General features: G+C 37.0%; 1 protein-coding gene across 3 annotated transcripts; it reads left to right on the top strand.

Annotated features, from left to right (window-relative positions):
• The first annotated feature begins 22,904 nt into the window (after positions 1-22,904).
• Positions 22,905-30,313, top strand: LOC113301868 (sphingoid long-chain bases kinase 1-like). 3 transcript variants are annotated; one of them, XM_026550712.1, is made up of 10 exons: positions 22,905-23,194; positions 23,794-23,910; positions 24,176-24,718; positions 24,824-25,189; positions 26,050-26,143; positions 26,239-26,276; positions 26,395-26,541; positions 28,027-28,126; positions 28,566-29,518; positions 29,677-30,313. In XM_026550712.1, the coding sequence occupies exons 3-10, from the start codon at positions 24,281-24,283 to the stop codon at positions 29,824-29,826; spliced, it is 2,286 nt and encodes a 761-aa protein (XP_026406497.1). In that variant the 5' UTR covers positions 22,905-23,194; positions 23,794-23,910; positions 24,176-24,280; the 3' UTR covers positions 29,827-30,313. The 3 variants fall into 3 exon arrangements, with proteins under 3 accessions (XP_026406497.1, XP_026406498.1, XP_026406495.1); XM_026550713.1 differs by lacking the exon at positions 23,794-23,910 and having other exon boundaries at positions 24,302-24,718; XM_026550710.1 differs by lacking the exon at positions 23,794-23,910 and having other exon boundaries at positions 22,906-23,194.
• Positions 30,314-72,089: the final 41,776 nt, after the last annotated feature.

Below are 72,089 nucleotides of genomic sequence, written 5' to 3'. Positions count from 1 at the left end.
TTGTGCTCGAGTGAATAATTGGAGAACGAGATGCATAAGGGAAGTTTGTTGTGTTGGATTTAAGAAGGAATGGTAGGAGTACATAAAGGAGTTGGTTTGGTTGAGTTGTGATCAGTGGCGGAGCTGGAAAATATAAGTAGGGGTGGCTTGAAATCTAATTGGAATGGTAGGGGTGGCTTAATCCTATGGTTTAGTCTTGATCTATTTTTGCCAAACTTAAAACCAAGGTGAAAATTCAAAAAAAAATTGACTTTGGGCTAGCTTAAGCCAGCCCAAGTCTACGGGTAGTTCCGCCCCTGGTTGTGATACCGGTGGAATAAGTCAGGAATACATGGTCGGGTGGAGATGGTCGTTATGGGTCTGAACTTGGAAGTCAGGCGATGATCATTAGACTGGGCCTTGGAACTATATGGTTCGATCAGGAGTCTTTGGAAGGTTACATATATATTGAACTGAAGAAAAACACAGAAGAAAGCTGGATGCGGATACAAGGTCGTTCTAGAGAGAGCCGCAAGGGAAGATCGTTTGGTCAACCGTACTAAGGTCTACCGTTGGTGGTGGTAATGGAATTTCCTTGTTCGCCAACCATTGTTCGAGTAGCCCTATGATTTTTTCTCAAATGCAAGGTAATGGAGGAGGTTTGACAAAATCATGTTTCGCCCCCCTGTCACCTTCTCGGTTGTAAGATTGAGGCGTTGGTGAACTCCACCCATCTCGACTATTATTTGCGCGGATGTTTCGTGGGGCCGTTAATACTATATTGATTGAGTGGCGCCAAGTGTAGTCAGCGGTAGACTCCTCCGCACTGTCGGCGATCCTTGTTGTCTTGTCTTCTAGTTCCACGAAGGTCTGGAACCGAAAATTAACCAAGTTTCTCTTGAAGGTAGGTGTCATTTCACGTATGCAGATTTCCACCAGCGCATCCTCTTTGATATCCTCATGAAAATCCAAAGCAAAGTGACGGAACCTAGTGATGAACTTTACTACTTCTTCTCATATTCGATGGAAACATCTGTTTTGATCAATCGATGTAATCTTCCTTTTGGCTGAATATAATTTTCTAAGGAAAAAGATGGACATGGATGCCCATGAGTCTATGCTTCAAGGTTTTAGTTTATCATACCAGGTGAACGCTGTATCCGTGAGTGACTTGGGGAACCCTCTCAGACATAATCTTCCGTTGGTTGCTCGGTCGTTCATAGTTGATAGGAACCGGCGGAGGTGTTCACGTGCATTCCGCTGCCCGCTGTTTACTTTGAACTAGGTGAGGTGTAGTCCTCGGGGTATTGATACTCCGTGACTTCAGAAGAATGTGGACAGTTCATGAATTGTTGTTGTCTTGCTTCACCACCTGATAGTTAACCTCCGGGTACTTTGTTATCGCCTCCTCTGACACGACCGCTAAAGTTTCTCCATATTCTGTGCCTTCCCCTGCTTCTTTAGTAGCGCTCTGCTCTACTTCCACCACCTTTATCAATTTTCTAAGTTCATGTTCTCTCCTGATATGATCCTACAACTCTCTTTGCATATCTTATAAAGTTAGTCACGCAGGTGATGTACCCACAAGCGCTTGTTGCTTGTTCTTTTCTTGCGAAGCTTCCGCCCCTCCTCCTTAGAAAATCGAGATCAAAATAGACACATAAATGCGTCTATCATATACCCCCAAATTTATTATTTGCTAGTCCCGAGCAAATCAAAATTAACAAAATAAAATCCTAACTTACTATCGCAGGCATCGCGATTGCACTTAGCATGTGCAACAATCCTTTAAACCCCTAGGCGGACCTAGTGGCCGAGTTATAGTCTCGGGAGAGTTTACCAGAGATATCATTAAACCTTTACTCCAGACCCTAGCTATATACGCGGAACCTTGGAATAGCACTAAAGAATCTCCTTGGTTCGCATACTCTCCTTGACTACAGGAGGAAGTACCCTGATGCGAAATTCCAATTGTTGTACACAAGTTTGCACTCACATACTAAAATTCATATATAAGTGACATATCTCTACTCAGACAGTCGCACTATGGACATCAATATCCGGAATCAACAAATCACATGAATAGATTAAGAAGATGGATATAGAGAAAAACGTAGATGGTTTTGATGTTGACTAAGGTGAACGGTGTTTCCCATATCTGTCTGAAGGCCGCTGCCAAACCTATCCTAATGGACAGAGATATTGGTCTGGACTAATATCAACATATCTTGGCATATACAAGGGGACCAGCGGTCGATAATCCTAATTCTAGATCAACACAAATGGCATATACAAGGAAATCAATGGTCGATTTTATTGAATTTATTCCGGTTGGTCTGATGGTCTGGTCTCAATTTTTTTTTTCTTTTCAACTTTTGTTTTCATCTTTTCTCTTTTATTTTTTATTTTTTATTTTATTTTTTTGTGTAACTCAGTCACTCTATTTCACTCTAGCAATGGTAACAACTCAATGCGTGTGCCCCACCAAATCACTTAGAGAAACATATTTTAAAAAGAAAATAAAATAAAAACAGAAGGTGAAAAGGACTCAACGACATATGGCGAAACTACTATGTTATTTCTAACACCTGAGCTCCGTACTTTTATGAATAGACTCTATTTAGATGCTTCAATCTACTCAGATTGGTTCTTCAACTCCTATAACCAAGATGCTTCCATCCACTTAGATTGGTTAGTGTCATCCTTAATAGGCATAGATTTCTAGGCTTTGGAGTTTAATAAAGCAACTAAAGAGTTTCTCCCATACCCCCAAACTTAAATCTAACATTGTCCTCAATGTTCTAACGATAAAATTAAAAGCATGAAGAAGGAGAAACTGTTACCATTTGAAGCAAACGAGTTAAGGAAATATATTACCATGTTGCATGAGCATGGGTTACCTCTCAAGTAATGCTAAATTTAAAGTCTTCAGCCAGATGTCAAACACCACAAAATGGCTAGTTACCTTTCAAATCATATATCAATAACCGAAACAACTGTGGATCATCAAAACCAAATAATAATGCCACTAAAATGAGACAACTGCACAGGACCAGAAAAATGAACAGACATAACACAACATGATCTAATATTTCTTGCAAGACAGCTGGGTTTTTTCTGCAGCGCCCACTTGGGCTTCATGTGGGTGTCTTGACAAATAGATTCATTCGAACAACAAGTCTCTAATAGATGGATTCCCTCCTGGATAGTATCAGGAGGATCAGGTTGTGGATTCGGAAGAGACTCAAGTAATACCTCATGCACACTAGGCTAGATTCCCAAGTTAAGGACTTTTAATGGGGATACTTGACCATCACTACCCCCAAACTTAGGGTAATCAGTACTCTCAGATAAACCTCTAACTATTTCTTGAATTTTTGGATCCTTGGAGTCTTTAAAATACTCAAGAGCTTCTTCTAGATCATTACCCCAAACTTAGGGTCATTATTGTTCTCCGTAAGACCTCGCACGATAGCTTGAATTTCAGAGTCTGTAGAGTCTTTAAAGTACTCGAGAGCTTCTTCTAGTTCAAGAGTTTGGTCACCTAACTGACTTAAGAGAATCTCATCAAATTCATCCAAAGAATCATCAAATAAAATGTCGTCCCAATTATCCTGAACTAAAGTGCTAATCATATTTACTTCCTCTAATTCGTTAGAAGGTTGTCTAGTAACATTAAATACATTTAGTTTAGTGGTCATATTGCCAAAAGATATGTTCATAAGCCCGGTCCTATAGTTGATGACGGCATTAGCTGTGGCTAAAAATGGGCGAGCTAAAATCACCGATATTTGAGCAGTAGGGTCCTGAACAGGCTGGGTATCTAGAACAACGAAATCCACTAGATAAATAAACTTATCAACCTCAATCAGAACATCTTATATGACACCATGAGGGACTTTTACAGACCTATCATCTAATTGCAATGTCATTTTAGTCGGATCCAACTTTCCAAGACCTAGCTGGGTGTACACATGGTACGTGAGTAAGATAACACTAGCTCCTAAGTCAAGTAATGCCTTATAAACCATGTGATTACCAATTGTACAAGATATGGTGGGGGCATCCAGGGTCTTTACACTTGGAGGATGTTTGGTTCAGAAGGATTGAACTTACATGACCAACTAAAAAGGATTTCTTATGGACATTAAGATCATGCTTTCGTGTACAAATATCCTTCAGGAATTTGGCATAAGCAGGCATTTGCCTAATTGATTCTAGTAAAGGGATGTTAATGTTTACCTGTTTAAATATTTCCATTATTTCGTTGAAAGTCGACTCTCTCTTTTTTGGAGCTAACAACTGTGGATATGAGGCTCTGGGCACAAAATGAGACCTATCAGGAGGAATCACAATGGCATCCCTATAAACTTTGTCAGTATCTTCAGATAGTGGTTCCTCCTGGGAACTAAAAGGTGGATCTACAGTATGTCCACTATTGGGCATGGCTACATTATTGTCTACCGTTTTACTACTCCTAAGGGTTGTTTTAGAGTTCACATGATTTAAATCATTCTCTCTAACTGATACTTCATGAATTCCTCTAGGATTGGGTAGTGGTTGACTGGGGAACCTTTTTTTCTATCTCTCTTGCAAAGACTTGGCAATTAGACTAACCTGGGTTTTTATCTCGAAAATAGCCTGATAGTTTTCATGTAAACCTTTGTCAACTGATTGCTTAAAAACTGTAGTGTTATGAGATAAGATGGTTAGAGACTCTTATAAATTCATGATCTTCTTATCTGAAAAGATCTAAAATTGTGCTGGTCCTCACAAATTCTTAGTATAGCCAAACCTTGAGAGAGCCTGAGAATTACTAGACTGGCCTTGATTCGGTCCCAAAATTAGGATGGTCTCTCCAACCAGGGTTATAAGTCTCAGAATATGGATCAAATCTCTGACGGTTTTCAAACCTAGAGTTGTTATAAAGAGCATGGTCTTTCTCTTCGTATCTAGCATGGTGTGACCCTTGGTTCATTTTTAAGGCCGCTAGAGGCCTAAGAATATCCGACCCATAATCAACTTTATCGACCCTATGTATAGGATTTCTATGTATTTCTGGATCCTTAATTAAATCCCATTGCCTAGTTTTCTCAGCTAACTCGATGAACTCGTCAAAATATTCATCTGGGTCTTGATGGGTAAATTCTCCACCACTAATTGTTTCTACCTGCATACGGGTTTCACTATCAAGGCCCTCATATAAAATTTGGGCCATGTGGACTTTTTCAAAGCCGTGATGTGGACACTGGTATAAAAATTTACTAAGCCTTTATACATAATCATGAAGTTTTTCACCTAATTTCTGCTTAAAGGTTTGGATAGACTATCGGACAACAGCAGTCTTATGGTGTGGGTAGAATTTTTTAACAAATACCTCTACAAGACCATCCCAGGTGGTAATTGTTTTAGAAGGAATAAAATGATACCACTCTTCGGCCTTCGCATCGAGAGAGAAGTGAAACAAACCTAACCTAAGCACATCTTTGGAGACATTCAGATAGTTCATTCTGTCATAAATCATTTCAAAGTATCTTTTGTGGGTATACGGGTTCTAATTCTCTAACCCCCTAAAGGTACGAAGCATGCCAATAGTCTCAGGTTTAATATCAAATTGTACCGTAGAAACTGGTAGAACTACACCTGGCTCACGCACTACTTTAGACGGGTTCAAACCCTAAGGGTTTTTACCGGGACCTCATCGTCATTTTCTTTAACCATTTCGACAAAAAAAATGCAAGTATCACCTAAATCCGTGTAACGGGTTGGAGTCAAATTAAAAAGGTCGTTTTCCTCAAGTCTATCTCCTATACGTTTCCAACGGCGCATACACAAGCAAGAATACTATTGTTAAGCAAGAAATTGTGCACATGCAAATGCATGGTTTACTAAATTAGGTAAGCTTGGGCTACCTCAGCAAAATATACCTACAGGTACGAGGCTGAGGCTTGTGGAATTTCGGCTGGTAACTCCCATAAGGCCCAAGGCATGGGTTCAGCGTACTTTTCCACAGGTTTCCTAAATTCGGTAATTCTAACGATGCAATTGGTGTGTGCAACGTGTATTTTTTTATATATAAATAAAATACTTAAAAAAATAAAAAAAATAAACAAACAATATATACAAGTCCAAAAATAAAGAAAATAAAAACTAACAAAAATAAATAAAAATCTTGGATTTTCTGTACTTTTTTAGGCAAGTCCAACTTTCCACTTTTAGCTTCCAACAAACCTGCACACCAAAAACAAAAATACCCAAAGTAAAATCTAACAAAAGAAAAAAAATATAAAATAAATAAACCTAAAAAAATATAAAACCTAGCCTAAAAACAAATGCGCGTCGGTGATGCCAAAAACTGATGTAGTTTTTACAGTGGTAAATAAGGGTTGATTCTCGGACTTGTGAAGTTGCTGATTCTAGACTTAAATAAAATTAATCTAGCAAATATAAGAAAAAATAATGAAAATATTCAGAGATTACTGGGAAACAGGATTTCACCAAACTCTAATTCTATGGTTCCAATTTTATTCTTAGACAATTATTGACTCTTAATCTTTGCCAAGGTAAATTTTATAAAACATTAATTGTAAATGGTAAGCACGGGTTATTAAAACACTAAAGCTAAGCATAATCCGTCAAACTAAATGACAACTAATTAATTTAAAATCATAATTCAATTTATATTAATGCAAAAGTTATAAAAAGAATTAAATAAAGTTACCACAGTGATGAGAATTGGCTTCCTCCGTCATCCCAGTGTTGGGGTTTAGCTCATGATATCAAACATTCACTCAATAGAATAATCCATAGCTCAAAAAGGTGTTTTATTGCAGAAAAAGTGCTAATACAGAGATTCGCAACGTCTATAAGTGTTGCAATCGAACAGTTACAGTTACAGAAAAAGATAAAAGATATATGTTGTAGAATGAACGACTGCGGTTGGGCGTAGTATGTTCTTCATGTTCTTCTGCACCAACAAAAAATCGATTCCCGCAACTTCAATTTCTTACCTATGCCTTATTCCAAACTTCCTCGAACTCTCCAAACTCTCGATATCCCTCTCTATGAATCGAACAAACCCGTTTATACACACGGAGCAACTAAATCTCGAAAATCTCTTCTATTTTCTTCCAAGCAAAGTTACAGACCTTTTCTTTCTTTCTTTGCTCATTCCCGTGGTGTTCACAACTTTCCACACTATTATGTGTTCGATAGTTAAACCTTGTAAAAAGATAACTCACCTTATTTACATGATATTCTTCTGTTTTTGCGACAACAACTCCCATATTGACATGTTTTCGCACAACCACCAAATATAATGAGTTTTTCTTCCTTTATCCTCCCAAAACATGTCATCCGCCTCTGTTAATTAGGTAAGATCAATATCAGATCCTAACAACCCTTAAAAATCTCCAAAAATAAACCAAAACTAACACGAGAATAACTCGTGTTGTTTTCTTGATAACCACGATTATTCTTATTTTTATTCGATTCTAAAGCACATACATCCCCTTGTAGATGGGGAAAAATGATTTGCTGGTTTTTACGGAATTGAGGAGATGACCGTGCGGAGGAGACTCCTTGAACCGAGAAAATTCTCAACCTCACACAGATGCACTGCAAGAAGGGAGTGCTTTAAGTTCGAGAGATCAATCTGTAAGACTCCGGCCTAAACCAAGACAATGGTCGTTCCAGAGTCAATTCCGTGACAAGAGAGGATGGGTCGATATGTAGGAGGGAAGCTGAGAAATGTGTGAGATCAATGGTGATCAAAGATTGTAAGTGTGTTGTGTATTCTGCGTAAAGAAAATAAGATAAGTTCTGATTGAATGCTGAGTTCTTAATATCTTGTATTTATGCTTGATGAGAGATTGTCCTTCTCTTTTAATCATGATTCAGAGACTTATTTATATTACCAGAATTATAAACACCTTGATCCCATGAAGTGTGACAGTTGTTGGAGTCAAAGAGTGGGGAAGTGGAAATCGTGTTAAAACCAGTTGCTCATCGTGCGGAGACTTGGTTGATTTTCTACCCACTACTTTGCTAACTCCTCCAACTGATTGCACGACTTGCTCACATTCTCGTCGTGTGTATAAACACACGTGCCGTAGGACCTCCAAACCAAAACCCTAGTTAATATCCCCCATGTGACACGATTGATGTCTCGTGATTGTGGAGTCAGTTGCTGAATTTATGGGATGATGAGTCCTTGTATTGCTGAGTCTTGATTTGAAAATGTTCTGAGACTCATGAATTGAACATGTCTGTTGAGACGAAGGTATCATTGTCGAATAAATGTTGATAACTTAATACGAGCAAACTGTTACTGAATTGTTGAATATTGATAGTTGAACCAATATTCCTTAGTCTGAGCAAATGTTGCTCATCTGAGCAAATGTTGCTCATTTGATGAATTGTTGGTGGCAGGACCAAATAAAATATTAATTTCAGATACTGACAACTAGGACGAGCATAATAATAAAAGTGTTGATCACAAGATCAACGTAAAATTATTAGTGCTTGAATCTGCTCAGAATTATGTTTTTGCAGAGCTCTGGATCCGAAACCCTAATTTTTGATGAATTGATGATTTATTGAAAATAAATCACGGAGTGAAGGAGAGACCGCCTAAGTGGGATGATGGACCATCCATTAGTGCATGTATGCTCGAGTAAGCAAATACCAAAGTCTCTTGACGACCAGGTGAAAAGATGATTAAATGCTGGTTTAATCATTTATTAAAATAGTACTCGTCTCAGTTTTAGGTGATGAAACCTAATTATGAAGAGATGAGGGACCGTCCAAGAGGGAATGAGACTGGCCCTTGATGGTCGTGGGACCAACTAATAGTCGTTTGAGCAAACTCCAAGTTGTTTGAGAAGAGTTTGGACCCAATATGAGCAATTGAGCAAATTAGGTCAAAATTGTTAAAACATGTGTGACCGGCTCTTTGCAAACCCTAGGTCCGGCCTTGGTCGGTCAAGGAGACATGCCTGTGTCACCATAATGTCCTCGTCTCAGTCCTGAGAGTTTCGATATTTTCCGATGCGCGTTTGAGCAACATTTTGAGAAAATATGAAGGATTCAGAGTTTTGCTGAAACTAGGGAATCTTCATGAGATGATGAAAATAATTAATAAAATAGGGGATTGCAAGGTGTGGGACCGGACACGGTTAGGGCATGGCCGGAGATCTAGCAAGCTCGGTCCCGCAACACCTTTCCCAATTTTATGTATTTTCCCTGATGTGAAGCAAATACCATGAAATTGAGGAATTTCATGGGGTTAAAGAATTTCCATGAGATTATGGAAATAATAAAATAGGGATTCATGAAGTGTGGGACCGTCTACGGCTAAGGCATGGTCGTCCGGCTAATGAGCACGGTCCCATGGCACTTTTCCTAATTTTATATTATTTTCATGGTTTTACGGAAATATCATGAAATCAAGGAGTTTGTTGAAACTAAGGAGTTTCCTTGAAGTGAAGGAGTTTCCATGAGATGAGGGAAACAAATAATACTAAAATAATAAGACAAGGGCGTGTGAGACCGGCCACAGCTAGGACATGGCTGGACGACTAATGAGCCCGGTCCCGTGAGCTTTTCCTTAATCTTATATTATTTTCATGAGTTGAGGGAAATATCATGAAATCTGGGAATTTTCCTGGGATGAGGGAAATAATAATAAAATAATAATAAATCATGAGGTGCGGGACCGGCCACAGCTAGGGCATGGCCGGACGGCTAGTAGGCCCGATCCCACGACACTTTTCCTAATTTTTGTTATTTATTTGATACGAGGAAACACCATGAGACTGAGGAGTTTCCTTTAGACGAGGGAGATTTGCTCAAATAAAGGGATTTTCATGAGATCACGGAAAAATAATAAAACATGATAAAATATATAATTGGGAGTGGGACTAGCCACGGCGTGACCAGCCGACCGGCGGGCCCAGTCCCCTAGCACCTTTGTTAATATTTTATTATTACTATTATTATTTTTTTCTTCCTATTTTGCATAGGTTCATCGTTCCTTCGTGTTTTGGAATGCTCGTTCGTGCATTCAGGTGCTCGTTTTTGCATTATTGTTGAGTATAGTTACACCATTTTGGTTGGGACTTACTCGATAGCGGCTCAGACGCCCGTTCGTTGAATATTTATTACTAACCCATGGAATTCTGCTAAGAAAACCATGAATTAAAGTAATGAAATATTATGAAGAACATAGAATGTTTCCAAATATTCATCTAATGAATTTAAAGATTATAAATAATTAATTGATGGCTCTATACTAGCAGGCCTGCTGTCTAGGAGCATTAATTATCTGAGAGTTGAGCGATATGAGCTTGTTGAAGCATCATATTTTCTTTACATAGTCAGGGAAAACATTGTTACATCCTGAAGACGTTATTGCTCTATACTAGCAGGTAAGTCGTCTAGGAGCCGTCTAATCTTTCGATTCTATATAGAAGTAATTATTGAAATTGCTCAGTATTTATGAGATACGTTGTTGCCTCAGCTGAGAGACTGCACATCTGTGTATACTCTGAGAGATAGTATTCTCAGTCAGAGATTCATGCGGCATGAGATTTCATGCTTCAATGAGAGACATGAGCCTCAATACTCATCTGATTGCTAGATCAGGAGCATTACAATTATGGTTTTACGATTTTAACCCTTGTTGAAAATCCACCATCTAGACCCCTGTTTCACTAAATCAGACCCAATACATTCTGTATCCATGAAGAAAATCTGACAAAAACTCCACAAACTCTCGCCCCCGTGAAATGTTCATGACCCTGTTTTTAGTCATCTCGATGATCCAGCCAAATTCGATCAAAAAAAAAAAACCCATTACCAGCCCTGTTAGACCAACAAGAAGACACCCATTTTATTTTAGCCCTTTAGTCTCATTATAGCTCGCCCAAATCTCAAACCCTAATCTGCTGCTAGTGAAAACCAATTTTCCCCGCCTTTTTCCTGATTTAAATTTGGGAATAAAGTGACTTCCCCTTATCTGTTTCTGGTCTACCTCTAGCACATGCTCCTGGGGTGCAAATAGTAATTTATGGGGCATAAATAGTAATTTTTACAGAGGGCCTTTAGCGCATTTCTTGGGTGTCTTTAGTAGTTCCTCATGTGGGTGCAAATACAACTTTTCCGAGCCAATTTCTCCGCACAAGTATATTTCTTCAAAAACACTTATAAAAACATAAAATACCAAAATAAGTACAAAAATGGATACTAACAATATAGAAAATCGAGAACAAAATAGACACATAAATGCGTCTATCAGCTATCGCCTCCTGTGACACGACCGCTAACGTTTCTCCATCTCTGGTGTCTTCCCATGCTTCTTTAGTAGCGCTCTGCTCTGCTTCCGCCGCCTTCATCAATTTTGTAAGTTCATGTTATCTCCTGACATGATCCTACGACTCTCTTTGTATATCGCATAAAGTTAGTCGCGCAGGTGGTGTGCCCACAGGCGCTTGCTGCTTGTTCTTTTCTTGCAAAGCTTCCGCCCCTCCTCCTTGTATGATCAGACTCTGCACTATTCCTCAACGCGTAACTTCAGTTTTCTCGCCATCAAGATCGAACGACTGGTTGACTGGTTGATCCACTGGTGTGGTCGTGCTGGTGCTTGCTCGGTGTGTCATGGTGGATAAGAGACAAACCACCGGGTGTGGTCGCCAAATGTTGTGAGGTAAAGATGAAATAGGTCATGCATGTCCTAGTCTCAACAATGACTACACCTTTTCCTAGAATAGTATGAGAGAGTGGCTTTCCACTGTACTATGTCCTTCCTTTTATATGCTTTTCTGAAAATCCCTCTTCTTATGATATTATGCCACATGTCATAGGTACCTTCCTATTTACCATTGTTGCCATTTCTTCCAATATAACCTTCCACTTATCTATTAATTCATTCCTTATTCTCCCCATTCCATGGATATCCCCTTTTGGACTTTAGTCCCAAAGTCCTCATATTAACTAATGGGCTTACCCTTTCTCTAGTGACTCCCTAGCTCTGCTGACGGGTAACTATTTTCATGTATCAACAGCGGTGATTGAGGATCGACAATGGTTGTGAAAGTGGTAGTGGTGGGTAAATGAAAAATGGAAGAACAAGAAATAGTTTGGATGCAGAGTTTAAGAGATGAGATAAAACATCTCGTACGAAGAAGAAAGGGTAGCACCGGTATATCCAAAATATGGAAATTATCTAACTTACACTTTTATATAAATAAGGGTTTTTTGTATCATTATGAAGGAATCTGGAGATTTTATAACTTGGTGGATTGGTATACCCAAACTAATTGGGGTATGATGAATAAGACAAAATAGGATCATTTGAAAGTAAAATCCAAAGCCCCTTATCCATATATTTTTAGTAATGTTTAATCTGCCCTCAGATCAATTAACAGGAAACTATTGTATTAGTTAAGTAAACATTAGATTAAATTTATCAAGTAAAACATATTGATTATTGTTTTTGTTATATTTAACTTATGAATATTGTTAGATTTTTTTTTTTGAAAGTTTTTGGTTTTTGAGAAATTATTAACGAAAATAAATTACTCTAATCAAACACTTTTTAAGATGGAATTAAACTGGATTTTGTTGTTTTAACTCGTCAAATGATCGCAGGAATTCAGACTTTCAGGATTGAGTTTATGAAATACCGTCATGCTCGACTGAAAGAAAGTTTGCCGACTAAGTACTTTCAGAATTCAGTCCATGAAAAGTCGGCATGCTCTATTGAAACAAAGCATGCCGACAAAACTTAGTCGTCATGCTCAACTGGAACAAAGTACACCCACTGAACTTAGTTGACATGCACGACTGAAATAAAACATGCCGCCCAAACATTGATTTTTCACATTTACAGTCGTCGTGGTAAAAAATGCAACACAATGACGAATGTCTATTAGTCATCATGTTAATTTACAAAACCATGACGACTAATTAAAAAATTGGACATAGGAAAACTTGTTTTCTAGGAGTTATTAATCTCCTTGGTTTAGCTTTTCAAAATGTGACGACTATTCATATCACATCACTAGTCGTCAATATTTAGGGATGAAGACCACGTGGATGTTACTTTCATAAATAAAATCTCTTTGAAAATTCTTCATGGTAGGTGAAGAGACACCATGACGACCGTATCACTGCATTTCAACAATTTCAATTTTTTCGACCTAACATGCCATTCAAACAACAAAATAAAATACTAGATAGAGTTTAAAAGAATTAATCTACAATAAAAAAAATTCTAATCAACGAGTTTTTTTCATTTAAATTTTTTTGATATATAGTGAAGGAGAAAGGAATTGATCATTAAATTGGTGATGAAGGCGAAGGAAAAGAGTAAATGAAATTGATATTACCGATGAGTTAATTTAATTAGAATTGATAAGGATAGTTTCTTAACTTTACCCTGTTTTGGCTGGGTTTGGTAAAAAAAAAAAATTAAGCGCTTTCAAAGCGTATATATGGTAATAATTTTTCACATTGGTGTATGGTAAACGATATTTAAAGTGTTTTTTATCCAAATCACTTCCAAAATTTCACAATTTTTAAAACCGGGTACGAGGAGCTTTTAAAAGCTAGAAAAACATAAGCCCCACTTAATTTTCATGCTTGATTTACTATTTCTATTCTTATTTTATTTTATGAATGACAAAAATTACCCTCACATTTATATACAATCAATTTTTATTCTTGTTATTTTATTGAACTTCTTGCTTTAATTTCAATAATGAAAATAGGAGCAAATATTAAATAATTTCTTAATGTTAGTTTGATTTTTTGTTAAGGCGGCTAAGTAAAATAAATTCTTTTCCACAATCATAATAATAATAATAATTAGTAACTTTAATTTGTATGGTTCAAATTTTTTTTTATAACCAATAAAGTTGGAAAAAACTATTTATAAATATATGTCTGTTTTTGTCATTTGTTACAAAAACAATAGTTAAATCTGACATTTTATTCAAAACAATCCGATCATTTTTTTAATCTTTAGTTTATATTTTACCAAACATTCAACTGCTATTTTCACACAACACAGCACAACAATGCACGACAGAAAAATGTTTTAAAAAAGCACAACAATACCAAACTATGCCTTTATCACCCCTTAGCCTTTCATCTAATCCCGCTTAAGTTCCTATATACCCCAATTAGTATCGGAAAATTTTTCTACAGACCCCAACTAGTGGAGTTTTGTCTAGTAGTAAATATTATCACCTTAGTATTTTACTCCTTTGTGTATAATCAACTCAACGATATCAACATACTCATCATCATGTGGTTATTTTACTGGATGGATATAACTTTTGAATGAAGGCTATTATTGGGGCATCACACTCCTTTAGAGGGGCTTCACTTGGATTCTTAGTGTCCAAAAAAGTGGTTATCGGATATCCTTCACTTAGGTACAAAATGTCTAGAATACCCTTTAACTAAAATAAAAACATAAAAACCTAATCTTTTCTAATCTAATCCTAGAAAAAACTGCTACTCTTCCCTCCTTCATCTTTCTTCTCTTCCTCTCCTCCATAGTCAATTTCAATTCAACTTCAATTCACTTCATCGTTTTCGATTAATCGGCGATTCGAAAACTCAACATCATCGGATTGAAATCTCTACTAAAGATGAGGAAGAAGCAAACTGATTCCAGTGATGGGAATCAGCCTCTCAATCAACCACCAGACCCAAATCTTCATCCTCAACAACCGGTTCAAGCATCTCAAGAATCACAATTTCAAATTCCTCAACAACAACCCATGGTGTATGTTAGGTAATAATCGAACAACCCATCTTTGTTTACTCGTTTTTGTGCTTAAAATAGGAAGATTGAATGAAATAGGAGTAAAATTAGGGTTTTATTTAGTTAGTAATTTCAGTTTTTGAAGAACTTACGTCCAGGTTTCGGTTAATTCAAACTGTTGCATGTTAGTTTACGTCTGGGTTCCCTTAGTTTCAATCGTAGAATTGAATTTACGTCTAGATTTATTTTACAGGCTAACCTAGACGTCTGGGTTCCCTTAGCTTGCATGTTGGAATACGTCTCGGTTTTTTGAAGCTATTTTCCAGACTTAAGCTAGTACACCCAGGTTCGTTACTTATTTTTCCCGGACGTAATTTGCAACGTCTAGGTTTATCTTATAAGCTAACTGGACGTAATTGTTCCTGTATCTTTTGAGAGGAAATCTCAGATTGGAAAACGTCTAGGTTCGTGACTTGTTTTCCCAGACGTAATTTGATACGTCCAAGTTCGTGAAGTTTTTTTCTGGACGTAACTGTGTACGTCTGGGTTTTTGAAGTGTTTGTTTCAAACGTAAATAGTCCTGAAACCTCTAAATTTATTTCAAACTAATTCTATAAGCTTGTAACTTGCAGGAATCGTGATAGGGCAAAGCCTAAAAAGAATAGAGTAAATAACTTAACACCAAAAGATACTCCTACACCTCGCCATGAAATTCATTGTGGGGTCGATTATAGAGGTCTCCCCAAGGATGCTAACAAGAAGAAGGATATGATTCAAGGAAGTAGCTCAACATGTCCTGAAATTGAAGATAATGGTTTCCAATATCTAGAAACTGAAGAGGATCAATTTCAACTACCGGTGATATCGGGGGGTACACTTGTGATTAGAGATACACCAAATCAACAACAAGAAGAAGAAGTTGTTGTTCAAGGAAAAGGGAAACAAGTTGTTGTTGCTTCACCTGAAGCTACACCTCAATCTCAAGTGAAGGAAAAGAAGCCGAAGAAGAAACCTTCACCAAAAGGCAAGCATATTACTAAAGGCGATGATTTGTTTCCTTCGAAGAAGAATGGTAGACTTTGGGGTGAGGCGCCCGATAAATCTACGATCTTATTTGGTTATCCATATTCACGGGCTGCTAAAGTTTGCCAAAGCAAGGTAATAATCTCAAAATTTTACTTATTTTGCATGATTTTATTCAACTTGATATTAATTGGTATAATTTCGAAATTTAACAATTTTGTTGTTTATACATTCTTTGTAGGATCATGAAGTTGCGATAAAGAAATTGAAACATAAAAAGGGTGGTTATTGGCCGTTAGGTGAAGAATGTAAAGAAGTTCGTGATCTTGTAGTGGATACAGGGCTACATAATGGAATTCTCAACCATCAACATGAGTTTGATTCTAGTGTTGCCACTGCTTTTAGAGAGCGATATTGTTTAGAAACCGATACTTTTCATCTCCCATTCGGTGTGATGACAATAACGCCGGATGATACGAAGCAAATCTTGGACTTAGGCATTGAGGGAAAATCTGTTTATGAAGGTTTTGACAACAATATGAGTTGGGAAGACATTTATGTCCTTGTCAAAGACACAGTTGGATGGGAGAGAGCTGAGACGGAGAAACAATTTAAGTGGGCTGGTGGAGATAAACCAGATGAACCAAGAGAAGGTCCATCTATACCTGTCAAGAAGATAATGTTGAAGAATCTGAAAATAATGTTTGGAGGAACACAAAAGGCGGTAGAACGTAACAATGTGATGGATGAAACAAGAGCTCGTCGTACAGCCACCGCATACCTATTGCATTGGTACCATATTCTTTCCTGATAACTCAGGGAACCGAGTAAATGTGCACAATTTACAATGGTTAAAAAATCTCCAGGACACCAAAAAGTATTCTTGGGGCACTTCCACCCTCGCTTATTTACTTGATTCTTTTCGAAAAGCTTCGAGGGTTGGAGCCACTGACCTTGCTGGGAATATTGGTCTTTTTCAGGTAATTTATATAGTTTCGGTTTTGTTATATCTGTCATTTTTTTATTGGTTTTATGTATATAGTTTTTATGGATATATATAATTTGTTAGGCATGGGTATATGACCACTTTCCGAGCATGAGACCTTCTACAACTTGGTCAGACTATGAAACTGGTGCTACATGAAAAAAGTTTATATTCACTGGTACCCAAACAAAGCACAAAGAAGATAAGATAGATGCTTTAAGGTTGGAAATGGATGCTCTCACTGTTGAAGATGTGATATTTGATCCTTACATAGATCTAAAGGAAGATGAATTTGGGGAAGAGCGTGATCATCGTGTTTTTTCAAGTTTGGAATCCTACAACGGGCCTTTGTTTCATCCTTATGGGTACGTAATGGCCAATCCACGTAGAGTTCTCCGCCAATATGGTTATGTGCAAGAAATAGTCAATCAAGAATCGTTCAAATTGTGTGCTAATACTTCCAATGTCGTGCTCAACTATAGCCCAAAGCCAACTATCGATGTTTGGAACGACCGCAGTAATAAAGATTACCAAATCCAAATGAAGGAGCTCATTCCTTCTCTAGGAACAAAGGAAGCCGAAGAAGGTTATTTGGAATGGTATTACCATTTTGGTCATCCCCATGTGATCAATAATGATCCGGAAGCGGAAAAATATATCCAAATGGCTCTAGAAAAGAAGAAGCGTGAAGCCGAGAAGAAAAGCTTACTTGATATGGATTGGAAGACGCTATATTTCAAGACGGTAAGTAAATTTTATATTTATAATATGTTTGCTAATGTTTCATAACGCTATATTTGTTTGTACTAATATGTTTCATTTTGATATGAAAAATAGAAAAAAAAATGCCTTCAATTGGCACAAACATTGACTCCATGCGTCAAAAAAGATGAGGCCCTCCCAAGTGCACAAGTAAAGATTTTACAACAACAAATCAAAGATGTGTTTGATCCAAACAAGGATGATTCATTTGAAAGGGGCACGAAGAGGAGTAGGCATTCGTCGAGATATGTGGGTACTAGTCAACGTAAACCATCACCTAGTAGTTCTGAATCAATAGAAGAGGAAATGCATGCTCGTGGTCAAGGTGGTCGTGGTCATGACGGTCCTCTTACTCGAGGTGGTCGTGGTGGTCTCCGTACTCGAGGTGGTAACAAAAGAGGTCGTGGTCGTACTCGTAATGAGTAGACATTGTCCTTAAACTCTATAAATATCATAATTGTAGAAGACTATTTAGTTTTCTTTGGTTGTTTGTGTGGTTTGTTATGAACAAGTTTCCTTTGATGTAGAAGACTATTTAGTTTCCTTTGGTTGTTTATTTGGTTTGTTATGAACAAGTTACCTTTGGTGTAGAAGAATATCAATTTTAGAATGAAGTTTCTTTTGGTTTGTATTAGATAGAATGAATTTATTTACGTATCTTTATGTTTGAGTGAATGCACAAATTTGGCTTAGTATTAGCTAGAATGAATGAATAAGTCCAAAAATTGGATTTGTGCTCCTAGTTTTAAAGTGAAATGCAAAATCAAAAATAGGTATTCAGGAACATTTACGCTCAGGTTGGGGGTATGCACAACCCAGACGTAATACTGAACAAAAAAATTTGAGGACTTTTGCAGGTTTACGCCTAGGTTTGGGGTTCGGAAAACCCAGACGTAAACCTGACAGAAAATATTTCTCAGATTTACACCCATGTTTTCTTTCCCTCCAACCTAGACATAACCATGACAATTGCATTCTTTGCTTGGCTCCTTTGATTACACCTAGGTTCGTGTTCTCTAAAACCTAGACGTAAGTCGTTTTTAGAGTGAGTTTTGTTGTTTTTTTTGTCCATATTTGGTTTGAAAATAGAGCCGTTGGGAACTTGTACTACCTGATTTTTGAAAATAGAGCCGTCACACATCTTGGTTTTATATATAAGTTGAACATACATGCCCAACCATATTATTTTTTCTTATTTAGACATTACATCTTCAACATCAACCATCTCCACCTAAACTCTTAATCTAGTATAGAAAGAAAGACACTAGATTATGGCTGAATCTGGTTTTGCGTTGGATGAAAGTTTATGTCTTTGCCGCAACTATGTACTATACTATCCAAAAAGAGGAGAAGAACGACGTCAAGATGGTCTTGTGACTACAAGTTTTTGGAGAACCATTTATGAAAACTTTTGCTCTGAAACCGGTAACCCTTATAAACGTGATGGAATTAAGTTGTACTGTTGGACGAATTATGGTTTTACATTTAGTTTCAATTCTATTCCATAGGTGGAATGTGCAAAGAAGGTGATGAGGATCCGGAAAAACCCTCTCTATTGCATTCAACAATGCTTGTTCCTTGTCGGTGACAATGACTTTTGGAGTATATCCTTCCACGTAGAATAACTTCACTTGTTCTAGTGCCCACACATAAATCTCTTCAAGCTCATTTTCCAAGAAGCAAAACGCGACACTAAACTGAGAGTTGGTGGAAGTTTGTCCAACAATGTTCAATACCGGCATCTCATACTTGTTGGTCTTGTACGTGCAATCCATTAAAAGTACTTGATTGGAGCACCGCGCCAACCGTATAAACTCGGGATGAGCCAATATGAGATTCTTTATTTGGTGATCATCATCTTCATTATGAAAAACTGAGTAATTATACTTCTCCCCCAGATGCCTTAATTGTTGCATTTGATTTCTATTTTCCCATTGCTCATTTTTCAATTTTTTTTGGCATTGTATATGGTTGCCAAAGTAGAAACATTCGATGGGTTTAGGAGCTTTATATGACCGAATATATCAATAGGTTTCATACGGTTTTCGGTCATGGAACTTACAATGTTTTTTTCTTCATCATTAAGCCCCGCCGCATAAGGATGGCTTAGCAAGGTCTTCGGTATTAGGTGGTTATGACGACCGCATACAACTTTCTCCAAATACCAAAAATCATTTTCATTTTTCTTGTTGTGCTTGAATTGAAGCTTGAACGGGCAATTAGTCTTCTTGGTGAAAGTAGTATTCTTCCTCTTCGTCTTTCCTTTAAATTCGGTACCTTTTTTCACATGACTTTTGCTAGTTCCATTACACTCGCAAACCATTTGAAAGTGGCGATCATTGGTTGATCCATTACAAACTATAACACACATAATTAACTTTCCACGTTCTATAGCCCATTTTTTTACATCTTTTTTATCTTTCCATGTCTACATATTCCAAAAACTCAAAGTTAGTAAAAAAACAAAAACATAGTAAATGAGAAACATATCTTTCCATTAGTTTCAAAAAAGAAAAAAAACTCTTACCAAGTCATTCAAATAGTGATGGGATGAATCTTCAGTGAGAATTTCGTTTGCATTAGGTTGAGAAGGCATTGGGCAGGTGGAAGCACGATCTACGAACCAAAATATCACAACATTAGCCACAAAAAAGAAGGAAAACCAAGATTACGTCCAGGTTTTAAGGTACACGGACCCAGACGTTTTAGGCATATGATAGGTTACAGTTGAAAAATTCAACCTCTAACCTAGACGTTTTCAATTACGGTTGGAAACAAAGAAAATCTAACCTAGACGTTTTCGCTTATGTTTGGAAATCCAAAACCTAGACGTAAAACAAGTATAAATACCCATGCAAAAACTATTTACGTCTGGGTTTTGGATGAATCTAACCTAGACGTAATTCTCAAGTTTTTTCCTATTGGAAACCAGTTACGTTTGGATTTCTTCTAAACCCAGGCGTAAACAAAACTTACGGTTGGCAACGAAGCACAACCCTCTTCCAAACCCAGAAGTAAAACTGAATTACGTTTGGAACGAAGCCCAACCCAACCGTAATTTGCCATGAAAGTCTAAAAATATCAAACCTTTTATCGTACTTAAGCTAGTTTGGAGCGAAATTAAACCCATGGGAGATAGTTTAGAGGTGCACCTGTTGATTTTCAACCATTGATTCTTCACTTTGTTGATTTATTTCTTCAATTGGTGGAGATTCATCATCACTTTGTGTTAAACCCTCTCTACCATCTAACAAATCATCCATCTCTTGGTCTCCAACATGAGGAATGTAAAACTTGTTCTCTCTATCATACAAAGATTCACCCACCTCGAATTGGCAACTCCATTTTGGTTGAGTGAATCAAAAAATCTCCAAAAGTTTTCTTTTTTCTAGTTTTTCTTCCCACAAAAACTTTGTCCCAGAATTCACAAGTATATAACAAAAGGGAAAAATATCGTTTGGTCCTTTTTTAGGTGGGCCCGTGTCTGTTTAGTCCTTTGGTCAAACGCCTTTACTGTTTGGTCCATAATTATTTAAAAATATTTAACTGGACAAAAATACTCTTCCGTGTTTTTTTTTTTGTAGCAGTTCATTCTTCAAAATGAACTCCTGTTAATTTCTACTTATTTTTTCAGAAATCACCTAAAAAACCAGAGTTCATTCCAGAAATGAACTCCATATAAAAACCTAAAAAAACAGAGTTCATTCCAGAAATGAACTCCATATAAAAACCTAAAAAAACAGAGTTCATTCCAGAATTGAACTCCATATAAAAACCTAAAAAAACAGAGTTCATTCCAGAAATGAACTCCATATAAAAACCTAAAAAAAATAGAGTTCATTTCAGAAAATGAACTCCTGATAAAAAAACATATAAACCAGAGTTCATTCCAGAAATGAACTCCTGATAAAAACCTATACAAACCAGAGTTCATTCATCAGAATGAACTGCTGATAAAAACCTACATAAACCAGAGTTCATTACAGAAATGAACTACTGATAAAAATAGAGTTCATTCGTAAAAATGAACTGCAGCATCATCAACTTCATATTCTTCTCCGTCTTCAACAGCAGCAGCAAAACATCATCGTCTTCAACAGCAGCAGAAATTCATCTTTAACACGAGCAGCAAACATCAGTAACAAAGATCTTCAACAACAAAATCAAGATCTTCCACATCAAAATCAAAATCATCGTCATCTTTATCATCGTCAATAACAAGATCTTTATCATCAAAATCAAGATCTTCATCATCTTCATTCGTTTGCATCATCATCTTCTAAAGAAAACAGAGTTCATTTCAAGAATGAAGTTCATCAAATTCATCATCTTCAACAGTTTTAGCAGCAGTGACGAAGAAGAACATAAATCTTCGTCGTTTTCATCATCTTCATCGTGTTCATCATCATCTTGAACCACAACAGCATCAAAACATGGAGAAAAACAGAGTTCATTTCAAGAATGAACTTCATCAAATTCATCATCTTCAATAGTAGCAGCAACAGTGACGAAGAAGAACATAAATCTTCATCGTTTTCATCATCTTCATCGTGTTCATCATCATCTTCAACCACAAACAACATCAAAACAGGGAGAAAACACAAAATCTTTATCAAAAAATCGTCGTCTTGTTCATCATCTTGATATACTCATGACGTTTATCATCTCTGCAAATCCTATTCATCATCTCTGCAAAATCAAAACCCTAGAACTCACACAATCTTCATTGTCTATGCAGCAGCATGAGAAGAAAAAAGAGGAGAGAGAAAGTAGATCTGAAAATATGGAGGTGAGAGAAAATAAATCTAAAAATAATATCTTCTCTCTTGATAATTGACTATATATATCATATGGTGACGTCATGGATGATGTAATGGTCCCAAAAGAGTATTTTTACCACTATAAGATGACATTTACATCATCCATGACATCACCCCAGGACCAAACTATAATTTTTAGGACCAAAGTATAATTTATATTACTAAATAGGACCAAACAGACAATTGACTAGGTCAATTGGATTAGACTCTCTCTAATATATTATTCTTAGGACCAAGTGGTATTTCCTTGATAACAAAATTCATCTTCTTAATCTAATTAGATTAGATAATAATTAAACTAAACTAAAATTAGCTAAACAAAGGTTGTTTGGTCATTACAAAATTATTTGAAATAAAAGGTTTTTGATATTATTTATGGATGACCCATTTTTATTTTATTAGGTGACGCCCCTCGAGTAGAGCGTGACGCCCCCAATAAGCCTTCTTTTGAATAGCATCACTGTGACCCTACTACGCATATAGACTATGGAGTACTTCCAATCCTTTTCATTTTTTTTTTGTGTAAAATATACTAGTAGTCTTTTTGTTTATCGTTTTGTTTTCACTATTTTTCCTTCACTTTCTTAATTTCTGGCTCTCTAAACCTCTCTCTTTCGACCCAACGTCTCTTCCAATTATCATCCTCGCCTTTCTTTATTTTTTCCCCTTAAAACATCGCCGCTTCCTGTCCGACACGCATTTCTATTAAAATTTCTTGTTTGGTGTATGGTAATTAGTGTTCGTACATCCCCTCTGTATCAATATTTTATCTAGGGTTTCTCTTTGGGGCATTGGATTACACACACCAGATTTTACCTAGGATTTATTTAGCAGATCACCAACCTTGTCAAGGTTCGAATCTCTTTTTTATTCTGTTTTCTTTAGGTTTCAATTTATGTTTGTTTATCTAATCTATGTGCATGATCTGAACAAGATTTATTTATTTATTTTGGTTGTTTTTGAGCTCTGGGTTTTAAAAGATCTAGTTGTGTTCAATTGATTATTGTGATTTTGTTAGGTTTTGTTTTGATAAAGGAATTTGACCATTTTATGTTTTCGTCTGAAAATTGATTTATCTTTTTAATTATCACTTCAGGATGTTAGTGAATTTCATCTTGATATTTCGGAATTTTAATGTAGGAGTAAAAGAACTTATACACTTCAGTTTTCTTGCAATTGAGCTTGTAATTAGAGAGTTTTTTACATTTTCTTAGCCGAGATTTCCTTAATTGGGGAAATAATTTCAAATTAGACTTAGAAATGGAACAGGTCACCGTTAACTAAAACAAAAGCTGCATATTTGGGTGATGGGTATTCAATAACGTTTTGTTTAATTAATCCGGAGTTTCTATGTATGTCGATATTATAAAGAATGACGGCTCTTGTTGGGTTACTAAAATGGTTCAAAACACTTCATTTTATTCTACTATTTATCTTTGATATGATCGCAGATTAGTCGTAAGTGCGATAACCTGTTCTATAATAAATGTAAGAGCTTCACCAGAGAGTAAGAATAGAGGCGAATGACCATTGGGGATGAATAATAATACTTTTGTATTATCCAATAGGTAATTTAAGATTAGCTTCCAGTGTGTTGGTGTTCATGTTTTTCTGCCTTACAAGATTATTGCTTAGAAAATCTTAGTTTAGTCTGACGTTCTAGACAGAATATACCCATCTTCAATTGAGGACTTCGGCGGAAAATTGTAATCATTTTCTTGCACTGACTTTATCCAGTATCTTTTATGTCTTGCATATTGAACTAATGTGATGATCCTTTTCTTTTCTTCAATATCATATAGTTTAACCTTCTGGAAAAAATACAATTTGCAGGTATGCAGATTGAGTAGTGTGGGTCGGCTAGTTCTTTATATCTAGCCTGTATGAGGCCCATATTGTCACCGATAGTATTGTGGTTTGTAGATTTTGGTTAGGCTTATGTTTGGACAAAATATGCAGAAGAGTCTCAATCTTCCCGAGAATATTAATTCATTGAGAGTGATGCCGCAACAGTCTCTCCGTCGTCTTAGCAGCAGGTGTTCCCAGATAGCAACTGGACAGCACTCCTCCCCAGTTGTCTTTCCAGAAAAACGTAGTAAAGTCAAGTCTACAAAACAAAATGAGGTTAATGTTTCCATTGGTGATCCAGAGAAAGTGAAATCTCAAGACCACAGGATTGACATTGGAGATGAACAGTCTGATTTATTGGGTTATGAAGTCTTCTCTGGGAAGCTAGCCTTGGAAAAGAGAACCACCAGTACAAGTAACTTTCAAACATCCACCGAAATCACAAACCAAGATGCAGTGGATGCTAAACTTACCAGTAAGGCACTGATTTGGGGATCTCATGTGCTTCGCCTGGAGGATGTAGTTTCTGTAAGTTTTTTTGCAGCCACTGTTTTTCCACCTTTTCAAGATTATTATTCTGGTTCATTGGTTGAAATAACCTGATTTGCTCTTAATATTGCTATGGTATGGTAGGTTTCGTATTGTGTAGGCATCAGACATCTCACCGTGCACTCTTACCCAATAAAAAAGGGATCATGTGGTCTTTCATGTTTTATAAAACCCCGAAGAAGTCGAAAGGACTTCCGTTTCTTGGTTAATAGCCCAGAAGAAGCCCATCAGTGGGTTACTGGATTTGCAGATCAGCAGTGTTTTGTGAATTGTTTACCTCATCCCTTGGTTAACTCTAAGGAGGAGTCGTCTAACATAATGATCAGTGATTTTCCTCTTGAATATATCAAATGCAAAAGTCCACCAAGAATGCTCGTGATATTAAATCCACGGTCTGGACGCGGTCGTTCGAGTAAAGTCTTTCATGAAAAGGTGGAACCCATATTTAAGGTTGGTGGCTTCTCTTCTGATGCATCTAGTCATTTTTATATCAGCGATTAAAATCTCCGTCATTCATGTCATGTTCCGCATTACTAACAAAGATTCACTTCATAAAACATCACTTGCATGACTGGCTCTCTTCTTTTTAATTTTAATGGGACTTTATAGATGGATTATCCTCTTTTTTTATAAGGCGGTGTGCCTTTCCACAGACAAAATCCGTAACTGTTTTTAATATAAAATATACGGTTCATATGGTCTCTAGAGTACTATAGGTTCCGCTTCACAAGATGGGGCCATCTTTTGTTAACTAGTTACGTTTCTAGTCATATCTTGATGCATACAACACCACATCTGAAAGAGGATATAACCTTTGCTTTTCAAGCAGTGACGTTGTCTGATGGACTGGTATCAGATTCTATGCTTATTATTCCATTCTGGACCACATATCATCGACGTGACCATGAATTTTCTTTATATTACTCAGCATCGTTCACTATATATAAAGTCAATATCACCCATAAAGGGAACCTAAGTTATTCTTCACAAGTATGCCGCCGCCGACTTTGAAAGGAAGTGATTCTATAGTGTACTCATTTGGTGACTGATCAGGAAAATAATAGAAATATAGTTCCGGTTCTCCCATATACCTGGTTTGTTTTTGTTGCCTTTGTCTATCCTATCAACACCACCATCGAGCTCTACTATGGATTTATCTCCTTTACGGGTTTCAAGGATTGCTGGGTGTACTCCTATCCTCTTAGGGGGGCACTACTATTACGAGATAAATGTTATTGTGAGATTCTCTTCTTTTGACCTTTTAATGGTTATCCATTTTGTAACTTATTTTTGAGTTGCAATGGTGATAGCTTGCAGGGTTCAACATGGAAGTAGTCAAAACAACATCAGCTGGTCATGCTAGAAAACTGGCTTCAAGTGTTGACTTCACTACATGTCCCGATGGTACAGTTTTATGTCCCTCAAACTATTTAGGTTATTTATGGCGTTCTGACCACATAGGTGTTTATCTTATCCTATATTTCTTTTATCTTCGTCAGGTATTATATGTGTTGGAGGTGATGGAATTGTTAACGAGGTTGGTCTCTATCTTTCTTCTATTTTTTTGACATTCAAAACTACACTAGTTTAGAATGTTTATGTAAACTGTAAACATATATCACATGTGGTTATATTTATGACTTCTCTCTGTGTAGGTTCTGAATGGTCTACTCAGTAGGAATGACCCAAAGGAAGCAATTTCAATTCCGATAGGCATTATTCCTGCTGGTTCAGATAATTCACTAGTTTGGACAGTACTGGGAGTAAGAGATCCGATATCTGCTGCTTTAGCTATTGTGAAGGTAAGCTAGAATTTCTTTGTATCATCATTAGCGCCTAACTCTCTACTGTTGCTATTCTATTCTGATCTTAAAAAAAGTATAGTAATGAGAAATGTGTTGATGGTCATGGTGTATATGTTGTTATCTTAGGCGCTCTTTACTTCTAAAACTCTCAGTGCCAAGTAATTTAGTAGAGTGCAAATATATTGTTCGACATTCATGTCCCACGACTCTCTACGATGTATCGATAATCTTATAATGCAAAATAGCTCAGGAGATGAAGTTGCTCAGTTGATTTAACTTCAACCAAAAACTTAGATTCAAGTGAGTCCTAGGCAGAAACTGAACCTAATGTCATTCAAAAATAGTTGATTGCTGCTTAAATAAGAGTACACAAGCTTATTTTATTTATAAGAAGTTCTAACCACTAGTTGCATAAATAAACTTTTGGTCTCAATCCTTAAACTATTTGGAATTCGACATGCCAGTCATAAGATCTACATAATAGCCTATAATTATTGCTAATAATCTGATAAATACTTAATAGTAATATTAAGAATAGAAATCATTTTCCTCCTTCATTTCACCTGTAAATTGTAATATCCTACCCCTATTTGTTCCAGTTATGCTTGTATAGATCTTCAGCTGTCTTCTTTTAACTGTTCAGTTAGTATTCATTATTGGGTCTGGCATAAGGTGAACTGTCTTTTTGTGGTAGCTTCTTACTGGCTTTTAAAGTCACTAAGTTGACAATAATTTAGATACAAGTGGCTGAGCCATAGTTTCAAGTGGAATCAAGTCAGGTTGGCTTACCGTATGAACATTATTGTAGAGCTACTTGAAGTTACAGTTATGTATAAGCATCTTTGCTTAGAAACAATTCACCAAATCAATCTGGTTGTGCTGGCGGCTGTGTTTTGATGATCTAATATCTGATCAAATCAGGTGTTCTGGTCTTTTAATTATTGTTACTTTTTGCGTAAATTTATTTATTATTTGATGTCCTGTTTGTGTAGTAACAAACTACAACTGATCCTCCCTCATATATAAGACTCAGGGTCTTGGATGGTTATATCCTTAAAGTGACTGAGCCAAATCTACATGAGTGCCCTTCACCCAATTGCTAAACCTCAAAAGAAACTGGTCTGGGCTTGATTGTAATACATTTTGCTTGTCTGAAGGAAAAATAACCACACTGCATGTTCATTAATCCAAGAGGTATAAGGGGTTGTTAACTCTTACATGTTGTGATGGCCTGTGACCCATATCGATCTTAATGTGGAAAAATGAAGAGAATAGAAGTACATGTGCTGCTACAAACATTATATTATATGTTTTTAAGCTTCTAATGTGGTCACATGCATCTGAATGTGCTACGTACTAGTTATCTTTTGGTTCGTCTTTGCAGTCATTACTAAAGTTGCATTTTCAGTTAGGTACACAGTAGCCAGTTGCTATTGGATGTTACGCACAACTCTTATGCAAGTTCTTATTTGTTGGTTTCAGGGTGGTCTTACACCTACAGATGTTTTTGCCGACGAGTGGATACAAACTGGTGTTATTCACTTTGGAATGACAGTGTCATACTTCGGTTTTGTTAGTGATGGTAAGTTTTTATTAAGGAGAACACGCCTAGTAGACACGCCTTTTTTTAAGGATATTGTTAGTTAATGTGCTGAAGTCCTGAGGCCCATGATATACAAGCTTGCCTTTTGGTATGCATCATAGGGTTCAAAGTACTTGATTTAAAATCTGCTAGTTTTTACTCACTTGTAGAGATTGATAGAATTTAAAGAATCAAATTTGATATAGAAAGATGGCATTTACTCGAAATATTCGCTTACTCACAAGAACCTTCAGTGGAGCTCTTGAATACCTAGTCATTGCTTCCTTGTAAATCTTTTGCCCGACTCTTTTGCCATGCCTATGGAAACTTGTATTACTTGGCACTCACTCATGGTTGAGCTGGGTTTTTATATACGCAATGACTCTTGTGAAATTTCTTTAAACGACGAGTATTTATATTTTCCATACCTCTTTTTCAGTATTGGAACTTTCAGAGAAGTATCAGAAGCGTTTTGGACCGCTTCGCTATTTTGTTGCTGGTGTCCTGAAGTTCTTATGCTTGCCAAAGTACAGCTTTGAAGTGGAGTACCTACCCGCATTAAAAGAGGACAGTGAGGGAAAAGTCTCAGCAGATCGTGAACCACTGGATATGTCAGACCTCTACACAGATATTATGAGGAGATCAAGCAAAGAAGGGTTCCCAAGAGCTTCTAGTTTATCGAGTATTGATTCAATGATGACCCCTAGTCGGATGTCAGGAGACTTGGACACAACTGGCAGCACGCATGCCAGCACTGAGCCATCTGACTATGTACGCGGTCTCGACCCAAAGTCGAAACGTCTGTCATCTGGTGGAAGAGGCAATAATGCGACGGCAGAGAGAGAAGAAGTTCTTCATCCTCAGATGCCTCTATCAACGACACCTAACTGGCCCAGGACCAGGTCAAAAAACAAAACAGATAGTAAAGGATGGGCAGGTATGACTGCTGCATATGATCCCACCAGATCTTCATGGGGAAATGCTGCAACTAATGACAAAGAAGATATCTCATCTACAATGTCTGATCCTGGTCCAATATGGGATGCGGAACCAAAATGGGAGGCTGAGAGCAACTGGGATGTGGAAAACCCCATTGAGCTTCCAGGGCCGGTGGAGGAAGCTGAAGAAGGGATAGACAAGGAATCTGCTTCCAAATGTGAGGAGAAATGGGTCATCACAAAGGGTCACTTCCTTGGTGTACTGATATGCAACCATTCATGCAAGACAGTCCAGAGTTTGAGTTCTCAGGTAGTTGCACCAAAAGCTGAGCACGATGACAACACTTTGGATCTTCTGTTGGTTCATGGGACTGGACGGCTGAGATTGTTGAGGTTTTTCTTGCGTCTGCAGCTTGGTCGACACCTTACGTTGCCGTATGTGGAATATATCAAGGTAGCTATCATTCTTCGCATCCATACCATTTTTCTCTTTGCTATTAGGTCAATAGATTTTTTCTTTTTCTGATTAATGGTAAGTAAAGGTTGCAAAGTAGAGTGGTGTATGGTAAGAGCACTACAATCAAGGTTAATACTTTTGGTCATGATGTGCAGGTGAAATCAGTAAAAATCAAGCCAATTAAAAACACCAGTAATGGGTGTGGTATTGATGGGGAATTATTTCCTGTAAACGGGCAAGTGATTTCTTCATTGCTTCCTGAACAGTGCAGACTTATTGGTCGTCCTCCCACCCAACGCATATAAAAGTCTCTCCCCAGTCTTTTTCGCCTTGTTTTGAAGCCTTCTTCTTGGATTATGGCGTTTTTTTATGCTCCCTCTATCAGTCCACTTGAAGTCACTCGTACAGGATGTGGTGGTGGAATATTTATGGCATTCACATAATTGCATTTATTTTCCCTTCAACGGCCATTTTGTTTTTCTCATGTTCTATTTCAATCCCCTCATTTTCCATGGCGCATCAGAGGTCCTTGTAAATTTCTGAGAGATACTGCAGTATCACTTTTTTTTCTTTCTATTTGTTGTTAGCTTGTATCTTGTCCCCGGTCATCGCCTCGTGTTGTCTGCTGCTGCTTCCTGTTGGCTCCACTTGTATTTGGTAGCTTTTTGGCATTTCATTGTTGGATTGTTTTCTTGATATGTATTTGTAAAAAGAAAAGCATCTGCTGTTGGATGTTTCCTGTGTAGTTATTTGTACCTCGTTATTATGATATTAAGTTATATTTGTTGGAATTTCAGCCCCACAATCATCAGAAAGATAACCTTAGTCTGAAATCAGACATTGCCCTAGTATTAATGTATACTTTACTGCATGTATAAACCAATCATAATCAGTTCATAAACAACATTACAAATACCTTATGCATACCAAAATTGGTATGCAAATTGAACTGATTTTCTTTAAGATATACGAGGCTTGTCATGCTTGCCACATGACTATATGGAACAACTCACAAGTTATGTTTACCTTCTTTACAACCTTATTTTTTTCCATTGACATTAAGCTTGTCTCTAGTGCATTTTTTTATTTCATAAAAGAAAAAATAGTGCTTGCTAGAACTATTAGCCACTCCTTATAACTACTGGGGAACCCCTCACTTTTAATCTACATGTTGGACGTGATTTTTGCGAATATAAACCAAACCATAATGAATTTGAAGCTAATATTTTGAGGATATATTTCTCTTACAAAGCTTTACGTTCCTGCCGAAAATGAGCGTATTCCAAGAAGTATAACACCAACATCTACTACTTTAAAAATGAGCCGTTGAAAATCAACGAATTTTTAGCCATTCAAATTAAGACCGGTAGATTATGAGGTTATATATTTCAGAATACGCTCATTTTTAGTAGGCATGCGGAACTTGGTAAGAACATATCTCCAAAATATTAGCTTCAAATCCATTACGGTTTGATTTTTATTCTCAAAAATGACATCCAGCGTGTGAGATAGTGTGAGAATAAAAGTGTGAATGTGATCCTTCCTCATAACTATTAAGCTAATAGTCTCACATTGTCTAAAACCTCTAGCATTTATACACATATAACTCTATGAGCCACTCCACTCATCGCCAATTGGTTTGAGTTGAAGCAAAGTAATTTTTCATGGTATCAGAGCGAGGCCCATGCAGAGCGAGGCTCATTCATGAGTGGTTAAATGCTCACCTATATGCGATCCACGTGTAAAAATACTAAATCGCCCTTACCCGTGAAGGGGAATGGTGGAACTATTAGCCACTTATTATAAAGCTACTAAGCTTCTTATAAAGCTACTAAGCTATAATAGTACCACATTGGCTAAAACCTCTAGCCTCTATACACATGTTTTTTGAGTTGGAAGCCCATAAATCTTTTATGGAACTAGATTGTTTTGGTTTCCTGCCAGGAAACTAAAGATTTCAGCGGAAAATTATTAAGACTAACAAGTAAAGATGCAGTCTCTTTCACAGACTTGACTACAACATCTTCCACTTGATTATCATTGCGGTTTATAAAAGAAAACTACAAAAACTAAAACTCGAAATGAAGTTTTTAATGTCCTTCAGAAAGTTTCTATTTTCTCCCGTTGAATCAGCATTCATTATTGGTAATAGATTGAATGACTAGTTTACATCAGCTACTATATGAATCTTTGTTAGTTGCTTTTATCTAGCACATAACGTAGCTACATGTATCGCCATGCATTCACCAGTTTCTGAGTTTAAAACTCCATCTGCATATTGTCCTTTGATCCCTTCACAGGTGCCTGCACAACCACGCAGCACAATGCTAATACCGAGCTGATTAATAAAACGATCAAATGAGGCATCTACATTAAGTTTAAAAATACGAGGTAATGGTGGATTTCATTGAGATAACTCGTGAAAGATTAAACTAGTATGAGATGAGTCAATATCATGCAGATGAGAGTTTGAATGATATTGAATATTATGAACTGAGTTGTAAAGGTTTAGAGTAACTCCTAAAAGATAACTTGGCATTTATATTTCTATATTATCCACACCCCTATCATTAATGTGTACAAACATCTTTCATCTTTAGTATTGCTGCTTCTTGAAAACCATCTCTCAATCCATTCCGATACGCTATTACAGTTGCTTCTAACTTGATCAATATTAACATGTACTCCTCTGCAGACAACTCTGGTATGCCTACACTCAAAAATCAGGTGTTATATTGTTTCTTCACTGCCACCACAGACTCCACAACGAGTATCAATGTTATCATTGTAAAAATATAATCTTCTTCTGGTAGGATTTGATTATCTGATGCATTTCCACGCAAATAACTTAATCATGTGAGCAGTATTGCACTTCCATAACGATTTCCAAACTGCAAAAGGAATTGTTCTCCCATTAATTTGAACCTCAATGTGATTAGAAGTGAGTATTTTGTACATGCTTTTCACCGGGAATTTTCCATCTTTGGAGGGCATCCATATCATGATATCCTCTTTACAAACATCAAGATACTTTGGAACTTTTGAGAAGTATCAACATCAAATAACTGGTTAAGAAGAACAACATTCCAAGTGCCTGTATTAAGTATCTGTAACTCTTCCACGTCTTATAGAATCTATAAATGTCACCAATAGGAGAAGGAGGATTTTCAAGACCTGGAATCCATCTGTCTAGCCATATCTTCATTTTATTTCCATTGTTTATCTCCATGAAATAGTTATCTTGAACAACCTGCAACCCTTTAGTAATACCAGTCCAAGTGTAGGAACAATTAGTAGGTTTTATCTTTTTATGCATCATATCTCTACTTTTGAAATACTTGTTGCTCAACATTTGAGATAATAGCTCAGTAGATTCAGTGCATATTCTCCAAGATAATTTGGTGAGTAAAGCCAAGTTGAGCATTTCTAAATCTCTAAAATCAAGAGCTCCCATTTCTTTATGCTTACAAACCTTTTGCATAAAATATTAGCTCCTCTATTAGACTTGTAACCCATAAAAACTTCTTCTAAATTGTAGTGAGCTTATTGGTGACTTGAACAGGTAATCCAAAGGTGCACATTTAATATATAACTGAGTTCAGATCATTTTAAATCATAGTGAACCTCCCTGTTTGAGTTAAAGAAGTAGAAGACCATGTAGATGACCTGTTTTAAAAATTTTCCTCAATGATTTTAAAAGCTTTTTGTTTAGAGTGACCCAAAACAAGTGGAGAGCTAAGATACTTGACTTTAGAATTCATAGTCTTAACTCAAAGAATCTGAGTTAATATTTATACTACCTCTGGCTTAGTATACTTACTGAAGTGAACTGCAGATTTTTCAAAATTGATTACTTTCCCCTACCGAGAACTGAAGTTATGAAGTAGCTCCAATAAATGGTTGATTGAATCAAGATTTGCTTGAATGGAAATTAAGCAGTCATCTGAAAAAAAGAAAAATTGTTCTGTTGAGCAGAAGAGAGATGCCTAGAGAGAAACTCCATGGCAAGGACGAAGAGATAGGATGACAATGGATCACCTTGTCTTATACCTTTAGTATAATGAAATTCTTCACAAAGAGAACCATTCAACATGACAGAAAGAGTAATTGAACTTATGCATTAATAAATTAGGTCACAGAAATCTTCACAGAACCTTGATAAGAAAGTTTCATTCAAGTCTGTCAAAAGCCTTTGACATGTCAAGCTTCAGTTCCATCCAACCAATTTTCCCTCTTTTCTTCTTCATAAAATGGTTAATTTCTTAGCAATGATAGCGTTTTCACTAAGTATCCTTCAAGAAACATAAGCTACTTGGTAAGGAGAAATGATTTTTTCCATTAGTGGTTTCATTCTGTTGACAAGTACCTTGGATACGATCTTATAAGAAGTGTTACACAAGCGAATGTGCATGTAGTCAGTTTCACAATTTGATTTTTTTTATTTTTTTATTTTTTTGGAATGAGATAAATGTAAGTTTGTTAATCTTTTTGAGTATGTGGTTTGTTTGAAAAAATTTGGTCGCCATCATGCAGACATATCCACCCACAATACTCCACTGACTTTTATAGAAACCTGCTTGAAAACCTTCAGGACCTGGTGCACTCCAGTTCTCTGTACTTTTGAGTGCATCAAGAAATACTTGGTGGGAAGGGATCCTAATTAGACTTGCATTGTCTGCATCAGTTAAAACTGTAGGAATAAGATTGAATAGGCCCTCCTCTAGGATTTTGTTGGTGGTAGTGCTTATATCCTTGAAATGAAAAGTAATGTGATGAGATAGGTTTTCTCTTGTATGCAGCTACTGCTTGTCATGATCTTGTATGAAATCAATATTATTTCTGGCCCTTTATCTATTAGTTTGGTGTGAAATACTTGTTGTTATTATCCATGTCTTTGATGAGGTGATCTCTGGATTTTTGTTGATAGAAGTCACCCTTGTACTTGTGCTACTTATTTATCTCTTTGTTGATTTTGACCATCTCATTGTAATTCTCAGCATTAGGAGGTTGTGACTGAAGAGTACTTAAGTTTTTTTTGCAGATCATCAACTCTTTGGTTCACATCGGAAAAATAAGATGTATTCCATAAATATAAGTCCCTCCTTGTTGCTTGTAATCTCTTAACAAGCTGAAAACCAGCAGACCCAGAAACACTAGTCTTCCAATCATTTTCAATAACAGAAACACATGAGTCATCATTCAACCAAGTTAATAAAAACTTAGAATGTTTCCATCACACGGGTATGGTGGCATCAATTACATGCATAACATGGGTATGATCACTACCAACCTGATTTAGATGCATAAGTTTGGCAGTAGGGAAGTTAATGATCCGATATCCATTACCTAAGGCCATATATGTTCTAGATCTTCTAGTCCAATTCCTAGGTTGTTACTAGTCCAAGTATAGTCTTTTCCTACAAACCCAATGTCCTCTAGGCTATAAGAAGTAACCATGTTGTTAACCCGCACATCTATTATTTTCAAGTAAATCAAAATTTAGGTCTCCTAAAAATATCCATGGAGAATTATTGGCATTGCAAATTTGTTGAATATAAGACCATTGTTTTTTCATTTTTGTGTAACTAGAGAAGCCATACATATAGGTGAGGAGAAATTCTGGCTTATTAGAATGAGCTTGAAAAATCAAATTAAACATGTCGTTACTAGTTCCCACTACTTCACATAAAAAACCATTTTTCCACATAAGCACTAAGCCACCAGAGAGACCTTCTGGCTCAATAAACGCATGATTAGGGTATTGATATTGGTTTAAAAGTGACTTGCTTTTAATTTGACTTATTTTGGTTTCACACAAAAATACAATATTAGGGTTTTGGGCTCTAATTAAGTAACTTTAATGATTTGTAGTATAAGAGGAATTGAATCCTTTAACATTCCACGAAATGATATTCATTGGTTTAGAGTTGGTAATACTAATGAGTTGAATAAAAGAAAATGATATGTAAACAATAGATAGAAATAATACAAAATAATGCATGCATAATTAATGAGTGTAAGATGTAGTTTGAAGTTAATTATTGGTGCAAAACTAAATGAGAGGATATATAAGGTGTGAAAAATACCTAAAAGGAAAATGTAAAGAAAAACAAAATATAAATTAAGTTGAAAGATATGAGTGTAGTAATTACTTGAAACTGCTTTTCTGTGATGGAAGTTTACTCATCTGGGAATGTGACCCTGTGAGTTGTTGAAGAGTCCGTGTTGTTGTCGTAAGTGGTGTTAGGGGTAGAAGACACATTCTCAATTGATGCAGGAGATAATTCATCATCAACTGTAAGTATCTTTCCAAGCCTAATATCTCCAGCATTTGCAATATCATCCTTTTTGAGCAAGAAATCCAAATCAATACAACACCATCTTTAGGTGGCACGAAAACTGTTGACTTGACTTTTTTTTTCTTTTTTTCTTTTTTTTTTTGCGACATGGCAATTGAAGGGGATATTGTCGATATATTTTTCTGAATATTGCTAACTTTACTAAGGAAGTATGGCTTATCATGTGCTCTAGCAAGGAAATTAGCTGCATCCCTACAAGCACCTTTGGACTTTTTGATAATGCAACAGTCAGGACGTATGCTGCTAGGTTGTGTTTCATAAAAAAATTGATCCACCTGGAAACTCCAGCTCTGATGATGGCTTTAACCCCTCTTCGCATGGGGAAAGAGAGATCAATATTTATTGGTAGGTGTAGAAACAAGCCTACAATTATTAATTGCAAGTGCACAGTGCCTTATTGTGTAAGGTGCAAATACAGGTCTATCCTCAGGGACTTGGAGGGTGTAAAGTTGAAGCTAAGGTCTTACTATAACTGATTTAAATTGAGAGTAACGAAAAGGGGTTTGTTTGTGTCGATACGACAATATATTGACAGAGATTCAAAACAGAAAGTAAATAGAAGTAAAAGATGCAAATAATACAGGGTTTAAACACTAAGAATGAAGATGCTAGGATTATCAAATCCACACAAGCCTAAAATAGATATTTTACTACTCTTGTCCTTCTACAGATAAGGGTGAAGATTCAAGTCTGCCACTTACCTAAGGTGTTTCACCAATGGATAGTTCAATCACAGCTAAAGTATCAATCCGGAGCACTAACTGTCTAATTAAGCACAACTAGTCAAGGGATTAACAATAGTCTCTAAAGCATGAGCTGCAGCACAATCAACACAGTGTTATCCTAACTACAATGGATGCCTGACATACACTGTGAGAGTAAAGAATTGAAGCAATAAGATTGAATTATCCTAAAACAGTTTAATCATTCAAGAGTAACACAAAAAATCATGAGTAACATAACATAAATCTAGGGATTCATCTAAACCCTAGCAGATGAAATTAGAACATACTGAAGATGATTAAAACACAATTTACATTATTAAAACTAGCAATTGATCCAACTAAATTCGGATGATTTGTTACAGAGAAGCAAGCCTCTATTTATACATAATTTTTCACTCAATTCACCTTCAATTTTATAGTTAATGAAGACCCACTCACCAAAACGCGTTTCTTGACTTTCCCTGTCTTCAATTCCTCTGCAACTTCCTTGAATCGATGCTCCCCTACTTGTACAGCTAACCTTAGCTCTATCTCTCTAAATATTATCTTCTAGGGTTACAGTTCCTGATAAGAATAGAGATAAGATAGAGAGAGATGAAGAATTAGGAGTTAATGGTGGTGTTAATGATGGTGAAGTTGTGCTCAGTGTACGGAAGAGTTATTGAAGGTGTTGGCTCTGTGAAATAGAGATAAAGATGAAATAGAATTGGTCTGGTTTTGCTTGACTAGGGGAAATAATAGAGGTGGCTAGAGTGTTGGTCGAGAGCATCAGATGTTGATGTCCTGAAGGATGAGTTGTTGGATGATAAGCAACTTCAACAAATCTGACGGCTCGGGTGTACGAACGAGTTTGGATCTTGGGTTTGGGTTCGAGTTCTCTACCAAGCCCACTGCTCGGATCAGGCTTTGCAAGCGTCTTGCGGAAGCTCTTTAAACGTTGTTCCTTCGCGCTTCACGGCCTTCTCGCGGTAGCTTTGCATTGTCTCTCTTTTGTAGTCGCTAGTCACCATTTCTCTTCTCTTTTGGATTCTCATTTCATACAAGCTTTATTTAGCACCTAAGAATACAAAATTAATTAGTACAAGTATTTATTCTTGAAAACAAATGAAAATACAGAATTTGGGATAATATATGATTTTAAAGCGCAAAAGATGAGTTAATTGCCAATAAAAAGGTGTAAATATGCAATATTTGGCACTCATCAAATACCCCCAAACCTGAATTTTACTCTCAAGTGAAACAGAAATTAGGAAATCCTAACTATACCACTGTCGCTGATCTCTCGAATGCATTTAGCGTATGCACTAAGTCTTTAAACCCCTAGGTGTCCCCAGTGGACGAGTTATAGTCTCGTGAGGGTTTACCAGAGGTATACCCACAAAACCTTCTCCAACTTCAGAGCATAATAGAGTCCCAAGCATCCAAGGAGCTATGAGGACATAGAGTTTCTGCATGCTAGTAATAAGAAGTTAGAACTACCAAAAGAACGCATTCTCATCCTTAAGAGTTGAGCGAGAAGTAACCACACCATATGAAAGAATTTGGGTTCGAGAGTGATCACAAGCCTCGACTTTTGCCTCACCAATAAGGTTTTATGATAATTACACTCAAAAAGACCGCTTTTCTAGTCTCTCATGTGTGCAGACAGGAATAAAGAGAGAAATCCTGCACACGTTGAATGGTGGGAAGGAAAACCTTCCGAAATAATTTCTGGAGACTCCACAAACTTATGGGAATAAGAATATTTTTCTGATGACCTCTTAAGAAAGGAAATCAATAATTACCTAGGATGGGAGTACTCACTTACCTTCACATCCGATCGATAATCAGCACCACTCTCACAACATCCATAGAAACGTCTTCAATATTCGGTCTTCAACTGTTGATGATGAACTTCTTGAATTCTTAGAACCTTGACAATTTCTAATTCTTTTCCTCAATATCCTTGTTGCTTGGAAATTCTTCTAAAATTATTCTTGTTTACCATGGTGTTATTTAAACATGATTAATAAACTATATTTTTTTTGAATAAAACAATACAACAAAATAAATAATGAAACTACTAAATCCATGGATGAAAGACTTTATCACTCAATTTTCCACAACTTGTATTGTCTTGATTTCACAAACTTCACTAATTCTCATCTTATTTTATTTTCTTTGCTCTTGTAAAATACCTCTTCAAATGTGTATAAAATCTTGGTCTTTGTACTGTATCTTTATTTTGAATAGGAACTTTTTACTTTTGTTAGAGCATAGCTCGGTTGAACCCACCAAGCGTTGGTATGTCAAGTTTGGTTGACATATTTTAATGAATCAAGACTCATTTAAAGAGTCGCTTGATTATGTACTAGAGTCAACTTTGTATAGGTTAGCTTTAAAGTATTAGGATATGAGACATTACAAGTATTGCGAAGACTTGAAGAAGTGAAGAAGTAAGAAGCTACAACGACAACATCATCCTTCCCCTTGAGGTTAGTGATATTTGACTTGAACCGTTTCGTTCCCTAACGTATTTTTCAAGTCTTGCATATTGAAAACAAAACTGCTAAGCAATGAACACTCTAGTTACACATAGTATTAAGGAATACAATACGAGGTTTATTACTTAACCATTAAACTTTGTAGATAAGACATCGACATAATCGTTTAAATGCTATTCTGATTATGTATGGGTATGAGGTGAGGATGTCATCCTAGGAAACAATGTTTTACATGTGTTTTAAGGAAGTAAATTCATGAACTTGTTTTATGAATCGAAAAAGAAATCACTAGGCATTATTGGTCTTGTTATTTATTGCTTATCTTTTGAACTATACCAATATGTGTGATTAGTATAACCGCTCATGACTTGTTTGTGTTCTTGGTATAACTATTCACAAAGACCTGAATTTTGTATTGGTATGACTTTTATCAGTGAAACCGATCTTAAGTAATCACCTGAGATGATATGATCGAGTTTGTGATTTTGTGTATGACCGACTCTGGGTAAAGGGGAACCGATCCTAGTAAGAGGTGCAACCCATCACAAATAGGAATCGATCCTTGTATGAGGTGCAACAAGTTTTTAGCAGAAAGGGGAACCGATCATATGGACATGTGCAACACGTTTTTAGGAAAAGGGGAAATGATCCTATGGACATGTGCAACAAGTACAATTTAGATGCCATATATATGTGGGGAACCGATCCTAGTACCTAGTCAACCGAATTTTTGGAAAGCTAGTGTGACTATGCACAATACTCACATGGAGGTAGAATCGAAACTTATTTTGGTAGAACCGTGAAACCAATGATTTGTGATTGAGTGTTCTTGATCAATCACATAGTTCTTGAAAGTCAGATGAACCAATTTTAAACTTGTTTGGAAGTGTGGCAAATCGGTTTCAAGGTTGTAAGTATGAAAGAGAACTTACAAAATAAGGATGTCGACATACTTTGAACATGTGCAGTAACGCTAATATTTAATTATTCAAAGTTATTCCTTAATAGCTAAAGGAAAAAAATCCCAGGATCGAAACATAAATAAGTTAAGAATATTTTATTTAAGGTTTTTAATTTTATTTTAGGAAAATGAGAATTAGTAATGTGCATTTACTAGTTGGAGATTTTCCAAAGAGATTTTCGGTCAATATTTTGGACAGAGCATTTCCAGTAATTATGGAAACCGAATTTGGAATATTTGCATATCTACAAATATTTTCGGTTTTGGAAATTCCTTGGTGTTCAAACTTCCTTGGTTGTGTTTTTACTGGTGAAGCCGCCTATTAGGAGAAGAGAGTAACCTAATTAGGTGAAATCTCTTACGACCGCTCAGTTTAAAATCTTCTTTGGGATTGAGAAGCTCTATTAGTACTGTTGGTGGGAAACTAGGTAATTGCAGTTTATCTTGTGTTTTTGATTGATTTGATTGACTAACGGTGGTTGAACTTTGATTGCACCTAGTTTGTTTATGTTTGATAATCTTCTCTTCTGATATAAGATTCACTCAAACTAGATCGAAGTTTCGATAGGGATCTTTATGCTGTTTGTAGATCTAAAGACGTCTTGTGATAATCCATTGTTAACAGACTCCGTTCTGTACGTGATTGATCACAAGAGATTCAAGTTATTGTGTGCAGGTATTTATGAAAGATCTAAGAAGATTTGAAGACAAAGAAGATATTGAAGATTTATGATTTTGGGTTCATAATCTTTGGTGTGCACAATACTTGTTTCAGTATAGAGGATCCAACTATAATCGGTTTATCCTTGTTGTAGATTAGATTGATTAGTTGTGTGGATCGACATCAATGCAATTCTTTGTGATTAAATGTATTGATTGCAAAAACTTAACAATTACTTCGGTAGTTGATAATAAGATATATATAATAACCTGACGAAGGAGTTTATTGAGATAAACAAAAGAGCCTTTGTCGAACTCACATCACTTGGTTGAAAAGAGTTGTTACCAAACAGATTTGTTGTTCCTTTACTGTTTGGAATACGAACCAAAGGAATTGTTCCAAGTACGTGACTTATTCATAAGTTGGAGGCGTGGGAATATAGACGGAACTAGGTGCACTATAGGTTTAGTTGCTTGGTCTCAACTATACGAAGTTGGTTTGATTTTTTATAGCGGCTTAATCCTGAGAGTATTCAATTCTGGACAAGGTCCCGGGGTTTTTCTGCATTTGCAGTTTTCTCGTTAACAAAATCTTGATGTGTCTTTTACTTTTCTATTTCCGTAATTATAATTGTTATTATTATAATTAGAAATAAAATACACAAACGTTTAATTCCAATTGTGTTTGGTTAAGTCCGAACCTTTTTATCAAGTAAACATACTTTGTTGTTGTATTGTCTCAGTCTCTTATCCATAGACGATCATACGAAGTGTGAACCGATTAGTTGTACTGTCTCGACTCAGTCAATAGACAATCACTTTCGGAGAAATGACTTAAAGGTAGGAAAAGTTTTAGATTGAGGTATATTTGGGTACCCTCGTCTTTTCAATTGGTATCAGAGCAGGCAAACACGAAAAGATCTAACAATTTTTGTTTGGTGCGATCCAACCTATAAGAAGTTGAATCTATGTTTGGTTCAGTTAACGTAGAACATGAAGATGATATACTTTAGAAAGGATGTTTTTTTTTCAAAAACTGATAAACATATCAGCACTGTTAGTTCTCTAGTGGAACACATCTCAGGAAATATTAACCATGATGAGTTAATACGAAAACAAATGCTTGTGACAAATAAGTCAGATTCAGAAGATAGTAATGAGATTAAATTGTTCATAAAGCTTGCTGAAAAATATAATCTAAGGGATAATGAATATTATCCATCTGCCGAGAAGATCGCCAGAGAATCATTGATTCATGGGGATGCTAAATCTAATGAGCTTGATTTTGTTCAAGCCAAAAGAGGTATATTACTTAAAACAAGGATATGTGATTCTAATCCCCATAATCTCTTAACTAATATATAACATCGTGATTCTAATAGTCTAACCACCTACAAGAATCAAGATAGATGTGTTTTCAGGGATAATGAGTTGAACAATATCCGGTCAAGATCGTATGACAATGATTATCTCTCAAACAAAGAAAAATATCAACTCATGTATACAAAAACAAATGATTTCAGATCATGCTGCTTTGTTGTTGATCAACTGTCTAAAATAGAATCCAGGAAACAATCTCATCAAATGATGATGTCATATTCCAAGGAATTCCTGGGTCGATATAAGAGTTCTGGTTATTTCACAACTCAAAAAACTTCAAGTCACGCTTATGATTTTGATCATCGATCTGATCATTCTGTTAAATCAGATCACTCCAGTTGTGACACAGTGAAAGAAGTTTACTCTTGGAAGAATCCCAAAAAGATAGATATTAAAAAATATCATGATGGATCATGTTCCATAAATTCTGAGCTATCACTATCTCACTCCAACAACTGATGTTGGTATTTGGAATTTCCCTAGATGTGCTCAAGTCAAATAAAAAGGGAAATTCTTTAAAAGAGCACAAGAATATGAAGAACGTATAATATTATACTCTTGAATATCTAAAGTATTTTTATATACTTGGAATATCTTTTCTATTTTTAGAAAAATACTTTCGATCTTTGCAAAGTCCATGAGAAAAGTTGGGAAAAATATTTTCAGAACTCCTAGGTCATACTGGTTCGGAAAAACTCTCCGATGTTTCCGAAAGTTTATATTTTCACAAATAAAAATACCTTGATTAGGTATTTGAATCTTGATAACCAAGTTTGGATTATTATATAAACCATCTATATGACCGATCATTCTCCTGTCCACGGTAAAATACGGGTGAAAATACTATAGACATTGAATCTCAACTTCGAAAACTTGAAACCTTTCCAGTTGAGTTCAAATGATACTTCTCAAACGAACATAAAAAGAATCATATTTCTTTTGAGCTTATGCTTATGTTAATGGGAGATTTTGAAGTCGCTCGTGATCTTTTGGAAACTGCAGTAGTGAATGAAAAACTGCTCGAGTCAAACCTCTTGAAATCGATTGTGGAATTGAATCTCCTGAAACAAAGACTCAATCATCTGAAAGAGAAAAGAAGACTCAAGAATCAAAACACCGAGGAATCATCGGTAAATAATGGAAGCACCACTAGAGATTAAGTTATATGCTGTAATACTTAATACAAAAAAATAGACATCAATTTTTGATTTCTTTCAATGATTGTATCAGGTCTATTATGAATAAAACTATCTTTTTATTATGAATAAATTATTTGATTTATAATTTTTCTTGTGATAGTTTTTGATTTACATAGCATGCGCTTGAATGCTTTATTATTGCCATGTATGTTTATTTTCGGTTTTACTACCTTGATATTAGATCTCATAATGTTGTGAACCCTTATGGTTTGGGTGACTTTTTGATTTAGCAGGATTAAGTTCTAGCCCATGTTGGTAGGCTTTATCAAAGAATCATGAGGGGTTCTGATTGAAACAATATGTGAAAAACTCACAATATGTTGAATCGGTTTTGGTTTAGCATAAAAGCATATGTGTTTCGAGGGTTTTCAACTTTTGCTTGAAATAGTTAAAAACCGGTTTTCAAACTTTCTCTGGTAAAGGTTGGTTGTTGTTATTCTTTTGTTTTGCATAATGATGACAACATAATGATATTTCAATATCAATTCTCCCTGGAAGAAAATGCAAACATATTGGAGAAGAGGATGTGAAATTTGAGGTAACGAGTATGTTAGTTAATCGTTTTCCTGTTTAAGAAAAGCCTAATTTTATTATATATATTGCTTTTGCTTAACAAAATTTCGGTACAATTGATGTTTTATTCCATTGGTTGTATATGGATGTGTGTGTGATTCAATTGTTTCCGGTTAAGAAAAACTATTGTTATCTTGCTTTATTGTGTGGTATCAATTGTTTAGGATTACAAAATTTCGGTGCAATTGTGGTGCTTTAATGTCTATGTTGTTTCAATTGCTTCCGGTTGAGGTGAATAATTATGCAAGTTTATTTATTTTGGTTTGTATGAATTGTTTATGGCTTAACGAAATAAAAGGTTTACAAGATGAATTGTTTAGTCCAATTCGATTCCGGATAAGAGAAACTAAGTTAATTCTGATCTTAGTTAGACTTATCAAAGTGGAGGTTTCGATTATTCAAGTCTCATCGAATGCCTTAACAAGAAATTCTAGTTAACTGACCTAGTACTTGTCTTGTTTAAAAGTTAAATATCTAAGTTATATGGATAATTAGAACCTGATGCGAAAAATAGAGTTATCTTTATTTTGGTCTTATCAAACAAGTGATTGTATTTGTACAATCGGTTTAGCAAAGGAACTAAGGTGCTTAGTTAATTTTTGGTTTTCTAAACTATTAGGGAAAATTGCTTCGGGCAATTTTTTCCTTGATAACATATCAAAACGTAATTACTTTACAGTTTCAGTTTTGATATTGGTTATCAAAAATGGTGTGTGGAACCCTCGTGCTTAACTCTATAGGTTGCAAGTCCATTTTGAGATTTGTAAGATCCTTTTTGGTTTGTCCTTTATTTTTTTTTTCGTTTCCTTGTCATTTTTTGACAAAAGGGAGAAATATATGGAGTAAACAAGTGATGCTGGCATTGATTTATATTGATTGGTATCACTAAGAAAAAGGATATTGGTGCTTAAACGTTTATCTAACGAAAGAGTATAAGCATTGACTACAGGGGAGTAACATATCATTACAAAGGGAATAACAAAGACGTGCGGATTTATAAAATCTACCTATCTTACCTTTAGGAGGAGTAATATTCTTTGTTATTATAATGTCAACAACGGCATTTAAGGATTGAATGTATACATGTTATTGTGTTATTGAATTCGGGAATCAAGCGTATGTGTAATGAATTCTTGTAATTTGTTTATCCATATGATGTAAGAGTTTTGTCACTAGAATTGACAAAGGGTGAGATTGTTAGAGCATAGCTCGGTTGAACCCACCAAGCATTGGTATGTCAAGTTTGGTTGTCATATTTTAGTGAACCAAACTTATTTAAAGAGTCGCTTGATTATGTACAAGAGTCAACTTCGTATAGGTTAGCTTGAAAGTATTAGGATATGAGACATTACAAGTATTGCGAAGACTTGAAGAAGTGAAGAAGCTACAACGACAACATCATCCTTCCACTTGAGGTTACTGATATTTGACTGTTTCTTTCCTTAACGTATCTTTCAAGTCGTGCATATTGAAAACAAAAATGCGAAGCATGAACACTCTAGCTAGACATAGTATTAAGGAATGCAATACGAGGTTTATTGCTTAACCATTAAACTTTGTAGATAATACATCGACATAATCGTTTAAATGCTATTGTGATTATGTATGGGTATGAGGTGAGGATTTCATCCTAGGAAACAATGTTTTACATGTGTTTTAAGGAAATAAATTCATGAACTTGTTTTGTGAATCGAAAAGGAAATCACCAGGCATTATTGGTATTGTTATTCATTGCATATTTTTTTTGAAATACCAATATGTGTGATTAGTATAACCGCTCATGACTTTTTTGTGTTCTTGGTAAAACTATTCACAAAGGCCTGACTTTTGTATTGTGTTAGAGCATAGCTCGGTTGAACCCACCAAGCGTTGGTATGTCAAGTTTGGTTGTAATATTTTAGTGAATCAAAAATCATGTTAAGAGTCGCTTGATTATGTACTAAGGTTAACTTCGTATATGTTAGCTTGAAGGTATTAGGATATGAGACATTACAAGTATTGTGAAGACTTGAAGATGTGAAGAAGCAAGGAGCAACAACGACAACATCATCCTTCCACTTGAGGTTAGTGATATTTAACTTGAATTGTTTCATTCCCTAACATATATTTCAAGTCGTGCATATTGAAACAAAACTGCGAAGCATGATTGAACTCTAGATAAACATAGTATTAAGGAATACAATACGAGGTTTATTGCTGAACCATTAAACTTTGTAGATAAGACATCGACATAATCGTTTAAATGCTATTGTGATTATGTATGGGTATGAGGTGAGGATTTCATCCTAGGTTTGTGAATCGAAAAGGAAATCGCCAGGTGTTATTGGTATTCTTATTCATTTCATATCTTGTGAACAACCAATATGTGTGATTAGTATAACTGTATATGGCTTGTTTGTGTTCTTGGTAAAACTATTCACAAAGGCCTGACTTATGTATTGGTATGACTTTTATTAGTAAAACCGATCTAAAGTAATCACCTGAGATGGTATGATCGAGTTTGTGATTTTATGTCTGACCAAATCTGGATAAAGAGGAACCGATCCTAGTAAGAGGTGCAGTACATCACAAAGGGGAATCGATCCTTGTATGAGGTGCAACAAGTTTATAGCAGAAAGGGGAACCGATCCTTTGTACATGTGCAACACGTTTTTAGGCAAAGGGGAACCGATCCTATGGACATGTGCGACACATATAAGTTAGATACCATATATATGTGGGGAACCGATCCTAGTACCTAGTCAACCGAAATTTGGAAATCTAGTATGATTAAGCACAATACTCACATGGAGGTAGAACCGAAACTTGTTTTGGTAGAATCGTTACGCCCATGTTTTTTGATTGACTGTTCTTTGATCAATCACATAGTTCTTGAAAGTCAGATGAACCAATTCTAAACTTGTTTGGAAGTGTGTCCAATTGGTTTCAAGGTTGTAAGTATGAAAGAGGACTTACAAAGTAAGGATGTCGACATACTTTGAACACGTGCTGTGAATGTGAATCTTTAATTGTTCAAAGTTATTCCTTAATAGCTAAGGAAAGAGAATCCCAGGATCGAAACATAAATAAGTTAAGAATCTTTTAATTCAGGTTATTAGTTTCATTTTTATGAAAATAAGAATTAGTAATGTGCATACTAATCAGAGATTTTCCAAGAGATTTCGGTCATTATTTTTGGACAGAGCATTTCCAGGAATTATGGAAACCGAAATTGTGCTTTAATGAATATCTTGAGAATATTTTTGGTTTTGGAAATTCCTTGGTGTCCAAACTTCCTTGATCTATAAATACGAAAGTTTGCATTTCGAGCAAACCAATCCTCCATGACAGTAAACTTCCTCGGTTGTGTTGTTACTGGTGAAGCCGCCTATTCGGAGAGAAGAGTAACCTAATTAGGCGAAATATCTTACGGCCGCTCAGTTTAAAGTCTTCTTTGGGATTGAGAAGCTCTATTAGTACCGTTGGTGGGAAACTAGATAATTACGGTTTATCTTGTGTTTTTGATTGATTTGATTGACTAACGGTGGTTGAAATTTGATTGCACCTAGTTTGTTTATGCTTGAGAATCTTCTCTTCTGATATAAGATTCACTCAAACTAGATCGAAGTTTCGATAGGGACCTTTATACTATTTGTAGATCTAAAAACGTCTTGTGATAATCTATTGTTAACAGATTGTGTTATGTGCTTGATTGATCACAAGAGATTCAAGTTGTTGTGTGCAGGTGTTTATTTAATATCTAAGAAGATTCGAACACAAAGAAGATATTGAAGATTTATGATTTGGGGTTCATAATCTTTGATGTGCAAAATACTTGTTTCGGTATAGATGATCCAACTATAATCGGTTTATCCTTGTGGTAGATTAGATTGATTAGTTGTGTAGATCGACATCAATACAATTCTTTGTAATTAAAAGTATTGATTGCAAAATATTAACAATTACTTTGGTAGTTGATAATAAGGTAGATATAATAACCTGACGAAGGAGTTTATGTTAAGATAAACAGAAGATCCTTTGTCCGACTCATATCACTTGGTTGAAGAGAGTTGATACCAAACATATTTGTTGTTATTTTACTGTTTGGAATACGAACCAAAGGAATTGTTCCAAGTACGTGACATATTCATAAGTTGGAGGCGTGGGAATACAGACGGAACTAGGTGAACTATATAGGTTTAATTGCTTGGTCTCAACTATACGAAGTTGGTTTAATTTTGTGTAGCGGCTTAATCCTGGGAGTATTCAATTCTAGACAAGGTCCCTGGATTTTTCTGCATTTTCGGTTTCCTCGTTAAAAAAATATTGCTGTGTCATTTACTTTTATTTTTCGCATTATAATTGTTTTATTATAATTAAAGTTAATTACACAAACGATAATTCCTATTTACTTGATAAGCAATCCTATTGTGTTTGGTTAAGTCCGAACCTTTTTATCAAGTAAACATACTTCGTTGTTGTATTATCTCGATCTCGTATCCATAGACGATCACACGAAGTGTGAACCAATTAGTTGCATTTTCTCGACTCAGTCCATAGACAATCACTTTCGGAGAAAGGACTTAAAGGTAGGAAAAGTTTTAGCTTGAGGTATATTTGGGTACCCTCGCTTTTTCATATTGGGATGACTTTTATTAGTGAAACCGATCTTAAGTAATCACTTGAGATGGTATGATCGAGTTGTGATTTTGTGTATGACTGACTCTGGGTAAAAGGGAACCGATCCTAGTAAGAGGTGAAACACATCACAAAGGGGAATCGATCCTTGTATGAGGTGCAACAAGTTTTTAGCAGAAAGGGGAACCGATCCTATGGACATGTGCAACACGTTTTTAGGAAAAGGGGAACCGATCCTATGGACATGTGCAGCAAGTACAAGTTAGATACTATATATATGTGGGGAACCGATCCTAGTTCCTAGTCAACCGAATTTTTGGAAAGCCAGTGTGACTATGCACAATACTCACCTGGAGGTAGAACCGAAACTTGTTTTGGTAGAACCGTGAAACCCATGTTTTGTGATTGAGTGTTCTTGATCAATCACATAGTTCTTGAAAGTCATATGAACCAATTCTAAACTTGTTTGGAAGTGTGGCAAATCGGTTTCAAGGATGTAAGTATGAAATAGGACTTACAAAGTAAGGATGTCGACATACTTTGAACATGTGCAGTAACACTTATCTTTAATTGTTCAAAGTTATTCCTTAATATATAAAGGAAGAAAATCCCAGGATCAACACATAAATAAGTTAAGAATCTTTTATTTAAGGTTTTTAATTTTATTTTAGGAAAATGAGAATTAGTAATGTGCATTTACTAGTTGGAGATTTTCCAAAGAGATTTTCGGTCAATATTTTGGACTGAGTATTTTCCAGGAATTATGGAAACCGAATTTGAAATATACTCCATATCTTGAGAATATATTCGGTTTTGGAAATTCTTTGGTGTCCAAACTTCCTTGGTCTATAAATATGAAAGTTTGCATTTCGAGAAAACTAATCCTTCGTGACAACAAACTTCCTCGATTGTGTTGTTAATGGTGAAGCCGCCTATTCGGAGAGGAGAGTAACCTAATTAGGCGAAATATCTTACGACCGCTCAGTTTAAAGTCTTCTTTGGGATTGAGAAGCTCTATTAGTATCGTTGGTGGGAAACTAGATAATTGCGGTTTATCTTTTGTTTTCGATTGATTTGACTGATTAACGTGGTTGTACTTTGATTGCACCTAGTTTGTTTATGCTTGAGAATCTTCTCTTATGATATAAGATTCACTCAAACTAGATCGAAGTTTAGATATGGATCTTTGGACTGTTTGTAGATCTAAAGACATCTTGTGATAATCCATTGTTAATAGACTCTGTTCTGTGCGTGATTGATCACAAGAGATTCAAGTTGTTGTATGCAGGTGTTTATTGAAGATCCAAGAAGATTTAAAGACAAAGAAGATATTGAAGATTTCTGATTTGGGGTTCATAATCTTTGGTGTGTACAATACTTGTTTCGGCATAGAGGATCCAAATATAATCGGTTTATCCTTGTGGTAGATTAGATTGATTAGTTGTGTAGATCGGCATCAATACAATTCTTTGTGATTAAAAGTATTGATTTCAAAATCTTAACCATTACTTCGATAGTTGAGAATAAGATAGATCTAAGAACCCGACGAAGGAGTTTATTTGAGATAAACAGAAGAGCCTTTGCCGAAATCACATCACTTGGTTGAAGAGAGTTGATACAAAACATATTTGTTGTTTCTTTTACTTTTTGGAATACGAACCAAAGGAATTGTTCCAAGTACGTGACTTAATCATAGGCCGGAGGCGTGGGAATACAGTCGGAACTAGGTGAACTATAGGTTTAGTTGCTTGGTCTCAACTATACGAAGTTAGTTTAATTTTGTATAGCGGCTTAATCATGAGAGTATTCAATTCTGGACAAGGTCCCGGGGTTTTTCAGCATTTGTGGTTTCCTCGTTAACAAAATCTTGGTGTGTCTTTTACTTTTCTATTTCCGCAATTATAATTGTTTTTGTTATAATTAGAAGTAAAATACACAAACTTTAATTCCTATTTACTTGATAAGTAATCCTATTGTGTTTGGCTACGTCAGAACCTTTTTATCAAGTAAACATACTTCGTTGTTGTATTGTCTCGATCTCGTATCCATAGACGATCACACGAAGTGTGAACCGATTAGTTGTATTGTCTCGACTTAGTCCATAGAAAATCACTTTCAGAGAAAGGACTTATAGGTAGGAAAAGTTTTATATTGACGTATATTTGGGTACCCTCGTCTTTTCAACTTTTCCTTGTATTGTTGCATGTAAACCTTGAACAATTTCAACTTTCTTCACAGAATATGACGTTGCTTTGCTCGTTGATAATGATGTGTTTCTATGGATCTGTTGATGTTTTCGAGTGAGAGATAATGGTGCTAACTGCAAATCAAACTACAAGAAGGAGTTTTTATCTTTAGATGTCATCCTCATGATTGACAAAATTAGCACTCAAGAGATCAAAAATAGTGCTGAAAGTGGTGCGAAGTTGGATAGCTCACCATTCCTACCAGGAATTAATGTACGATGACACACACTCTAAAAGGAATTTTTAGATAGTCACAAAATTGAAGGTCGGTTCCTCGCTCGATGTAAAAATAGGTAGTCTCCACTAAGGGTGATCACAATTCTACTACCAAATATCTTTGCATCACTTAATTTTCCCACCGGCATGGTTAAATCCAACTTTAACGCTCTAACAACTAAGAAACCCGAATGTGTTCTCCAGTACTTCCAAGTTCAGTTATTTCGGTCAGACTCTCTATGTAAACATATCTAGAAGCATGCTAGTGACTCTAAAATCTCTACAAGTTGGAGGTTTTATGCAAATATTTAAAGAGATTTTGATTATTTTTTTTTAAATGCAAAAGACTAAAAACTCTATATGCAAAATATATGCAAAATACTCCCCCAAACCTAAATCTAACATGGTCCTCAATGTTTCAAAATATGATTGAAACTACAAGAGCATATCAGGAGAACAGCGCAGAGTAGACAAAGGAAAGAGATTACCGCATGCAAAAAGGATGGTGCTAAACCATAAATGGATGAATGCTTTTGAAAGCAAACAACATTAGCGATAAGAATTTTTTTTTTGGTTAATACACATCAAAACTATACAAAAAGAAAGAAAAGGGAGAGAGAATGGACTTTTAATCCATAAGTATGTACACAGGAGAACCAGTTTAGTCCACATAGACGGGATCTTCCAAGTCTGTGGTCTCAACCTCTGTCGGAAGTGGCTCCAGAAATGGTTTCAATCTCTGACCATTGACCTTGAAGATGTTCTTGGTTGCTGGATTTTCGAGTTCAACAGCTCCATGGGGGAAAACAACACGTACCAAGAATGGTCCATACCATCGAGAACGTAAATTCCCTGGAAAAAGATGTAAGCGAGAGTTGTACAACAAAACCTTTTGTCCAGGTGTAAATGACTTGCGCAAAATGCGCTTGTCATGGAACACTTTCATTTTGTTCTTGTATAGCTTAGCATTGTCATAAGCATCATTTCTCAAATCTTCCAACTCATTGAGTTGGAGTTTACGTTGAGAACCTGCCTTATCAAAAGAAAAGTTAAATTTGTTGATAGCCTAATAAGCTCGATGTTCTAACTCAACAGGTAAATGACAGGGCTTTCCATACACAAGACGTTAAGGGGACATGTCAATAGGGGTTTTATATGTTGTTCTATAGGCCCATAAAGCATCATTCAACCGTAAAGACCAATCTTTTCTAGACGGGTTAACCGTCTTTTCTAGAATATGCTTAATATCCCTATTAGACACCTCTACTTGTCCAGTGGTTTGTGGATGGTATGGGATTGCGACTTTATGAGTTATTCCATACTGGCGTACTAAAGAATCAAAAGACTTATTGCAGAAATGTGAACCCCTGTCACTGATTATAGCTCTAGGGGTGCAAAAACGAGAAAATATGTTTTCTTTTAAGAACGAAAGTACCACCTTGTGGTCATTTATTTTGGTTGCAATGGCCTCTACCCACTTAGATACATAATCAACAGCAACAAGGATGTATAGCTTACCTTCAGAATTTGGAAACGAACCCATGAAGTCAATCCCCCATACATCAAATAATTCAACAATCAAAATAGGTTGTAAGGGAATCATGTTTTTTCTTGAGATACTTCCTAATTTCTGACATCGTTCACAAGCAACACAAAAGGTATGACTATATTTAAACAATGATGGACAATAGAAACCACTCTGCAAGATCTTTGCAACAGTTTTCTTGGCACTAAAATGGCTTCCACATGCATGGTCATGACAGAAAGAGATGACATCTCTTTGTTCAGAATTTGGGACACATCTCCTAATGAGTTGGTCAGGGAAGTATTTAAACAAGTATGGGTCATCCCAAAAGAAGTGTTTTACTTCAGATAAGAACTTGGACCGGTCTTGTTTAGACCAATGCAAAGGCATTCTACCCGTAGCAAGGTAGTTCACAACATCAGCAAACCAAGGCATTTCAGACACAAGCATCAATTGTTCATCAGGGAATGATTCTCTAATATGAAATGATTCATTAACAGATTCAACATTCAACCTAGACAAGTGATCAACAACAACATTCTCAGACCCTTTCTTATCTCAAATTTCGAGATTGAACTCTTGTAACAAGAGTATCTGTCGAATTAAACGAGCTTTAGCATCTTTATTAGACAGAAGATATTTCAATGCAGTATGGTAAAAATATATGATGACTTTGGATCTTATCAAATAAGATCTAAATTTGTCTAATGCAAACACAACAACTAGAAATTCTTTCTCAGTGGTTGAATAGTTCAGTTGAGCATCATTAAGGGTTTAACTAGCATAGTAGATCACATAAGGGAGTTTATCTACTCTATGACCTAAAATAACTCCTACATCATAGTCAGACGCATCACACATAATTTCAAATGGTAAAGTCCAGTCGGGTGGTCTGACTATAGGAACAGATGTGAGGAGGGTTTTAAGTTCTTCCCAGGCACGCCCACAAGCATCATCAAATACAAAATCAACATATTTTGCAAGAAGACTACACAAGGGTCTTGAAATTTTACTAAAGTCTTTAGTGGATCGTCGGTAAAAACCGGCATGGCCTAAGAATGACCTTATCTCTCTTACAGAGCGAGGTTGAGGCAAGTGTTGAATGAGATCAAACTTGGATTTATCTACTTCTATGCCTTTTTCAGAAATGATATGCCCTAGAACTATGCCTGAATTGACCATGAAATGACATTTTTCCCAGTTCAAAACCAAATTCTTTTCTGTACATCGAATCAGCACAAAAGTAAGATGATGAAAACATTCATCAAAAGAATACCCAAAGACAGAAAAAACATCCATGAATATTTCAAGAAATTTATCTACCATGTCAGAAAAGATGCAAATGTACCATAAGGACAGGCGCATTACACAACCCGAAAGGCATCATGCAAATCTACTATTCATCATGCAACGTTGAAAAGTGGCAGGCGCATTACACAACCCAAAAGGCATACAACGGTAAGAAAATGTAACATAAGGACAGGTAAATGTGGTCTTTGATTGGTCCTCGGGTGCTATATAAATTTGGTTATAACCTGAATAGCCATCTAAGAAACAATAGTGACTATGTCTCGATAACATTTCTAGCATTTGGTCAATGAAGGGAAGAGGAAAATGGTCTTTCTTTGTTGCTGTGTTCAATTTCCTATAGTCAATGCAGACTCGCCACCCTATGCTCACACGAGTGGGGAGTAGCTCATTCATTTCATTTTGAACTACAGTGATGCTAGACGTTTTGGGTACGACTTGAATGGGACTGACCCACTGGCTATCTGGAATTAGTTATATGATACCCGCATCAAGCAACTTCAGAATCTCACTTTTAACAACATCTCTCATGTTGGGGTTAAGTCTCCTTTGCATTTCCCTAGATGGTTTAGTATTTTCTTCAAGATTTATGTGATGCATGCAAATTGTGGGACTTATACCTTTAAGGTCTGAGATGGTCCAACCTAAGGCCTCTTTATGCTCTTCAAGCACTTTTATAAGTTTACTCTCATGTTCTGTGTCTAAACATGATACAATAATAACAGGAAAAGTATAATAAGAACCTAAGAAAGCATATTTCAAAGTATCAGGCAATGGTTTCAAATCAAGCTTAGGTGGTTCGACAAGAGATGGGGCAGTCTTGGAACCAGAGAGTGGAAGTGGTTCCACAGCAGTCTGCCATTTAGCAATATCCATGGGAGGCACAGATTCAAGCAAAGAGTGTACTTCACTAATGTACTCAGAATCAAAAATATCTAAGGCAAAGTTATCTAAACATGCTTGCAAAGGATCCACAGATAAGATGTCAGGCAATGAGTCTTGGATCAGACTCTCAATCATACTAACATCATGCAATTCATTATCATCGAAATCCATAGGTTGTTGGCTAACCCGAAAAAAATTTAATTCCACAGTCATGTTTCCAAATGACAAGTTCGACACTCCATTACGACAATTTATGATAGCATTGGACGTCGCCAGAAAAGGACGTCCTAAAATGACAGGAATGTGACAGTCTGGGTTTTGCATAGGTTGAGTGTCTAGAACAATGAAGTCCACAGGGAAATAAAACTTATCAACCTTGATTAAAACAACTTCAACAATACCACGAGGGATTTTGACAGATCTGTCCGCTAATTGTAGCGTAACAGGAGTGGGTTTCAGCTCCCCAAGACCTAACTGCACATAGACAGAGTATGGAAAAAGGTTCACACTGGCTGATGTAGTTTTTACAAGTGGTAAGAAAGATTCGATTCTCGGAATTTTATGAAGATTTGGTTTAAGATTAACTAAGAAAATACTAAGACAAACTAATTAAATTTTGATTTTTGGTTACCAAGGAGAGGAGATTCTAGGGTTTTGGATTCCACTACTTCCAATATTTGTAAACTCAATAATAGATTCTTTGACAAATTACTCCTATTTACTCAAAACAGTTTCGAACCCAATCTCATGATTTGGAAGATGTAACACTACAAGCTCTTTTTTTGTGACCCTTGTCTATATTCTAAGGCCTAACTGTCCTTCGCTTATAAAAGATCGATAGCTAAACTACCCAAAACAATTAATATGAATCATGTAAAGAAGAGAATTTTTTTAATAATTTTAAAGCACAAAAGATGGAGTAATTTTCAAAGAAAATAACTACTAAAATTTACGCATCGAAAATAACTTCCTGCAAAACCGTAGAAAAGAAATTTAGTTACTCATGAATCGAAGATTGGAGAATACTTGATTAATCATTGTATTAAAAGTAATGAAATTCTGCTTACAACAATTTTTAGTCGCTAAAGGTATTCACCCACAAAAGTGTTGCAATAGTTCAGTTGCAGAAGAGCTACTGCAGCTAAAATAATGTACGATATTGTTCTTCTGCGGTTGAATATAAGACTGCTTCTGCAACTGTTTCTGACAGGCTATGTTCTTCGTGTTCTTGAGTTTTGCAGAAACATGTAACTTTCTGAAACTTGTGATTTTTCGATTCTGCAGTATTTATTCTCTCCTAGGATATCCGTATGCCTTATGGTACTCTGACCAACACCTTATATACACCACAACCCCTTAAATCTCTCGAAAATCTTCAAAATATCTTTCTTCTTCTTCACGGCTAAGTCACGGGGATAGTTCTGTTTTCTTTCCTCTTTTCGCGCCCCTGAGTTGTCGAATATATTCCCTAACCTTCCATAGAATCGAACAGAGGATATCTATCCCTTATTTCTACATAACTGCCTTTTATTCAACCAAAACTTCCTGGTAAAACCCGATAATGTTTCCACCTCCCTGTTTCCTCGAAACTTCCTTATTTTCTGATTCAAAAACTCTTAGCCACTCTGTTTCGATAAGACAGGCCCAAACTAACTTGGTCCAACGAAAATCCACGAAGATATCTCGTCCAAATCCAAATCAGGGAGGTTCGTAGATGAACCGATTCTTCCCGCCTCCGTCTTGATAAAACTTGAAGATACAACCCAACTTCACATATTCTATCAATTATACCAAGCCTGTTTAGTTAATTAGAGTCCAATCCAACACATTCCAGCGATTAAATCTCTTTTAATCCTTCCAAAATCCGAACAAAAAAATCACGCAGGTGAAAATTGCTTTTTCCTTGATTCTTCAAAACCCGATTATCTAGCTCAACTGGACTGAACCAAACACCTACACCAACCCTGTTATGCCCAAAGGAAGATATCCAACGAGTTTCAGCGATTAAGTCTCATTAAAACTCAACCAACTAACGAACCCTAATTATGCTGTTTGAGAAACCAGTTTTCCCGCCAAATTTTCAAATCCAAAGGTTGAAGATGACCTCCCCTTTTCCAACAGCGGTGTCCCTTTAGCAATTAGGGGTATAAATAGCAATTCTTGGGGCGCAAATAGCAATTTTTGGGGTATAATGATTAATTTTGGGCTGTGAATGGCAAAAACTCCTCCAGGTGCCTTTAGTACTTTTCTCTGGAGGTTCAAACACCACTTTTCGAATTCTTCCACCAGCAGCGGTCTCTTATCTCTAAGATCCACTTCTTTCCTTCAATTGTTCTTCATCACTAAAGATGCCATGCTTTTCAGACATAACTTGCATCACTAAAGCCGACATGTTTTTCAGATAGAAATGAAGAAATAAAAGTACATAATGAGAAACAATTCGCCTCCAACAGCAGTTGCACATGAAATGACACTTTAGCTCTTTTAAGCGACGTTTCTTCTTCTTTTGCTCCAAAGTACCTAAAACTCAAAATTAAACATAAGATACATAATTTACAAGAAAACTTAGCAAAGAAAGCATAATCAATAGATAAATATCAAGGTGTTTTAGACACCTATCAAATTTTCCCACACTTAGACTTTGATAGTCCTCGAGCAAATCAAACTAAACTAATTTTAAAACATTCAACTCCCTTTCGTTGAGGATACGGTCACACTTAGCACGTATAACAAGCCTTTAAACCCCTAGGTGACCCTAGTGGTCGAGTTATAGTCCCGGGAGGGTTTACAAGAGGTGTACCCCACAAAACCTTATATTCCAGACCCTAGCTATCTTTGAAGAACTCAGGAATGACACTAAAGAATCTCCTTGGTTGGCATAATCTCATTGATCACAAGAGAAAGTACCCTGATGCTAATCATATTCATATATATATATAAGTGACAGGGTTCTATTCAGATAGTCACACCATGGACATCAAAAATCGGAATCATACAAATGAATAAATTAAGAACATGGATTATAGAGATAGATTGTTCAAAACAAAGTTGTCTAAGGTCAACGGTGTTTCCCATATCTGTCTGAAGGCCTCCGCCAAGATGAACCTATGAATCCTAATGGATTGAGATACTGGTATGGACTAATATCAACACAGACTGGCATATACAAGGGAACCAGTGGTCGAGAATCTTAATTCTAGATCAACTCAACTGGCATATACAAGGGAACCATCGGTCGATTTTATTGAACAATAATAAAATTTTCATTTTTTCATTTTTTTTTTGAATTCAGTTTGGTCTGGTTGGTTTGGTATCTTTATTATTTTAGTAATTCAATCACTCTATTCCATCCTGGCAGTGGTGACAATTCGATCTGTGGGCCCCACCAAATCACTTTGAGAAACATATAAATTTTCAAATAAAATAAAAACAGAAAATAGTGTGATGATTCCATTCTAACACCTGAACTCTGTCTTTTTATGAATAGACTCTGTTATTGGGTTCCTTAACTCCTACAACCAAGATGTTTCCATTCACTTAGACATGTTAGTGTCATCCTGAATCGGCACAAATTTCTAGGCTCTTGAGTTTAATTTTTAATTTTACCAAAACTAACTAAAATTTTTCCCTCACCCCCAAACTTAAACTTAACATTGTCCTCAATGTTTCAAATTAAAGTACATTACCAAAAATATAAGTAACAAGAGGAATAAATAGGTAAGTCAGAAAGATAGTACCTGGATGAAGCGTGGCAATCCTTCCATGGGAGCAAGAGAAAATAAAAAGAAAAAGAAAACCACTATACAACAAGAGGATGGGTTGCCTCCCATAAAGCGCTAAGTTTAGTGTCTTCAGCCAGACTTTGTTACACGTTAAAATTAATCCTGGTAGACAGTATCCCTCAGCTCCGGTTCTTCTATTGCATGACTAGGTAACTCCAAGAATGGTTTCAACCGTTGACCGTTAACCTTGAAATTTTCTCCGTTCTTAGGATTTTCAACTTCAACTGGACCATGAGAAAAAACAATTTTGACAAAGTATGGTCCGGACCACCGAGACCTCAATTTACCAGGGAAAACATGTAGACGAGAATTGTAAAGGATAACTTTTCGACCTGGTTCAAATGTCTTTCGAATAAACGATTTATAATGAAATATTTTTGTTTTCTCCTTGTAATTTTTTGCACTCTGGTAAGAATCATTACGAATTTATTCTAACTCATTGAGTTGCAGTCTACGGTGATTACCAGCAGTAGATAGGTCAAAGTTTAGCCGTTTAATGGCCCAATAAACTTGGTGTTCAAATTCTACCGGCAAGTGGAAGGCTTTACCAAAGACAAGTCTATACGGAGACATCCCATGTGGAGTCTTAAAAGCGGTTCGGTAAGCCCACAATGCTTCTATTAAGCGTAAAGACCAATCCTTTCGGGTTGGGTGTACGGTCTTTTCTAAAAATCTGTTTAATCTGCCTATTAGACACTTCAACTTGGCCACAAGTTTTTGGGTGGTAAGGTGTAAAAACCTTATGGGTAATGGAGTATTTCTTCATGAGTGTCTCAAAAGACCGGTTACAAAAATGGGAACCTCCATCACTAATGATTGCTCTAGGTATACCAAATAAAATATTGTCTCTAACAAACTTGATCACAACGTGGCGATCATTTATCTTGGTAGCGATTGCTTCAACCCACTTAGACACATAGTCAACATCTAATAAGATGTAAAAGTTGCCATAGGAATTGACAAAAGGACCCATAAAATCTATACCCCACACATCAAATATTTCTATTATTAGTATAGGACTAAGTGTCATCATATTACGTCGGGTCATCTTTCCTAACTTTTGACATCTATCACAACTTTGACAAAATAGGTGGGAGTCCTTAAACAATGTTGGAAAATAAAGACTGGATTGCAAAACCTTCGCAGCTGTTTTCTTAGAAGAACTAGAGTGACCCCCACAAGCTCCAGAATGACAAAAAGTCAGGACACTGGAGATTTCGTTGTCAGGAATACAACGACGAATGATCTGATCAGGGAAATATTTGAATAAGTACGGATCATCCCAGAAAAAGTATTTAACCTCAGACAAGAATTTAGCTCTATCCTGTTTAGACTAATGGTCGGGCATTTGACCAGTTACCAAATAATTGACAATGTCAACAAATCTGGGTAATACAGAGATGGAAAGTAATTGTTCATCAAGGAACGTGTCATGGATCGGTCTCTCATCATCTCTAGTCTCATCAAGGATGTAGGATAAATAGTCAGCTACTACGTTTTCAGACCCTTTCTTATGACGAATATCTAGAGTAAATTCTTGGAATAACAATACCCATCTAATCAGCCGTGGTTTGGAGTCTTTCTTTAAAAGGAGATATTTAAGTGTGGCATGATCAGAATAAACTATGACCTTAGACCCTAGGAGATATGATCTAAATTTCTCCAAAGAAAAAACGATGGATAACATTTCTTTTTCAGTGGTTGTGTAGTTCAACTGGGCACCGTTTAGGGTCCTACTAGCATAATAAATCACACTAGGTGCTTTATCACGTCGTTGTCCAAGGACAACACCAACCGCATAATCGGATGCATCACACATGAGTTCAAATGGGAGGTCCAAATCAGGTGGTTGGATGATAGGGGCAGAAGTCAACAATGATTTTAGCTTCTCAAAATCCGCAACACATGCTTCATCAAATACAAAGGTAGTATCTTTAGCAAGTAGGTTCGACATGGGTAAAGAAATCTTTCTAAAGTCTTTGATGAAGCAACGATATAACCCAGCATGGCCAAGGAAAGATCTAACATTCGTTACATTCTTAGGTGGTCTTAATTTTGAAATTAGTTTCAACCTTGGCTTTATCAACTTTTATTTCCTTAGAGGACACCACATGTCCTAACACTATTCTAGATTTAACCATAAAATGACACTTTTGCCAATTAAGGACTAAGTTATTTTCTTTACAATGTTCTAGAACTAGTGTAAAGTGGTGCAGGCATTCAGAGGGTCCAAAAATCGAAAAATCGTTCATAAAGACCTCGAGAAATCGCTCAACCATGTCCGAAAATATACTTAGCATGCAACGTTAGAATGTTGCGGGTGCATTAACAACCCAAAAGGGATACGCCTGTATGAAAAAGTACCAAATGGACATGTGAAGGTTGTTTTCTCTTGGTCCTCCGGTGTTATAGGGATTTGGTTATAACCAGAGTATCCATCTAGGAAAAAATAATGGTTGTGGCCAGCTAATATTTCTAACATCTGGTCGATGAATGGTAGAGTAAAGTGGTCTTTCCTAGTTGCTGAGTTCAGCTTACGGTAGTCTATACAAACTCTCAATCCGGTAATAACACGGGTACAAATCAATTCATTGTTCTCATTCGCAACTACTGTAATCCCAAACTTCTTTGGGACAACCTGGACAAGACTGACCCATTTAGTATCAGAGATGGGGTATATGATACCCGCATCTAATAACTTGAGCACCTCTGTGCGGACAACCTCATTCATGTTAGGATTTAAATATCTCGGCATTTCTCTTGAGGTTTTGGCACCTTCTTCTAAGTAGATGTGGTGCATACAATCAGCAGAACTAATTCCTTTCAAATCTGCCATAGTCCACCCTATTGTAGTCTTGTGATCTTGGAGAACACTAACTAGTCTACTTTCCTGATCGGGATCTAACTTCTAAGATAGAGGCAATTATGGCAGGAAGAGTATTCTTATTACCAAGAAATACATATTTCAGTATATCTGGTAGCGTCTTTAATTCAAGGGTGGGTGCCTTAACTGATGATGGGAGGGGTTTATCTAAATGATCGGCGCAAGAGGTTCTGCTTTACGCTGCCATTTTCCATAATTCATTACTGGCGCATGGTCTAAGAACGCATTAACTTCTTTAAAATGACTATCCTCATCATAGTAGGCTCCAAAGTAGTCCAAACACGCCTCTAAATGATCGCTAACACTATTAGTGGCAAAGGTATTCTCAACTAGAGAATCAATCATGCATATAGACTCATAGTGTTCAGGATCCGGTGGGGCTTGTTGATGTGTGTCGTAACCACAACAAATTAATTAATGTTTTTCCACCTAACTAATAAGTAATATAGTTTAGTCAAGTTCGTTCCCACGAGGAGCAAGAGGTTTTAGTTGTTTAGTTGTCACAAAAAAGGGGGTGGGGGTGTGGGGGTGTGGGAGGGGGGGTGGGGGGTGTTTGGTTTTGAAAAGCAAAAGAAAATAAACAAAGCAATTAAAAGTGTATGTTGAAACCAATAAGAGAGATTAGATCAAGGAATCCTTCTTCGTTGCAAAATTATGATTCAAGTTATGTTCTTTTACACTTTTTATTAGTCACAGATTATCACCAACCATAGATAAAACAGCTAGCTCAGTGTTAAACCCCTAAATCCCTAGTATCACCGGATACAGAAGTTCTCGACTACCGGATTCTATTCACCAAACCACCTAGTAGTAGCTCACTCAAGATGTAATTTAGTTAAACGCATTAAGATTTATGAATTTATTAGGTTGATATTAGTAGTTAGACTCTTAGCTCAAGGTCTGCTTGCTAACGTTGTTTTCACACACAATTGCTCCACGGAATCCCTCCGCAAGGTCTCGTGTTTGCTACTTATGTAAAGAGTCAAGAAACGATTACTTATCCCCTAACTTTCACTAGCTTTAGATCAATTAAAAAGTCAATTTAGTTGGCCACCTAAACAATATATCAATCAACCATGAATGTATAAACATTCCTATTAGTAAAAACAAACGATAATCATGTGAAAAACTTCAAATTAGATTTAAAAACAAAACTCAAAACATGTTAAGAACTAGGAATTCATCCTCAATCAATAAGAAAATTAGCTGCTCATGATTTTTTGAAATTCACACAAATAATTAAAAAGAGAATTTTTAAAGTTCACACAAATAATTAAAAGAAGAATTTTGAAAAGCAAACAAAAACACAAGTGTTGTGTGTGTAGAGAGGTGTAGAAGTTGTGTGTAGAGAACTTCTCTATTTATAGGCTTCAATTTACTCCAACTCCTCTTAGGAATAGAATCTTTTTCCCTTTGTAGCTCAACATTCCAAATCCTTGTCTTTTTAAAATTCCTCCTTGTTCTCTTTCCAAAATCAAGTCCAATTCTTCATCCAATTCCAATTCTAAGTCTTTACAACCATGAGAAGAAACCCACACAAAAATATGTGATTTTTATCGCCGGATTCCATCTTCCGTCGCCAGAATCTGGACAGAAAAGCTATGTCGGTCATCTGAGTGTTCTTTGCCACTAACGTAATATTCTGTCAAGGTTCTGTTATATCTGACTGTCAAAACAGTCTTCCGTTAGTCAGGAGGGTCAATGAAGAGGAGATAGTCAGCCGAGTTAGCTGTCTGAGTCAGCTTACTTAGTCTTACTCATCCTGGATCAGTGAGGTTTACGAGTCTATGAGTTATTTCGGCAACATATAAATCCGGCATGGTTCTGTTTGAATTCTTGTCAATTCCCGTCCAACTTCAGGCCCTTCTTTTCTTCTCCCTGTAACTAATACTAGTATACATCTAATTATTCAAGCACACCCATTACTGCTGAGCAGCAACAGGTTCATCATCTTCCATGTACGCCATACACTCCATTCTGCAGCTTCACTTCCCTGCAACCTTGACACCGCTAACCCTTCAAACACTAACTCTACTTCTTGATGACAAACAACCATTCCCATTTTATCAATTCTTCTACGCTTCAGCACTACGGCCAAACTCCAATCCGAGTGTAAACCTTTACCAGAAATCACCACCAATTCCATATCCTTCAACTGCAATTCAGACCTGCAGTTTCCCTTCTTCACTCGAACCCATTTATTCATATCTCAGATCCAAATCCATCGCCTCCCAACACCTCCAATTTCTTTACAAATTATCGATTTGAACCTTCAATCCAACAGCAGAACCCATCTCGTTCTTCACTTCATCTTCCACCGAAAACCCATTAACACCAAACAACTTCAGATCTTCATATCACCACCAGACCCTTATTTCTTCTCATCTGTTGATTTCAAGAAAACCCACAGATCCACTTAATTTCTTCACTGTTTCTCGATCCAAACCGATTCCAGCAACAGGTCTCGCTGATTCTTCCTCTCTATGAGCTATGAACATTCCTTTCCAATTTCTCACGATTTCTCTGTCTAACTCTCGATCTAGTCTCAATGTCTCATCAACAGCAGCAGCTGCTGCTTCTCTTCTTTTCTCAATTTCAATAAAATGGAAATGTGATGAATGAGAGGAAAGTCGTCTCTCATGTAGGGTTATGAGGTGGGTTGGATTGGGTACACCCCAGGGATAAGATCCACCCCTAGGTTGGGTGTGTCATAGTCTTTTGCTGGGTGTTTTTAGCACTTATGTGGGTTACCCCTTATCCTTAGATGGGCTGCCAATATTGCTCGGAGTGAAATGACCTTTTTGTCCTTTCTTTTTTCAATTTTGGATGATTTCTTATTCTTTTCTTCCATGTGACTCCAGAGTACCTAATAACTCAAAAACACACGTAATATACATAATTCACACGAAAAGCAACAAAGAAAGCATAACCAATAGATAATAAATAAGGTGTATTCTACACCCTATCAAATTCCCCCACACTTAGACTTTGCTAGTCCTCGAGCAAGTTAAACTAAAACATACAACTTCAAAGCTTTCCAGCGCCGCAAGCATTTAAAGAGTTATGAGGACATAAAGTTTCTGCATGCTAGTAATAAGAAGATAGAAATACCAAAGAACATGTTCTCATTCTTAAATGTTGAGTGAGAAATAACCACACCATAATGAGAGAACGCATGTTTGAGAGAATCAATAAGCATTTTGCCTCGACTTCTGCCTCACCAAAAAGGGTTTTATGAAATTGCACTCAAAAGACGTACTTTTATGGGTCTCACATGTGTTCAGGTAATTAAGAGAGAAATCTTTCAACACGTTGAATGGTGGGAAGGATAACTTCCGAAATATTTTAAAAACCCACATCTTTTAACATTTTGAAAAACCATTTTTTTGACGATCTCTAAGAAAGGAAATCAACCACTATTATCGAGGATGAGATTACTTACTCACCTTCACATCCGATTGCAATGATGATAACACCACTCTCACAACATCCAATAGAAACGTCTTCCGCTCCTCGTTTTTATATTCTTGGTCTTCGTCTTCGGCTTCAATTACTGATGATAAATTCTCGAACTTCGTAATTCCTTGACAATTTGTAACTCTTTACCTTAAATCCTTGTCGCTTGAAACTTCCTTATAGATTTTTCTTCCCCACGGCTTATTAAATAAAAGATGAAAACAAAAAAAATTCTCTTGCCATCATTTTTTTTCTTCATTTTTTTTTTCTTTTAGAGACAAGAGAAATAAAATACAAAACAAAGTGAAAATAAAAAAAAACCATGGCCGTGGTAAAAGTACTTTACCGCTTGATTCTTCACAACTTGTATCGTCTCGAAATCATAAACTTCAATAATTCTCACATTTTGCTTTTCTTTGCTCTTGTAAATAAGTCTTCAACATGTATATATAATTCCGCTCATTGTCTAGTTTCTTTACTTGGATATGAAATTTTCTATTTTCTTGTTCTGTTGCTTGTAAAACTTGAACTTTTTCAACTTTCCTTGTAGATTTTGATGTCGCTCCCTTGTTGATGATGATGGTGTTTCTATGGATCCGTTGTTGTCGGGAGAGAGAATGGTGCTAACTGCAAATCGAACTATAAGAAGGAGGCTTTCATCTATAGACGTCACCCTCATGATTGACAAAATTAGCACTCAAGAGATCAAAGAGTAGTGCTTCTATTAGTGGGAGGTTGGGTAGCTCACCATTCTACCCGGAATTAACGTACGACGACACACACTCAAAAGAAAGCTCTTTAGTTATTTATAAAGAATTTCTGGTTGGTGCCTCGCATGATATAAATAGGGTAGTCTCCACTAATGATTGATCAACAACTCTAATAATGTATGTCTCCCTGCTCCTAATCTGCATCACCGGCATGATTAAATCCATTATTTAACACTCTAACAAGCAAGAAATCCGAACGTAGTTCCCTAACACTTCCAAGTTCAGTTATGTCGGTCAGAATTCTCTATGTAAACATACCTAGAAGTATGCTAGTGACTCTAAAATATCTAAAAGTTGGAGGTTTTATGCAATTTTTTTTTAATATGCTTAACCACTCCCCCACACTTAAACCTTACATTGTCCTCAATGTAATTGAATCGTCCAAGTAAAGTCAAGGTGGGAAATCCTAGTATGATATGGAACAAGAAAAAAAATAAATAAACAAAAAAAAAAAGAAAATAAAAAGTAAAAGGATAAGAAATACAAAACCTATGGGTTGCCTCCCATTAAGCGCTTGTTTTAAAGTCGACGGCCCAACTTGCCACTTGTAAGATTTACTCCCCATATACTAATAGTCGGAAAATTTGGGGATCCACCCATAGTACCTGTTTTGCAAACACTAGCTTCATACAAATATTAGCACAAGAAAACAATAGTGAAATTATCGCCCGGTAGAAATTTCCCCCACACTTATTCTTGTCCACACTCGGAAGTGTATAAAGAACATAGAATTTGGGAACTTCCATGTATTTCTCTTGGCAAACCTGCATACTGTTAACATCAATTGTTTCCAATGGTGGATATCTAGAAACAAAATCATCCAAAAATACTTTTGAAGCACATACATTCAAACCAATAAGAGGTAAAGGAGAAGAATCAAGATGCAAAAAGTTAGACAAACCTTGCACAATCTCTTGTATTACAGAATCCTCTTCATCCTTAAAAAATTCAAGTGAATTACTTACCTCTTGTATATCATGGTCCTCTATCAAACCTTGCAACCATTCTTTGTCGTTTTCTTCCTTAACCAAAGTCTTGGCATCATTAAAATCATTGGCAAGTTCAATTGGGTCTTCCGCAATATCATTCAATTCAGTTTCATTCTCAAGCATCACCTCTTCAACATCCTCGTCATCTGAATCGGGCCATTCCTCTCTCATAAAATCTTCTTCGGTATAAATTGAAAGATCTTCTTTTGAGGTTGTTACACCATTTATAACAATAGGCAAGTCACACCCAATCTCCTCCTTTTGAATAGGTGAAGGATCGTTATTATGATCCGGAGTTGGAATAACTTTATCCTTGTTACAATAATTTTCATAAGGTTCAAAATCATCATCGTAACCCATATAATAACGTTTTTCATGCTCCATTCTTAAAGCTCTTTTAGCTTCAAGAATTTCTTCATCCGATGCTAGGCCTTCATCGATCAATTGATAGAACATTCTCTCAAGTTCCCTCAAACTAGGTTGCCTTACACCGAGGAGATCACACATAGATTTAGGAGCATTACTATCCTCCCGTCCTAGTGATTGTTCACTTACATACCCGTCATAAGGTTGTTGATATGTATGAGAATATCCATAAAGTGTGTATTCCAAGGATGGGTGGAAGTTGACATAATGTTGAGGCTGAAAACTGTATTGATTGTTGTAATATGCTTGCTCTTGTCCACCATACATGGAAAACTGGTACCTGAAATTAAAATTCTAGAAAACAAAGTTAAAAACGAAAATAAAAACAACTAAAGCTGCTCCGATGCTCCCCGGCAGCAAGCAAGTAAGTTACTTTTCACAGAATCATGCTCATGAATACCAGAAATTGCAGGTATGAAATAATGCTCAGTAAAGCAGCTAGTGTATCAGGCTATCATGGTTTTCCATTCATACAGATATAGAGTATAATGAGGTTTGATAATGACACCAACCGGTTTTAGCCCCAATAACAACTGTGTTCTTCTCCTTTTTTACTCCTTTCTTTCCTTGGTTTGCACAGAGACATCACAGGTACCTATTTACTCAGAAGAAGAAATCAATTCCTAGAGTTGTAAAGATAAAACAAGGGAACACAGATGAAATGCAAGGATGATGAAATGGATTTTATACAAGGCGATAATAACATGAGCTACTATGAATTAATAGAGGATAATGCAGAATGATCAACTGTAGAGAGGCAAAAATATAAAAAGCTACGACCAATATTTACAGGATTAAGATGCAGATGACAGAATGTTAAAGCTACAGATTTTCTAATCTAAATCTAAGTTGTGCTGAAATAGTTTACAACATCTAAAGTTACAACATGCAAAGATAGAAAGCTTGAAATTAAATAGGATACACTACTGTTGATGGTGGTTTTTAGCTTAGGGTCAAAATCATAAAATTGTACATCTGACATGACGTCACTATGACCATTAACACATTTATTGAATCAATCAGCATGCCTACGTAAGAATTACCGAGGTACCCTTTTTTTTACATGGGTCATGTTCCACGACAGAACCCTTAACACTGACTGACATCATCTATGCCAAACCCTAATTCTCATGATACCGCGCCAAGGCATGCCAACCATGCCAGCCGCACCACTGTTCCAATGGCAGACCATGCCAGCCACATCTCCGCGCCAAGGCATGCCAACCATGCCATCCGCACCACTGTGCCAATGGCATACCATGCCAGCCACATCTCCGCGCCAAGGCATGCCGACCATGCCAGCCGCACCATCGGGCCAATGGCATGCCATGCCAGCCGCACCTCTGCGCCAAGGCATGCCAACCATGCCATCCGCACCTCCGTGCCAAGGCATGCAAACCATGCCAGCCGCACCACTGCACCAATGGCATGCCATGCCAGCCGCACCTCCGCGCCAAGGCATGCCAACCGTGCCAGCTGATCCAAATGTGCCAATGGCATGCCAACCACCTTGCCGCGTCATACCATGCCGGCCTTCCCTATGCGGCTACCAAAACGAAGGCGTGCGATGATCAACGACCACCCTTCCATCTTAGATGCAAATCTTAGCCGTCCAAGGTCACCAAACAACGCATGGTAACCTTTGGCCCAAAACCATAGTTTTTTCCACACCAAAACGCGCCAAGGCATGCCATGCCACATGTGCCAATGGCATGCCAACCACCTTGTCGCGCCATACCATGTCGGCCTTCCTTATGCGGCTACCAAAACGAAGGCGCGCGATGATCAACGGACACCCTTCCATTTTAGATGCAAATCTTATCCGTCCAAGGTCGCCAAACAACGCATGGTAACCTTTGGCCCAAAACCCTAGTTTTGGCCATGCCAAACCGCGCCAAGGCATGCCATGCCACATGTGCCAATGACATGCCAACCACCTTGCCGCGCCATGCCATGCCGGCCTTCCCTATGCGGTTAACAAAACGAAGGCATGCGATGATCAACGACCACCCTTCCATCTTAGATGAAAATCTTAGCCGTCCAAGGTCGCCAAACAATGCATGGTAACCTTTGGCCCAAAACCCTTGTTTTGTCCACGCCAAACCGCGCCAAGGCATGCCATGCCACATGTGCCAATAGCATGCCAACCACCTTGCCGCGCCATACCATGCCGGCCTTCCCTATGAGGCTACCAAAACGAAGGCCTGCAACAATCAACGACCACTTTTTCATCTAAGATGTAGATCTTAGCCGTCCAAGGTTACCAGCTAACGCATGAAAAACTTTGGCCCTAGTTTGGTCGCGCCTAAACAAAGCCAAAACCCTAACTTTTGGCCGCGCCTAAACTAGGCCATATTAAAGCCATACTGATCATGCTTTCATGCCACTGGCTACCAAAACGAAGGCCTGCAATAATCAACGGCCATTTTTTCATCTAAGATGCAGATCTTAGTCGTCCAAGGTTACCAGCTAACGCATGGCAACCTTTGGCCCTAGTTTGGTCGCGCCTAAACAAAGCCAAAACACTAACTTTTGGTCGCACCTAAACTAGGCCATATTGAAGCCAAACTGATCATGCTTTCATGCCACTGGCTACCAAACGAAGGGTTACAATAATCAACGGCCACATTTCCTCTTAAGATGCAAAATCTCGACCGTCGAATGTCACCACCGAGTCGGCAAGTCTCCCAAGCTCAACTTGTCAGACAACAACAACATGCTACACGTTTTCCACGAAAACGCTCGAGACATCAACACATGTCACAAACTGGGGGATGCTCATTGGGTATTGGTTTGGTGGTTTACAACGTGCGGCGTACACTACGCCCGTTATAAGACAGTGTCATAAGAATGAGGCGGTTAGTAAATACAGGGAGTAATGGTGAAACGCTTTCTTTTACGGAACATCAGTTCCAGGCGTCACCTGTTACCACCTTCTCCCATTTACTCACCCGTTTTCCATTTCTTAATGAGACCAGAGTACGTTTCACTTCGACTGGTATAAATAGGCATTACATATTTCCACCAAACAACAAGTTCAGGTCAGGAGGATACAACACTCAGAAAATATTTGCTAGCTTTTCATCTGTTAGCTTCCCACTTTCTGATACAAGTCGTGAAACAACTACTATTCCAGAATCAACTATTCTGGTCTTGACACTCTCTTCGCTTCCCTCCTCAAAACCAACCCTTCTCCTTCACTTTGTGACCGAAGCAAGTCTGGAACCGCCATTTCTTGGTTTAGGTCGGATTTGTACAGATTGATCTCTCGAATCTAAAGTACTCTCTTACAGTATATTGTTTAGGGTTTAAACTCGTTTCTCACCTACACACCCGAAATTACCAAAATCAGTAGAAATCGTTTTCACCCTCAAACAATTGGCGACCACAATGGGAGATCAATCTCTCGGTTGAAATATCAACTTCCAAATTTCCGATATCACCTTTCACTTCCAACTCCAAAATGGTGGAGATCCGGATCAGCCGCCGAGAACACCAACGCAGAATCTGTCCCTGGTGTTAACGCTACTTCCAACGGCATAACCACGCCGCCTACTGACCCCAGCAGCAACGAAAGCACTCTTTCAGGTGTAACACCACCAATCACCAAGGCCAGAGCCGCTGCCGCCTCTAATGTTCCTACGCAACTTGCTAATCCTGGAAGTACTGAAAGCGCTCCTTCAGGCGTTACTCCGCCAATCACCAGGGCCAGAGCTGCCGCTACCGCTCCTAACGCTTCGTCAATCATGGCGCCTTCAACCACCACTAAGACTCCAATTACCCCACCAAAGGGACGAGAAACCGGAGGAACCAGAGGAAGCCGACCCTATGTCACCATCGCTGATTTGATGGAACGACAGGAAGTTCTCGCTAGAGCCCAGACGGACATGGACTCGACACAGAAAGAAATACTTATTTTTCTCAAAGCCCTGACAGAACGACTACCGCAGGAGTTACACCCTCCAGAGCCAATGAGAGACGCCTTCAACACCCCTGGCGCCAGCACCTCGACGAAACGCATCTCCGCGGACGAGGAGATTCGTGCCAGAACCCCATTGGAAAGAATTCAGTCGTCCAATTTTGTCACACGAGAAGATCTGGAGAAACTTCTCCGGAATCGAATCAAGAATGATGAAATAGACATGCATCAGCATCAACCTCCTTACCCACCTTAAATACAAAGAATTCCTCTCCAAAAGGATACTCCTCTCCTCAATTCACCCTGTACGATGGCACCAGAAATGCACGTGAGCATGTCTCTCTATTCTTGGAGTCCCTAGGCGAACATGAATACAATCACGTTCTTCGTCTGAGGGAGTTTTCGAAATCGCTTACCAGAAGAGCATACACATGGTACAACAACATCGCGCCATACAACATCCCCAACTGGGGTGGCATGGTTACCGCATTTTACAAAAAGTACTTCTTTGTGTCTGAACAAGTTACCTTCTCGGACCTAGGAAGGATGTACCAACGGGATAACGAACATCCAGATGATTTTGTCAAGAGATTCAGGGTTCAAACACTAGACTGTCATGACCCAAACGTGACGGAACAACAACTGGTCAATTCATGCATCAACGGTATGGATCCCATTTACCGTGCCTTGCTAGAGAACCTGCGTTTCCAGACATTCTCTGAGCTCCATGAAGCTTCCAGGCGATCAGCAACGACAACACCAGCATTATTAGAAAGAGTTAGACCAACCAGAGCCGAAAACATGCGCGAAACTCGCGGGAATAGACGTCTCATCAACAAGCATTACAACGCTGGTCCCTCTTCTGTGAGCGTAGTAAACGAGGAGGAAAAAGGATGGCCCCGGCTGCAGATCAGCAGCCTAAACGCGAAGCACCATACGACGAGCAACTCCGCCACGGAAGGCTTCCGCTAAAGCTCCCATGCGTCATCACGAAGCTGAAGGAAATGCCCTGGATTTCCCGTTTCCCATTGAGGAGGTGATCGATCTCTTAGAAGCATGGATTCAAGATGATGTTATCAGACTACCATCTCCCAGACGCCCACCGACTGAGGCCGAGATGGCAAACCCCAAATACTGCCATTACCACAGATTTGTTCATCACCCAACCAGTGATTGCAACAGACTAAAACATATTTTCAAAGAAA

Source organism: Papaver somniferum, chromosome 8 (assembly GCF_003573695.1).
Source record: "Papaver somniferum cultivar HN1 chromosome 8, ASM357369v1, whole genome shotgun sequence".
Classification (NCBI taxonomy): domain Eukaryota; kingdom Viridiplantae; phylum Streptophyta; class Magnoliopsida; order Ranunculales; family Papaveraceae; genus Papaver; species Papaver somniferum.
The sequence above is the reverse complement of the archived record's forward strand: the minus strand, read 5'-3'. Positions and strand labels throughout refer to the sequence as shown.

Coding starts and splice junctions, on each gene's coding strand:
- LOC113301868 (XM_026550712.1), top strand. CDS start 24,281: ATGTTTGGACAAAATATGCAGAAGAGTCTCAATCTTCCCGAGAATATT. Junction 25,190..26,049: donor AGGTGGAACCCATATTTAAG/GTTGGTGGCTTC, acceptor CAATGGTGATAG/CTTGCAGGGTTCAACATGGA. Junction 28,127..28,565: donor CTTCGGTTTTGTTAGTGATG/GTAAGTTTTTAT, acceptor CCTCTTTTTCAG/TATTGGAACTTTCAGAGAAG.